General features: G+C 51.4%; 2 protein-coding genes and 2 non-coding genes across 5 annotated transcripts; 2 read left to right on the forward strand and 2 right to left on the reverse strand.

Moving 5' to 3' along the window:
- The first annotated feature begins 7,013 nt into the window (after positions 1 to 7,013).
- On the forward strand, positions 7,014 to 7,085 carry TRNAH-GUG (transfer RNA histidin (anticodon GUG)). The gene has a single exon. It is a non-coding gene; the product is annotated as a tRNA-His (tRNA).
- A 318-nt stretch (positions 7,086 to 7,403) lies between these two features.
- On the reverse strand, positions 7,404 to 7,475 carry TRNAH-GUG (transfer RNA histidin (anticodon GUG)). The gene has a single exon. It is a non-coding gene; the product is annotated as a tRNA-His (tRNA).
- Positions 7,476 to 10,970: 3,495 nt separating this feature from the next.
- LOC127388802 (sodium/nucleoside cotransporter 1-like) lies at positions 10,971 to 19,480 on the forward strand. Its single transcript, XM_051628623.1, has 17 exons — positions 10,971 to 11,247; positions 11,324 to 11,412; positions 11,849 to 11,940; positions 12,384 to 12,573; positions 12,936 to 13,077; positions 13,817 to 13,930; positions 14,294 to 14,371; positions 14,721 to 14,801; positions 15,128 to 15,208; positions 15,357 to 15,482; positions 16,710 to 16,840; positions 17,025 to 17,193; positions 17,380 to 17,577; positions 18,034 to 18,115; positions 18,583 to 18,681; positions 19,070 to 19,181; positions 19,275 to 19,480. The coding sequence occupies exons 1-17, from the start codon at positions 11,182 to 11,184 to the stop codon at positions 19,396 to 19,398; spliced, it is 1,974 nt and encodes a 657-aa protein (XP_051484583.1). The 5' UTR covers positions 10,971 to 11,181; the 3' UTR covers positions 19,399 to 19,480.
- Positions 19,481 to 19,833: 353 nt separating this feature from the next.
- ALPK3 (alpha kinase 3) lies at positions 19,834 to 55,399 on the reverse strand. Of its 2 annotated transcripts, XM_051628312.1 has the most exons (14): positions 55,194 to 55,399; positions 45,478 to 45,516; positions 42,169 to 42,290; positions 34,947 to 35,064; positions 32,719 to 33,751; positions 25,977 to 27,798; positions 25,079 to 25,226; positions 23,689 to 23,816; positions 23,121 to 23,156; positions 22,724 to 22,998; positions 22,306 to 22,394; positions 21,882 to 22,099; positions 21,635 to 21,683; positions 19,834 to 21,464 (listed from the first exon to the last, which is right to left on the reverse strand). In XM_051628312.1, the coding sequence occupies exons 1-14, from the start codon at positions 55,397 to 55,399 to the stop codon at positions 21,143 to 21,145; spliced, it is 4,605 nt and encodes a 1,534-aa protein (XP_051484272.1). In that variant the 3' UTR covers positions 19,834 to 21,142. The 2 variants fall into 2 exon arrangements, with proteins under 2 accessions (XP_051484272.1, XP_051484273.1); XM_051628313.1 differs by lacking the exon at positions 45,478 to 45,516 and having other exon boundaries at positions 19,835 to 21,464; positions 55,194 to 55,360.
- Positions 55,400 to 60,836: the final 5,437 nt, after the last annotated feature.

Consider the following 60,836-nt stretch of genomic DNA (forward strand, 5'->3'; position numbering starts at 1 on the left):
AGGCTTGAGGAAGAGTGGCTGGAGCTGCCCAGCAGAGGGACCTGGGCCTGCTGGCTGACAGCAGCTGAACGTGAGCCAGTGTGTGCCCAGGTGGCCAAGAAGGCCAACACCACCCTGGCCTGCATCAGGAACAGTGTGACCAGCAGCACCAGGGAGGTGATCCTGCCCCTCTGCTCAGCCTTGGTGAGGCTGCACCTCGAGCATTGGGGGCAGGTTTGGGCATCACAGGATAGGAAGGACATGGAGGTGCTGGAGAGGGGGCAGAGAAAGGCAGCTGGGCTGATGAGGAGTCTGGAGAACAGGTCTGATGAGGAGAGGCTGAGGGAGCTGGGGCTGTTCAGCCTGGAGAAGAGGAGGCTGAGGGGAGACCTCATTGCCCTCTACAGCTCCCTGAAAGGAGGTTGTGGTGAGGAGGGTGTTGGGCTCTTCTCCCTGGTAACCAGCGATAGGACAAGAGGAAATGGGGTCAAGTTGCTCCAGAGGAGGTTCAGATTGGGTATTAGGAAACATTTATTCACGGAAAGAGTGGTGAGGCCTTGGAACAGGCTGCCCAGAGAGGCACCATCCCTGGAGGTGTTAAAAAATGGGTGGAGGTGGTGCTTTGGGAGATGGTTTAGCGGTCATGATAGGGCTCACACTTGAACTTGATGATCTTAAAGGTCTTTTACAATCTTGTTGATTATATGATTCTGTTCAGGCCACTCAGACACTGCCTGTCCAGACATGCAGGAGATGCCCAAAACATGCGCCTTTACCAAATGGAGTAAAGTCTTGCAGACAGTTTTTGCAGCTCTCCGAGCTTTCTGTCCAAATAAGTCATTATGCAGCTGATACTATAAGAGAAACCATGCTAATTGACCAAAAGAAGAGACAACAACTCCATGACAGACATTTGACAGCTCAGACCTAGACACATGGGGTGTCACTTCAGCCATGCTGAGCACCTTGTCTGCCTGTGCTCTCAGCACTGCCAGCCCTCTGCACATCCACAAACCTGAGTGTCACAACTGCTCTCAGGAGTGATCTGTTATTTCATTAACACTTGACAAGGTGTGGAGAGCCGTGGGGAACTTAATTTCCACAAATACAGGCACAGCACCCTGGAAATGGGCCAGCGAGAGAGCTGGGTGACAGATAGGAGTAAAAAAAAAATTACTTGAGGACTCACATGGAGTATAAGAAATGCCTCTTTCACTGGCAAATGCCAGGTATGGGCTTGAGAGAAATTTCCAAACAGCTGCTACATAAACTCTTTGGTGTTTTATTTTGTTGTGGGGTTTTCTGTAAAATCATTTCATGTGAGCGCAAGCCCTTGAGAGCTGAAACTGCTACTCAAGGGAGCCAAACCACAGGGGCTGTTCTGGAGCTTCCTTTGGTATTTCCCCAGCGCAACCCAGCTTGTGGCAGGGAAATGTCGTGACAGATGCTGACTTGGTAGCAACAGCTATTTTGTATCATGCAAATCTCATGGCCTCATCCAGCCATCTGCTTTCACACTCTGCCCAGTCAAGTTCATGCTTCCAGGGCTGCAGCTGTAACACAAATACAGCCACTTCATTGCTGGTCCTCTGGTAAGAAGAACATCTGTGTTTGTGCAGTATTATTTGCCCTTACCATGGGGCTTGACCCTGCAAGTGCAGAGGTTTCCAGGTGGAATAAGATGCCTGAATTCCTCCTCTGAATGAACAAAGGAAGCAGGACCAGCTGGGAGAACAGGGATCTGAAGTAGATAGCAAGCAGTAAAGTGGAATTGATTGGATCCACCTGCACTCATCGATCTGAGGCTGAGCAAACTGAGGAGCTGAAGCATTTGCAGCTCAATCAGAGTGACATGCCCATTGGAAGCCTGTGTTCCGGGACTGGCAGGAGACCTGTTTGCCCCAGTAAAGTGTTAATGGTGGGTTTGATTAACCCAGCTGCAACAGCCAGGCTCACCCAGATGAGTCCTCCTCCAGACAGACTCTCACTGGCTTTGCATTGCCTAGGGGGTGTGAACTACCCCTGGTATCCCCCCTGTATCTCTTAATAGGGCTGTCACCAACCAACAGGAAGATGGGCACAGCAGACAAGAGCAAACTAGGGGCTATTCCCCCACCCTAAGCGGAACAAGTGCTTGTGCCACCAACCCAGCCCTGTCTCTTAAAGGACTGGAACGCAGAAGATGAAGGTGAATTCAGAGGGGAGTGCAAGATGAGGTGAGGGGTGCTGCCTGTCAGAGTGTGGCTGTCTGTTTTCTGCCCACTCAGCATCACAAAGCAGGATGATGAGGTGGCTGTGTGCAGGCTATAAATCCTGTGGGAGGAGGCTCCTGCTCAGAGCACAGACCAAGGCAGAGTGAGAGCTCGGGCTGGCAGCTGAAATAAGGCAGGACACACATAACACGTGGCAGACCTATACCGGGCTGCAGGGTGGCTGACTTTCCCCTGGGGTGCTTTATCACACCCCAGCTTCTGCTGGATACTGCACCCACAAGGAAAAGGCTCAAGGGGCTGCTCCAGGCTTTGTGCTCCCTGAAGGACAGAGAGGTTTGTTTTGGTGAATCTCTGCTGCGTATATTTTGGGGATCATTTTCCTTCATGTCTGAATGTTGGACCCAAGAGAGGGGATCCCAAAAAAATAACCAAGAAAAAAAGATCACTCTGTTGTGGCCTGTTTGCCTGCCCTACATAGTCCTGGTAGACTGGAAAATGTCCTTTGAAGAACCAGAACAATCTCATGCACTGCTGTGGGCCCATAAAGCCTCTCAAGAGCATCACAGCTGAATATTCATGTCAAGAAATGCTCGAGTCCTCCTCCTTCAGTCCTTGGTGCTTGTGCTAGAAGATGACAAGGAGGTGGATGATGGGGACAGAGCTGTGTCAGGTTGCTTGCAGCTGTGTCCCAGCTCAGATGTGTTGTCCTTTGCCCCCAGATCCCACCTAAACTTTTACCCCTTCCCAGGACCCTTGCCTTGGCCTACTCTTGCATCCTGCACTGGCCCAGCAATGCCTGTGGATATGGGAATATGGGATACTGGGTTAGATGGTATAACTCAGTGGAACTGCTGTGATTTCCTTAGGAAGCAAGGGGGGCTTTCAGCAGCAGAGCAGATGATGAGCTGAATTTATGGCCTCTCAATATGCAGAGATGATGGAACTGGCCTGCCTCAGTGCACGGTTTTCTGTCACCAGGAAAACATGGAGCACCTGCTCAAAGCACTGGCATTCATCCCACCTCCTCAGGCACCAGCACTGCTCCCAGGGCTGTTTTAGGGATCTAAGACTGGAACAGGAGCTGCTGGGGATCACTCTGCCTCCCTCCTTGAGAAGGGGAAAGGAGCCCAGGGGTTGAAGGACTTGGAGAAAAGCCACGGAGGGACAGAGCAAGGTGGGAAGAGCAGAGTTCAGCTAGAAGAGCTGTCCTGCCCAGGTGCTAAGCAGACCCCAAAGGGTTATCCAGCAGACAAATGATCCCCCAGTGTCCCCACAAGCTCATCCCTTTCCCACCATGCAGCTTGAACACATCCTGGCAGGTCCAAATCGTCAGGGACAGACCAGCAGCATCCTGTGGATAAAGCCATGCAGCAAAGGGCTGTTGGGGCCCTGACAAACTGGCACAATGTCATTAGGAGTGATCGTACCCAAATCACGTTGGGGAAGACAGCCCATGGGTAGGAAGCTGTGCTCAGACAGGGCCACCACCAGTGATAGGTGGCAGCTGCTCCATGCCTTCTCTTCTGCACCCGCCAGGCCCCAGCTGCTTATCTCTGTGTCCACTCACCACCTCCCTGCTGACTTCCATGTTTGGCAGCTCCTCCCTGTCGCTGTAGTGCTGATCTCAGTTGTGCCCATTCCAACAGTTGAGATAATTGTCATTATGCTGTCACTGGGGACACACCCGCTCATTGCAACACCACCAGCTCAATGTGAGGAAACGCACAAGAGGCCAGGTACAGAGCAGCAGAAGGAACTCTCTCTTCCACAAGCTTGTGCCTTGAGATTCTGAGGCTGTGATGACCCCACCTCTGCAGCTCAAGTGTCCCCCTCTCCTGCATATGTCTGCATAGTCAGATGTCTCTCCAAAATACAGCCATAGGGCTGCTGATGATGTTAAACTCCCTGGACATGAGAGGATATACACCCATCTCCTACCAGTGATGCTGCACTCACTCACTTTAGGTCCAGCATGAGGACACAGATGAGTAAGAGCAGGGTTCCTGCAGTCAGGAGGCACAGACTGAGATCCTTGGAGGGCAGGTACCAAAAGCCATGTGGACACTCAGGTCATTCAGTAATAACACCAAAGAGCCTCTCCTCCAGCACCTCCTGGTCAGCCAGGTTTGATACGGTGCAGAGCATCCCACCACTGCTGAGGACCAGTAGGCACACCAGCACACAGGGCAAGTCCACAGTGGAGAGGCTGAAGGAAGAATGAGGTGGACATAAACAAAGAAAGGACACAAAAAGTGGTTCTGACTTCCTCCACCACTCTGAGCTCTTTGGGTTGAATACAAGCAAGATCAGGAGGTCAGGGTGGCAGGACTAACTACTTCACAGAGTAACTGAGGTGCCCAGGGCCTTCCTCTGGTTTGTCCCAAGCCCTGGGAGCTCTCTGAGATTTAGGATGCACCAGCTGCACCAGATATACATAGACAGATGTAGTGCAGGGACATACCCCCCCCCAGCACAGGCAGCATGGCTGCAGAAGACCTCTGCCTCTTCCAGCAACCTCTCACATGCAGGCAAAAGACATAGAGGTGCCTAGGTCTGGTGCAGGTGTGTGTGTATCTGATGCTGAGCAATGGACTCATTGTGCACACAAGAGCAAAGGCTCTGTGACCAGCTCTCCTTGACACGGAGCTATGAGTCCTCTGGGCCATCCACCTCCCTTGAAGTGTCATGACTACTCTAAAAATGTTTTACACAAAGACATCCTTTTGATCCCATGTGTTTGGAATTCTTTGCATATCTGTGAAAATAAGAGAGCCTTTAATACTTGGAGCATTATGAAAAACAGCAACAGTGGTGACAGCAAACAGTGATTAACTATTAATATGTGTTTCACCAGGAAGAAAGAGAAAGGGTAGCACAGAGGGACACCTGTCACTGTTTTGGGCCACAAAGACCATCTCATCATTAGCCCCTCATCTTCCTCTCTCAGTCCATAGCTAGTGTGTATCGACTGGTGGATGGAGTTGGTAAAGAGAAACTTAATTCCCTGAGAAATACCCATAGGAGTGAGAGGGGGGATTACAGCTGGGGCAGGGGGTGTTGGGAGACGTGGTGAGGGGTGGGATGAGAGGCAGGGGGTGTTGGGAGACACAGTGAGGTGTGGGGTGAGGGAGAGGATGAGGGAAAGGGTCAGGAGAAGAGTTGGGTGAGGGACAAGCTTATGGCTGGAAGCAGGGACAGAATCAAGATCACAGTCTGAAGCTGGGCCAAGACCAGAGAATACAGAATACAGAATCATCATGGTTGGATCACCAAGATCACCGAGTCCAATCATCAACACAAAAAAAACCCCAACAAACACAACCAACCACACACACTCCACCAAAAACCACCCACAAACCCCACACAACCTTGGCCACTAGAGCATGTCCTGAAGTGCCACATCTACATGTTTCTTGAATACCTACAAGGATGGTGACTCAACCACTTCCCTGGGGCTGTTCCAGTGCCTGACCACTCTTGCAGGATAGAATTTCTTCCTAATGTCCAGTCTAAACCTCCCTGCTGGTACTTCAGGCCATTTCCTCTGGTCCTGTCATCATTCACTTGAAAGAAGAGGCCATCACCCACCTTCCTACAATCTCTTTTCAGGCAATTGTAGAGAGCAATGAGGTCACCCCACAGCCTCCTCTTCTCCGAACTAAACAACTCCAGTTCCCTCGGCCGTTCCTTGTATGACTTGTGCTCCAGACCCTTCCCCAGCTTGGTAGCTCCTCTGGACACGCTCCAGCCCCTCAACATCCTTCTTATAGTGAGGGGCCCAGGATTGAACACGAGGTGCAGCCTCACCAGTGCCCAGCACAGGGGCAGGATCACTTCCCTGGTGCTGCTGGTCACACTGTTCCTGATGCAGGCCAGGGTGGTGTTGGCCTTCTTGGCCACCTGGGCACACACTGGCTCACGTTCAGCTGCTGTCAGCCAGCAGCCCCAGGTCCCTCTGCTGGGCAGCTCCAGCCACTCTTCCTCAAGCCTGTAGCGCTGCCGGGGCTTGTTGTGGCCAAAGTGCAGGATCCGACACTTGGCCTTGTTGGACCTCCTGCCATTGGCCTCGGCCCATGGATCCAGCCTGTCCAGGTCCCTCTGCAGAGCCTTCCTACTCTCGAGCAGATCAACACTTCCACCCAGCTTGGTGCCCTCTGCTCACTTAGAAGGGAAGAAGGGTCAGGTTCAGGAGGGGGGTGACCAGGGTTAAGAAGGGGAAGGCGTTAGGGTTACAACCAGGGTTAGATCTGGCGCTGGAGTCAGGGAAGGAGGGCAGACAGGCCTAGAGGTGGGGCGAGGAGCAGGGCTTGGGCGCAGGGTCAAGCCGGGTGATGGGGTGAGGGGAGAGGAGGCCCAGGGGCCTGATCCGAGCTGGGGCCTCCCGGGGCTGCGCTCGGGGCCGCAGGGCCAGAGCTGGGGCAGGGAGAGAGGTGGTGGGGCAGGGCCTGGGCTGACCCCGCGGAACCTGGGGGACACACGGACAGACACACGGACACGCACAGACACACGCACAGACACACGCACAGACACACACAGACACATGCACAGACACACACAGACACAGGGACACGCACAGACACACGGACACACACACGCAGATAGACACACGCACAGACACACACGCACAGACACGCACACACACACACGCAGACAGACACACGCACAGACACACGGACACACACACGCACACAGACACGCACAGACACACGGACACACGGACACACACACACACGCAGGTCCGGGCCTCGCCCCACGCGTCACACCAGGCGCCGCCCGGCAAGTCCCGCCGCGCCGCCCCGAGCGCCACGGCCCCGGTAGCGCGCCGTGATCGTATAGTGGTTAGTACTCTGCGTTGTGGCCGCAGCAACCTCGGTTCGAATCCGAGTCACGGCATCGCCCCGCGGTGACACGGCACAGGGGCTCGCTTTTTCTTTTCCGCAGCCCCTGCGTTTTTTCCCCTTCTTTTCCCCTTTCCCCTTTTATTTCCCTTCTCATTTAACTTTTTTCTGCGCTGATTGATTCTGGTTTATTCCGTTTTCTCTTACCTCAGTGTACTGCTCTCCCGTGGCTCCGCTCTTCCCCGCGGGGTCACGAAACAACCGGTGAAGTTACCGGCGCGACGTGGAAAAAAGGAAAAAAAAAAAAAAGCTTAAGACTCGGGGCGAGGGAGCCCCAAAAGCTGGGCCCCTGTGCCGTGCCACCGCGGGGCGATGCCGTGACTCGGATTCGAACCGAGGTTGCTGCGGCCACAACGCAGAGTACTAACCACTATACGATCACGGCGCGCTACCGGGGCTGCCGGGCGGGTCCGCGGCGCGGCGGGACTTGGCCCTGCGGGAGCGCGGGGCGGCCCCGGCACCTGGAAACGTCTCGTAGAATTCCAGACCGGTTCGGGCTGGAACGGACCTTAAAGATGTGCCAGCACCATATCCAGCTCTGGACAGGCTGGATCCATGGGCCGAGGCCAATGGCAGGAGGTCCAACAAGGCCAAGTGTCGGATCCTGCACTTTGGCCACAACAAGCCCCGGCAGCGCTACAGGCTTGAGGAAGAGTGGCTGGAGCTGCCCAGCAGAGGGACCTGGGGCTGCTGGCTGACAGCAGCTGAACGTGAGCCAGTGTGTGCCCAGGTGGCCAAGAAGGCCAACACCACCCTGGCCTGCATCAGGAACAGTGTGACCAGCAGCACCAGGGAGGTGATCCTGCCCCTCTGCTCAGCCTTGGTGAGGCTGCATCTCCAGCACTGGGGACAGGTTTGGGCACCACAGGATAGGAAGGACATGGAGGTGCTGGAGAGGGGGCAGAGAAGGGCAGCTGGGCTGATGAGGGATCTGGAGAACAGGTCTGATGAGGAGAGGCTGAGGGAGCTGGGGCTGTTCAGCCTGGAGAAGAGGAGGCTGAGGGGAGACCTCATTGCCCTCTACAGCTCCCTGAAAGGAGGTTGTGGTGAGGAGGGTGTTGGGCTCTTCTCCCTGGTAACCAGCAATAGGACAAGAGGAAATGGGGTCAAGTTGCTCCAGGGGCAGTTCAGATTGGGTATTAGGAAACATTTATTCATGGAAAGAGTGGAACAGGCTGCCCAGAGAGGCACCATCCCCGGAGGTGTTAAAAAATGGGTGGAGGTGGTGCTTTGGGAGATGGTTTAGTGGTCATGATAGGGCTGTAGAGCTGACAGTTGGGCTTGATGATCTTCAAGTTCTTTTCCAACCTTAACGACTCTATGATTCTATGATCCTCATGCCATCGCCAGGGACACCTCCCACTAGACCATGTTGCCCCATTCAATCTAGCCTTGAAAACTTCCAGGGAGGGGGCCAGCCACAGCTTGGCCAGGAAATCTGTCCCAGAAGGGTTTGTGTTGGAAAGGACCTTTAAATGTCTAGTCCAACTGCTCTTCACTGAGCAAAGACATCTTCAACTAGACCAAGTTGCTCAGAGCCCCATCCAACCTGACTTTAAATGTTTCTAGGGATGTGGCTTCTGGGGTTTGCACCAGTATCTCACGAGCGTTGCAGTGGTGCCCTTCACATGCAGGGACGGTTCTCACCAGCCTTGTACAAAGCACCTGCAGGGCTTTGCCCCCTGTCAGCCTCTCACTGAGCTGTACCAGCAGGTACTGGGTGCCCTCACGTTGTGCCCACACCAATCTGGGCAGCTTTGGAGCAGGACTGGGCACAACCCAGAGGCTGAAGATGCTGCTGGTGTGCGCTAGGGCCTGCTACAGGGAGCTAGCATCCAGACACAATGTGGCACATGGGCACCTTGGGGGGTAACTGACCAGCGATCTCTGAACCGGTTCCTGCTAATCCCCACTGCTGGGTGCTCACATCACGCTCGGAGTCCCATTGCTTCCCTGCTCCCTGTGTCACGAAGAGCAGGGAGATGCCAGCCAGCTGCTGCTGTGTGGGGACACAGCCCCCGCTGGCCTGTGTGGAAACGTGGTTCCCAACACAGGGTGACCAGCAGCCCCCGCCAGGGGCTGGGAGAGGCCCGTTTTCAGGGAAGCATTTCCTGGGGTGGGATAAAGGTTGGGTTTCTGTGTTGAGCCCCAAGGGGAGGGATTAGTTTTGCCTGGGCATGGAAGTACCTCAGGGCACCCTCCTTTGGGCTGCGTGGTGCCCTGTGTGGCTGCCCCTTTTGGGCCTCCCCTGGGGCGTGAGGCCGGGAGGAGCTGGGGCGGCCCCAGCCCTGCAGAGCCCAGCCCAGCTCTTTGGACCGAGCTGTTAATTGGTAACCGGGGCGCGGGGCCAGGAGCGGCGCCGCTGGCAGGGCTGGAGGGTGAGCACGGGGACCAGGGGCACGGGGCGCGAGAACATGGGGGGAGCGAGGCCATGGGGCACAGGGGTGTGAGGCCGTGGGGCACAAGGACACGGGGAGCTTGAGTATGTGGGGCACACGGTCATGGTGGGCATGGGGGTGTGGGGCACGAGGTCATGGTGGGCATGGGTGTGGGGTACGAGTCATGGTGGGCATGGGTGTGGGGTACGAGGTCATGGTGGGCATGAGGTTGTGGGACATGAGGTCATGGTGGTCATTAGGATGTGGGACATGAGGTCATGGGAAGCGTGAGGGCACAGGGCATAGGGACACCATGGGGAGGCCAGAGGGACACATGGCCACTCTGAGCTGGGGGGTAGTTAGGCATCCATGGGGGACAGAGGTGCAAGGGGCATGGGCATGGCATGGCGACACAGGACACAATGGGGTGATGGGGTATATCAGCTGCTGTCCCACCTATTTGGCCTCACACCTCATGGAGAGGACAACCAGTGAGACTTCACAAAAACAAAGGCAGATGAAACACCTGAGGAGGTGGTACTGAGGGGGCAATGGAGGTGGCATCAGATGCTGGAGGGCAGTGAGCATGGGAAGGATGGGGAGAGCTGGGGTCCCTGAAGGGGTCCCTGAGCCCAGGAGGTCTGGAAGCCATGAAGGAGGTCTGGAGTCCTACTGTGGCCCTGGGTCCTGCCCTACTCCTCAGGAGCTGCAAGCCCAGGGACATACTGGAGGGTCAGCATGCTTCAGTTGTCCTCCTGCTAGTCCTCCTTGGTAGCTCCACTGGCCCATGGAGCCCAGCACCACATTCAGCTGCCATGAGGCTCCGGGCTGGGGGGGGGGATGTTCTCCAAAACTCCTCACCTCCACTTATTTCATTTGGGGGTAAGTCTCTCCCCTCAGTGGACCCTAATTCTCATGCTGCAGGAAGCAGGCAGTGACCTTGCTGTCTCCGGCATCTCCATGCAGACCTGTGTGACCCTCCTCCAAAGCAAGGACAACCTCACACTCCCTCTGTCCTCACACAGTAGTGTTCCTACAGTTGATCGTTCATTGCACTCTGTGTGACTTCTCTGCTCCTCCCTCATACTTCTCCAGGTAGAGGAACTAGGAGGGTATCCAAATGGGATGCTCCAAGGGTGTTCCTCCCTTGGCATAACACTGGTAGTTCTGGCTTTGCTGGACCAGTTCTCCCAGTATGATCCTCTTTTAGGACCAGTCCCCAAGCAAACTACCAGTTATTCCTACCCATAGCTTCAGTACTGTACTAGTTACCAACATGACAGGACCTTCTTCCTCATCTTACTTGTTTGCACCCAAAGCTCTCCATGTGGGATGCAGCCAGATCTATTGTTTGCAAAATTCCATTTGCAAAGGGGCTCATGGAAGCCAGTGGCCACTGCCACCAGCTTGGAGGAGGAGCTACCAACCCCCCCCCCCGCCCCCATCTAGTCCTCTTCTGTAATTCCTTCCCAGAGACACAGGAGAAGGAAGTCACACACTAGCGCTGCAGCTTGAGGATTCTATGGGATTGTCCCTTCATGTGCTACTGCCAATGCCCTAATGAGAAGGGCTTCTCCTCTTGGAGACCCAAAATTGAAAATTGGGGTGGACATTGGTCCTTCCCAGAACTGATCCCATCTTTCCCTCCCCAGCCAGGGCTGATCACTCACAGTGCTGTTTCTCTAATGCAGTGAAGCTGCAGCACTTCTGGAGATGGAAGAAAACCAGATAACCCTGGACAGCCTTGAGAATGGGGCAGATAACCCAGCTTTCAGCTCTGTGGTAAGTCTCCCTTTCCCCCACCTGCAGGAGTAGAGGAGCTGCTCAGGGTGCTCCAGCTAATGATATTTTCCAGGGGGAGGAGAAACTCTATGAGGAATGTGATGGTCCATGTGGTGAGAGCAAAGAGAAGAGGAGAGAAGGGAGATTCTCCTCCTGCTGCTGGTAGGGTGACCCCTGGGGATGCGTGGGTGTAGGCCATTTACAGTGGTGGTAGCAAGTCTGCAACCCTTGGGCCAGCAATTCTCCTAGAGCCAAACCTGATCTGGGAGCAGAGCTGGGATGTACTGACCACAGGGGGGGTACACTGCCTGATGGCTCCATGTGGTTTTGTAGGGTGGCAGTGGCAGGTCTTTGTGCCTGTAGCAGCCACCCAGAGCAAGCCCCAGTTCATGGTGTCCAGGGTATTGGAGTGTGTGGTGGGGTCTCTGCTCCTTCAGAGCTTCTGGAGGCCACGACACACCTGCTCCACCATGCTGCTGCTGCTGCACGCACCCTCTGGATGGCATGGTCATGACCTGGCCCTGTTGAGTTCAGCTGGGTTGATCCTCAGGATCCATCTTCTGTGCTTTTCATGTCTCTGAAATGTGACTCTCCCCAGGAGGGCCCTGCAGCCGGTATCCAAGGCAAAGCGCTTCTGTAAGGCTCATGCCAGTGTGTTGAGAAGGGTTGTCCTGGGCCTCTTGGGAGTAGGTGAGGACCTCTGGCACTGAGTGCCCATTTCCACATCCCTTTGGCTGGCTGTGCCCCCAGCCTCTGAGCACTGGGCACAACCACCCACGTGGAGGTTCTATCTGCTCTCATCAACCCACTGCCTGCCCTCTCCTCACCCCACCACTCCTGTCCATAAGGGCTACCTGCACCTCACTGTCTTCATTCCCTTTCTCCACCTACTCAAAGGGTTTGCTGTGCCTCTTCTGCTCTCTCCATGTGCCCCAGATAGCTGAGGTGCTGTCACCAGTGAGCCTGGCTTCAGGGGTGGTGGTCCCTAGGTCCTCCTTGCATAGATGGGAGGCTCAAGGGTGGCCAGAGAAGGACATTTGGAGGAAATGAACCTCACTGTTGGTCCCAGTTAGTGTTAGGAATCCGTGATCCTACATTCGTCATGTTTCTGACTCCCCATGTGCCTTCTACAGCCTACTTGTGCTACTTTATTGTGGCCTGTTGGCTCAACTTCCAGCGAGCCCTTGCCTTGGTTGTCATGACTGTGGTGGTTGTCTTCTTCATCTGCTGGAGCCTCTTCAAGAAGCACTGTGGGGCAAAGGTGTTACTGCTTCTCAGCCCCGTTTGGAAATGCTTCCAGAAGTCCTGGCCATGGCTGAGATGGTGAGTGAGGAAAAAGCAGGGCCAGATCCCTCCCAACACCCGGGTCCCCTCTGTCTGGCTGCCCTGCCAACATGACCAACATCTCGTGGCCTTTGGTATCTGCCCTAGTGCCACGCAGGCACCTCATGAATGCTGGGGCATGGCCCCACCTGGGGACTATTTAAAAGCCATGGCAGAAACATATTGCTGCTCTGCCTCAGTAGTGTGAGGGCTGTTCACATCCCTCATTTGTGTCCGAGCCCCAGGTTTATTCAGATGCACAGACCTCATGGTAGCAACTCCTGCGCAGTTAGCTCCTACCCTCTGTGAGCTGCTCCCTATAGGGACATCCCCTTTGTGACATTCTGGGATTTCCTTTGCAGGCTGCTGTGGGTGGCCCTGCTGGGAGGCCTGATCGCATGGCTGGCTTTGGACACCTCCAGAAACCCAGAGCAGCTCATCTCATTGGCTGGTTTCTGCTTTTTGGTGCTGTTCCTGTTTGCCTGCTCCAAGCACCACAGTGCAGTATGTGTTTCAGGTGTGGCTTGCCCATTGGTCCCCTCACAGGAGTTGACCACCAAGCACTGGGGAACTAGTGCTTCCTTCCCACTAGCACCCCATCACTGGAGCCCATCACTGGAGCTCCCTGTAGGAAGCAGAAGTCCAGCAGAGCTCCTGGGCAGAGCTGGTCAGATGGATGGAACCCCAAAGCCACCTCACTGCTCTCCTTCCCACTGCTCAACCCAAGGCTCCCCCATGATGCCTCCATCCTGTTTTCCACCATATCCTTCATAGTGGGTCAGACCCAGAGAGCGAGCACCAGACACATATCTGAGCTTCAAGAGCTTGTGGGGTGGAGGGTGGGCCTGAGCTTTGGGTGCCCTGGGTGACTTGGGCAGAAGTGATTGGAGTCGCAGTGGCTTCCTGGTTTGCGTAGTCCATCCATGCACTTACTCCAAAGTATTAATGAACAGGGAGTTTTAGTCTAGTGTGTCTATACTACCTATCAAGATAGTCAGAAGGTCTCTGCTCATCTCCTCCTGGGTAAGCCGGGCAGGTTATGTTCCATCAGCCAGTTCTGGAGTCCCACCAACTCATCTTCTTGCTCCATCACTATCCTACGTTTGCAGGTTCCTGTGACGCTTTCTTTAGTAGCATTCCCATGACCCTTACACTTTAATGGTGCTGAAGAGGCAGGAAGCAAGAGAGGGACATCCATGGGCTTTGCTAACATCTCAGTCCCTATTCTGCTCTTGGTCCCCAGGTGTCCTGGAGAGCCGTTTTCTGGGGCCTTGGCTTGGAGTTCTTATTTGGACTCTTCGTCCTCCGGACAACCCCTGGAGTCCAAGCTTTCAAGTGGATGGGTGACCAGATCCAGGTACTGTGTCTGTGCATCCCATCCCTCAGTGTGATTCCCCCTGGGATCAGCCAGAAGAACAAAGGGTGGCTTGGGGTGGAGAAGCAACAGGGACTGCATGCTCACTTTTTTGTGTGGGACTGGAGGAAAGCCAGATCCTTCCTGGTTTTCTGCAACAGCCCAGGGCCTTTGTTGCAGTCTGCCTTTTGACTGGAGCCATCCCCTGTGAGTAGGAGACAACCCACCAGTGTCCTCAGCTTAGGTCATTCTCTGGTGGGGTAGTGAGCTGTGAGGTTGGGGGTGCTGATCCCTGCTCAGTACAAGTGAGATGTCAGGGAAATAGTCAATGGAGATCTCCTTACCATGCAACTTCTCTACTTGCAGTTCTTCTTGGGATACACCACAGCTGGCTCCAGCTTCGTCTTTGGGAACACGCTCATTAAAGAAGTCTTTGCCTTTCAGGTCAGCTTGGGGAGCAGGGCATGGGAGGGAGTGGCAGAGCCAGGCTTTCTCCTGGTCTGGCTGCCTTGCTGGGTGCTGGAGAGCATGGAGCTAAATGCAGCCAGGTCTGCGCACAGAGCTCGAACTGTTCAAGGATGGGTGTCCCTCACCTTTCAACCCATCTGTGAACCTCCTCAGTGCTGTGCAGGTTTTTCACTTGTCCCTGTCCCTCCTGCCAGCCTGGCCCAATAGCAATGGCTGGTGATACAATACCATGCCATGCCCAGCACATGGGACACAAGGGCTTGGTCCCCAAGTATACTTAGATGTGATGCTCAGCTGTCCTTTAATCCTGTGCCCTTGCCCACAGACTCTGCCCATTGTTGTTTTCTTCAGTTGTGTGATGTCCATCCTCTACTACCTTGGTATCATGCAGTGGCTCATTGTCAAGGTAGGGCCTTACACCTGGCTCTGGGGTGGTGGTGGAAAGGAGAAAAACCTGCTGGGTTCTCAGACTACTGTGTTCAGCTGAGGGATGTCCCAGGGAAATTAGCATGATGCTAATCTGGGGATATTTGTCCTGCTTAAAAGAATAGACACAAAACCCTCTTTTTTGCATGTCCTCCCGAGGAAGTTCAGCCCTGGAGCTGATGTTGCTACCTGGTCTGTGGGCACTTCTCAAGATTCCTTCTGTGCAGCTTGAGGGCCAATGAGTGCCCTGCTACATGGGGTGGGTGGCAGTAGCCTTTGTGAATGTGGTGGCCTTTTCTTCCCCAGATCTCCTGGCTGCTTCAAGTCTCAATGGGCACCACTCCCACTGAGACCCTGAGTGTGGCGGGGAACATTTTTGTGGGACAGGTAAGGTCCTGGGCAGGAGACCCAGCTCCTCAGCCCTCACTGCTCAGCCTGCCCTGGAGGAAGGGTTGTTTTCTCCCTTCTCAGGAGCAGAAGACCTGTGGTCCTGTGTGACCCTGTCTCAAAGACCATGGGCTTTTCTCTCTCCCAGACTGAAGCTCCACTGCTCATCCGCCCATACCTGGCAGACATGACCCATTCAGAAATCCACGCTGTGATGACTGGTGGCTTTTCCACCATTGCAGGCAGTGTGATGGGTGCCTATATATCCTTTGGGGTGAGTGCACAAGCAGGTGACTGCCATATGTTCCCTGCTATAGGGTCCTGATATGCAAGAGCTGCCCTGGACTTGTGGGTGGGAGAAAACCCCCAGCAGGTGCCCCATCGTCCCCTTCCATAAGCAGGATGAGGACAGGGTGCCTCCATGTCCAGCCACACCTTCTCCAGCCTCATGAAAATGCCAGAGCCCTGCCAGGTAGCAGGCACTGCCATGGGACCCTGACTCATGGCCTTGCACAGTGAGCTGGGCAAATCTCCCTGAATCATGGGATAATTTAGCCTGATAGACCTTCTGACCCACCCTCCTGCCCAAATGAGGTGATGGCAAAGCCCAATGGGATGCCCAGTGCCGTGTCCAGGTTGGTGGTGAACATCCCCATGGATGGAGATCTTCCCCCCTCTCTGGTCCACTCCATAAGCATCTCGGTTAAGGGAACAACTTTTTTCCTTACATCCAACTGGAATTCCCCCTCTGACACTGTGTCAGTGCTTCTCACCCTTGCACTGGGCATCTCTGAGCAGTGTCTTCCCTCTATCCTCTGTTCAAGTGGTTGGGAATGGCAGATACAACCCCCCAGCTCTTTTCTCCCAGACAAACAGGTCCTACTCCTCCAGCATCACCTGCACAGTCCTGTGCCCCAACCCCCCTGGAGATGCCCTCTCCATCACTGTCTCAGCCCTGGACATGGTGTCCAGACATGGCCTCATCAGAGATCTGTAAAGGAGAATAAACCTTCCCCTTGATCTGCTGGGTGAGGTCCTGCCATTTAAACATTAATTAGTCTCCTTAAATGAGAAGCCAAAGGTGAAAGGTCAGAGAATTGAGACATTGCCACTCCTTGGGCATGGGAGGGAGGGGTGGCACCAGGAGCTTGGCTCTTCATCAGCAGGTAGAAGTTCGCAATGTTGCACCAATTGTTCTGATACCAATAAAAGGGAACAAGGAAGGGACAAGAATCAAGATGAGGTCAAACAGCAGGACAGATTAACTTCCCCCAGGCTGTGATCACTGCAGCTCCAGCAATGCCTCCATCCCTGACCGACATGCCACGGCTGGTTAAGATAGGAAAACCAGATGTTTTTCTCACTCTTAGCAAAGGATGAACCCTGAACTGCTCCAAGCATCACTGGATGATGCCACCCATGTGCTGGGATGCCCTGGTTGGCATGCCCCAGGGCCCAGCCTTGTGCAGAGGTGCCTAAGCCCATGGTCTGCATCTTGCAGATTGACGCAGCATCGCTGATCGCAGCCTCCGTGATGGCTGCGCCGTGTGCCCTTGCCATGTCCAAACTCGTCTACCCTGAAATTGAAGAGTCCAAGTTCAAGGGCAAAGGAAGCATCCGCCTCTCCAGTGGGTGAGTGTGAGAAGAGGGATGGTGGATGCTTGCACACATCCTGGCAGTGCAGAGAAGCCCTAGGGGCAATTTAGGGGTCACAAGTGGACATTGCAGGTGGCCTAAAGTTGGCAGACCCTTTAGCATACAGACATCCAGAGAGATGACTTTGCACATGAGCCAACTGGGGTCTTTTTCCACACAGGGAAGAGCAGAACATCCTGGAAGCTGCAAGCAATGGGGCTGCTGCCTCCGTGGGGCTCGTGGCCAACATTGCAGCCAATCTCATTGCCTTTTTGGCAGTGCTGGAGTTCATCAATGCTGCCTTGCGCTGGTTCGGGGAGATGGTGGACATTGAGGGGCTCTCCTTCCAGGTATCCCCAAGGGCAGCCCCATGGCTTGGGCTGCCAGATCCCACATCCCCCACCCATCCCTACCTTTGCCCACTGCCCTCAGTAGGTTGCTGAGACCCTTGCTGGGTGTTTGGCAGCTGATGTCCAAACCTGGGGCTATGCAGATGGTCAGCTCTGAGTTGCTCCTTTCTGGGATGCTTTTCCCAGGTGATCTGCTCCTATGTCCTCATGCCTGTGGCCTTTCTTATGGGGGCTGACTGGGCAGACTCACCACTGGTGGCTGAGCTCCTGGGAATCAAGATCTTCCTGAACGAGTTTGTGGCATACCAACAGTTGGCCACATACAAGAAGAACCGTCTGTCAGGCCTGGAGGAGTGGGACGGCAACCAGAAGCAGTGGATATCTGTGAGGGACACCTGCCACCCTACTGGGCACAGGACAGGGTTGAAGCCAGCCCAAACAGTGCATGGGGCCTGCCTGGTGACAGGCAGGCAGGGGGATGATGGGGAGTGGGTGGGAGGACACCTATGGCCAACTAGACTTGAATGTCCACTCACTGCTGGGTGCAAGGTCTTGCTGAAGGAATCAGTGAAGCCCTGTTTCATTTATCCTGCTCCTTGGTGGGGCAGATCATGGTGCTACAGGACCCTCTGTGCCCCCAGCCCAGCCTCTCCCAGTGGCAGGCTGCCCACCACCTGCACTCTGGTTCCCAAAATATAACTGAAAGAGAAATGATTGGGGTGGGAGACTTATCCCCACCATGCCTGGCTGGGCTGGGAGCTACAACATGGTGCTCAGCTATGGCTGCTCTGGGGCTTCTCCTGGGGTGAGGTGACCCTTCACTGCCACCGTGTCCTCCAGGAGCGAGCCGAGAGCATCTCCACCTTTGCACTCTGTGGATTCGCCAACCTCAGCTCCATCGGGATCATGCTTGGAGGCCTGAGTGAGTGTGACCCACATCCTGGGCACAACAGAGGGGATCCTGATCGCAGGAGCAAGGGCTAGCTGGGGCAGGAGGAACTGGTTGTCCTCAAGCCTCCAAGTTCAGTCTGCCAGCACACAGATAAGAAACAGAATTTGCCTGAGGCAACAAGGAAGAATTTGCACCCATGGGCCAGAGCACATTCATGTCGCACAAGTGCAGGTGCCACCCAGTCACGGGGCAAAGAGCAGAGACTCCAGTGCTGAGAGTGCTGAGGGCTCTGACTGGTCACCCATAGGTGCAGGGTGGGCACGGTGCTCTGCCACCTCCCAAGATGGGCTTACAATGTGCTGGCTGGGATCACCACGTATCCCTGACACTAGGGGCTGGGCTGGCAGAACTAGCTGGAGACCTGAGACATGTCACTACCTGTTCCCAACCTGGGGTAGAGCTGAAGCAAGGATCTGGTCTCTGCTTTTCCCCCACAGCCTCCATGGCACCCCAGCGCAAGGGCGACATGGCCTCCATCGTGCTGCGAGCCCTGCTGACCGGCATCTGCGTCTCCATGCTCAACGCCTGCCTGGCAGGTATGTCCCTGCCCACTGCCAGCTGGGCCAGAAAGAGCCAAGGAGGAACAGGCAGAAGGCTGAAGACCCCCAAAAGTGCCAGGTCCCAAAACCCTCTGTTCTTCCCCCATGGCTTTGCCAGGGGCTGCCCAAGCCCAACAGCTCTGCTGGGTCCCCTCATCCCAGCTAGGCTGGGATTGGGCCATTTTGGGCACTGTGAGGAGCTCCCTGGGGTCACTGCTGCAGCTATCTGAGGGGTGAGGTGGGACAGCACATGGGACTTGCAAATACAGGATTTGCAAGCAAGCACAGCCAGGGTAAGGGATTTGTGGGCAGCACTGGGGTACAGAATTTGCAAGGATGTTGAGCATATGGGATGTGTATGCATGGTCTTTTTCTTGTCCCCCAGGTCTCCTTCATGTGCCAACAGAGGTGGGTGACTGTGTGACCATCCTCAGCACTGCCAACTTCAGCTCCACCAGCTATGCCACATACACATGCTGCAAGGAGCTCTTTGCCAGGTGGGTGTGAAGGGCCCCAGAGCCAAGTGGTCCTGCCTAGGGACCCAGATGTTGGGGCAGCAGCTTCACCTGACTGCACTTCCCTCCTTTCAGCTCAATGCTCGAGAATGGGACACTCTCCTTCACAGGAGCCTGGGCAGGCCTGGTGGAGAGCGTGCTGTACCTGACACAGTGCTGCGGGCACTACAACCACACGTCCTGTGTGGGGACAACCTAGACACATGCAGGCAGCTGCCCACACCAGAAGAGAGGGCCTTGGAGCACCAGTGTCTGCCCAAAGGTAGACAAAAAAACCCTGGCAGAGACCTGTGCATTTAGTCTTCTCTGCCCCAGTGACGACAGACAGCTGCGTGCACCTTGTGCCCTTCAGTGCTGGCCCTGTGGACACAAAGGAACAGCTCCCAAATAAATAATGGATATCCTTGCCTGCTGGCCCTCAGCCCCACTCTGGTCCCCGACTATAGCTGTCCCACAGGGCTCAAGGTGCTTTGCTCAGGCTGCACCCACAACTGCTGTCACTGCCCTTGCTGCAGACCCACAAGCCAAGTGCCAGCTTTAGGGTCTCACCCAGCCACCTTCTTCTCCCCTGTGGGGTGCTGAGGGGGTTAAAGCCATCACTTGAAGATGTTTCCTTCCCCACAAACACAAAGCCAACCAGTCCTGCCATCTTTGGGTGGATCTTTTCCTCAGGGAGCACACCACTGGGGAACAGCCCAGTCCTTCTCACTTTATTGCACTCGAGAGCACTCCCTCACCAAAGCAGCCACATTATGTACATCGTTATTTTAGAATGATCCAACAACAATGCACCAGGACCCCAGAGCACCCCCAGCCCTGTCCCTCCCTTCCTGCAGGCAGCGTTTCGGAGAGAGTGTTGGGATCCTCTGCAGGCCTCTCCACCTGCTGCCATGCTCAGGTGATGGGCACAAGGGAGGTTGGATGCTATGCAGGCGGCTTTGCTTTCCAGCAGGAGCCTGTCTGTGCCTGCCTCCTGCTGGGATCTGGAGTTGCCAGCTGGCATCTGCCACGCAGGAGCCATGCTAAGCATGACCAGGCTGTGCTCTGAGGCTGGGCAGGGCTTGTGAGTGCTGCATATGTCAGGTGGGCAAAGAAGGGGGGAGTCCTGCAGACTGGACACCCACGTGTGCCACAGTAGCACAGGTCTCCCCTTTGCTCTGCTTTCAGGTGTCCCAGGGGAGGCAGAGCATCCTTACCATAGTGCTGTGGGCACCCACAGCATCACTGCTGCCCTCAGCATCCTCCCAGCAAGAGGGTGGGAGGATCACCCCTGGGCACGAGGGAGGCCAGGAGTGCAAAATCCCACCCCTGTGTAGCTGCTGCTGCTGGTGCAAGCACCCCATCATGGGACTGGCGTGCACACCAGAGCTTGCAGCTCACTGCTAAACCCCTCTGCAGCAAAACCATTTCACATGACAGTGTGCCAGGGCAAATGCTGCTGGGGTTCACATCTCTAACATGGAGCACTGTCAGGGCTTGGCACAGTCACTTTACAGAGGACACCAAGAAGGACTTGAAGTGCCAGGAGCCAGGACGGCAGCTCAGACTCCCAGTTTGCTCGAGGGAGGTACGGGACATGGCACCTGCAAAGCCTGAGGGAGTGGGCCTTCCTCAAGGAAGGCAAACGAGGAGAGTCGAGAGAGGAAAGTGAGGCCGAGCATGGAGCGGCACGCGGCTCCACAGGCCCCATCACTGACAGCAGCTCTTGTCAGGAGGTATTTGGCGAGGGGGCCTGTGCTGCCCTCAGCTCGCAGCCCCCAGGCCCTGGCTCAGCTGCTCACACTAGCACACACCACACAATGCGAGCACTGCGGGCCGGGCCCAACCAAAGGGAGAAGAGCAGCAGCTGCAGCCACCAGGGTCTCCCCTGCCCAGCCCAGCCTCCTGCTGCCTTTGGGCTGCTCAGGCTCGTGTCTGGAGCTGGGGGGGTCCATTGGCTCTGGCTACTGCAGGCAGCCAGCCCTGCTGCTCTCTCCTGACCTGGGTTTGGGGGCTGCCAGGGCCTCCCCTGATTCTACAGCTCTCCGGGAGCTTCTGGGGCTCGTGGCAGTCTTGCGAGTACCCTGGGGACTTGCCAGCCCCTTCTTCTGGAGCTGGGGACTGGACTGGGTGGATTTCCTTCCCACAGAAGGGCTCTTGGAGCCCTTGGACTTGGCTGGCTCCAGTGTCTTCAGGCCTAGGATGCCGCAGTAATGGTTGCACTGGTGAGCAGCTGCAAATTGCTCCAGCAGGGAGGGTAAGCAGCTTTCCTTCAGTCCCTGGTACCTGCCAACACAGACATCCTCAGCCCCTGCTTTGCACCCAGAGATGTCCCATGGGGCAGGGAGCCAAGGACGGAGCCTGTCTGTGCTCACCACCATGGCCCTTTGCCACATGAGTGGTGGAGCTGGGGACAGCCAAGGGCCACCCTGTGCCAGCAGCTCAGGGACACTCACCCTTTCAGGTTGGTAGCGATCCGGACATTGGTTATCTTCCAGCCCACTCCTGCAATGAAAGGGAGGATAACCAGTCTTTGCCCTAAGAAGAACAGGTGCTGGCACCAGATCATTGCCCTGGGAGCTGAGCTCTCTGGAACACGGGGAAAGAGACAGGAGGGCAAGGCTGGGGCTTTTCCTCCTCCTTTCACAGGCCATGGGAGGTGGTGAGGTGCCATGGGAATTCAGATGGGGGAGATCCCTTTACCTTCCATGTCAGTCACAAGGATGTTTCCATTTGTCCACTGGTAGACCCAATGCTGGAATGTGCAGCATTTGAGCACAATCTCTGAGGTGCCCTGTGCCACCAAGCTGCCATCTCTCTCAGTGACACAGTACTGCTCGCAGGGTCCTCCCAGGTCCTCCTCCATTGTGGCGTAAGGGATGTTGTTGGCCGGTCGGTAAATCAGGTACAGAGGAACTATCCTGCGAGGGAGAGCACAGAGGGGGTCAGCCCTGGCTGGCAAGCTCATCCTACCACACCAAGGGGAGACTCATTCTGTCATCTGCAATCCTGGCTTCTGCCCCTTTCCCCCCCAATATCCCTTCCATCTGCTGCCCTTGGGATGTCCCCATCCCTCAGGATCCACTGCCAGGATATCAATCCAGCAGAGGGGCAGCATTTTACTTACTCAGGCACTGCTCCAAAATCAGGGACAGCTCGTGCCTCAGCAGCAAAGATCTTGCAGTACTCGCGGCTGGAGTTCTGGATCTTACATTCCTGAAGATGCAAAGAAAGGAGTCAGGACCTGTCCCATCCTGCTCCACTTCCCTGGGGTGCCCTGCCTGGCCGCTACCAGTTGTTTCCCTGTCCTGGTGATCAAAGAACAAGAGACAGGACAGCTCCAAGCAGCTCTGTATTGCTTAGAGAGAGAAGCTGAAGGCAAGAATAACAAGGACATCGCCAGCCTGCTGCAACATGGCTCAGTTCCTCCAGAGCATTCAAAAAGTGGTAGGAAATAAAGTGGGGACAGAGCTGGGGTCCATGGCACAGACAGACAGGGAAGGTGTGGCACAGACAACTGGAGCATGCCCCACAGGGATGCCCACCTGGATGGTGATATCATAGTTCTTCTCAACGAGGCTGTTCTCATTCTTGGTCCCAAAGGCAATGAAATTGTGCACTTTGATGATGCAGGTGCAGCCGGACTCAAAGATGGGCTCCAGGCCGTAGATGGCCCTGGCACGGCAGGCTTTGCGCAGGAATCCAGTGGCCACTTCTACATCCTCGCTCACCACACGCCCAAAGAGCTTATCTCCCCAGTAGCCTGCGTCAGCCAAACCCTTGGCAAACACCATGGGCGTCATCTCGATCTCCTCTCCAACTGGAGGAAGGAAGAGCATGGGAGGGGGGACATGGTGGGCATGTCCTGCCCCCTCTGCAGAGCTGCCTGCTCCCTGTGCAGCAAAGGGCAGAAGCTGCCACTCATCAGCATATGACCCTTACCTTCGATCTCCTCCCGCAAGATAAAGCCTGACAGCACTAGAGGAGACAGAAAGCAAAGAGGTGAGGAGAAGAGGGGGCTTCAGGGAGACCTTTGAGCACCTTCCAGTGCCTGAAAAGCTACAGGAAAGATGGGGAGGGACTTTTTACATGGGCATAGAGTGATAGGACAAGGGACAATGGTTTTAAGCTGAAAGAGAGGAGATTTATATGAGATTATCAGGAAGACATTCTTCCTGTGAGGGTGGTGAGACACTGACATGGTTTGCCCAGAAGAGCTGGAGCAACCTGGTCTAGTGTGGTGTCCCTGCCCATAGAGGGGGGGCTGGAACTTGATGATCTTTAAGGTCCCTTCAATGATTCTGTGATAAGGTCCTGCCAGGATTCCATGCTGCCCTGTGCACTTCCGCACAAGGGATGGCAAGGAAGATGGTGGGAATCATTCATCTATTAGCAGACGGAGGCAGATGCACCTCATAGAGGTGATGTTATGGGCTCTGCAGTTTGCCATGCCACCCCACAGCACACCTGGGCAGATGGGATAGCTGCCAGGCTGCTGAGGTTTCCTCACCTTCTGGGCTGAGCAGGAAATCAGTGGAGTCAGAGCCGTACTCATTGCTGATCACACACCGGTAGACCCCGCAATCCTTCTGGGACACCTGCACCACAGCCAAGGCTGCCTGGCCCTCGTCACCAGCACTGGAAGAAACCAGAGCATGGCCTCAGCTCCACGTGATATGTGGGGACACTGGGGAGCACTGTCACAGGCAGTGCGGGTGGGCACTGGGCTGCCCTAGAGGGCTGGAAGAAGGCTACAAAGGAAGCCAGCCCAAGGGCGGCCCACCTGCTCTACCAGCACCTCTTGGCATCAGGAATCCTGCCCTGCAGTTTGGACTTTCAGAGACACTTGCCTTCCCAGCAAGCCCTGAACAATCCAGCTGGGATTGGGCTACAGACTGATAAGGTACTTGCCTCTCAGTGTGGCTGGGTCAGGGCTGTGCTTGGGCTAACATCTGGATGGGATGGCTGGGAGCCAAACAGCCACAGAGGTGACCAGCTTTGTTGTCAGCTGTTCACAAGTGAGGGCTGACACCTCTCCCCATCCTGCAGCCTGCCCCTCTCCTAGGAACTGGCAAAACCCCTTGAGCAGGCTTTCTCCAGCCTGTAGACCAGGCTCTGGGCTGGCAGTTCCTCTAGCCAAGCTGGTGACACATCAGGCACAGATGGGTCTCCACAAGAACCAAAGGCCCGTTTCTGTCTCACATGGCCAGCGCCAAGCAGCAAGGGGATGGCAGGCTGCAGAGGGATGAGGTGGGCCCCTCATCCAGAGACTCGCTGGCTGAGCAGGCTCTACCCTGGTCAGCTAGATGGCAATGGCCGCTCCTGGTCCACCTGCCCCAGCTCAGATACCCTGGATTAAACACCAAGACACCATAGAATGTGGTTTCTGCCACAGAAGCACCTCTGTCTGCCTGCTCATTACAAAGGGAGCTCAAGGATGCCAAAAGGCATGAGGCAAATCCCACCCAGTGTGGATGATGTTCCCACACAAGCTTGAAAACAAGTTGCTCTCCATAATGCACCCAAGGGAGCATCCAGGAACACAGCTGCAACCCTCACATCTTATCACTGGGAGTCCCACTTTGGCAGCCCACACAACTCTCAAGCTCTGAGATGGGCACAGCACCTTCTCTGCCCTCCCCAAGGTTCAGGTGCAGCCTCTGCTTTTCCCAGGGCATCAGGAGCATCAAAAGGACAAATTTGGCAGCAATCCCCCATCTGGGTGATGCCCCCTCCCCAGGCACTGAGAAGATAAAGTCCACAACACACAATGCCATAAGCTTCCCATGCAGCCTTAACAGCAGGGGCACCTTCACCCCATCACAAACACAGAGCTGGATTGAACACACCAGCCCAGGGCCATGTCCAAGGGCTACAAGGAAGTGGAGCTGGCAGGTTACCTCCTTTGGGCTTCTGCTACAGGGATCTCGTCCTTGTACCACATCAGGTTAGAATCACTCAAAATATTGAAGAACTGGCACCAAAGTTTCAGGTGTCCTGAGGCATCGGAAAATTGTTCTGCCCTGATCTTACGAATCACCTGTGGAGCTGAGGACAGGGTGCAAAGAGATGGATGGTGAGACACACAGCAGTGCTGCTTAGGACCTCGGTGTTGGGTATCACCTGTATGTCAGCAGAGCCTGGCATAGCGTGACCTTCCCCAGGAAGGTCTCAAAGCTCTGCTTGGATAAATATAGTGGGATACAAGTGTACACACTCATTCCACAGCTCAGCACTGCAGGACCTAGTGAGGCCTGGACAGAGACAATGCAGAAAAGCACCATACAGTGCTAGAGGAAACATTTATCTACTGAAGTTGGGATTTATCAAGGTTACCAAGAATATTTCTGTGAGGGTATCAACTGGTTCCCATAAGCACTTTACACCTTTCCTAGTTCAACGCCATAAGGGGTCAAATTAGCATTGACTGTAGAGGTGGAAAAGCAGGGTGCAACTTGCTGATGCCCAGTGGAGCTCTCATATCATGAGGCATGGTGGGAACCAGGACATGCAGACGAAGGACAAGAGGGTTGTATGATTGTTTTGGCCAGGGAAGTCCAGGCTGTGGAGACAGCCAGCCTCAGCACGGCTGTCTCTTGTGTTCCTCTGCCCTCCCTGTGCTAGGAAAGAAGTCTCAGGGCAGACTTTGGGTTTTCACACAGCCAAAGGGCAATGCTGAAAGCCCTGCAAATGCACGAAACTCAGGTGGCCCCACCTGACTATCATCAGCCCAGTCGGCCAGGCTCTCTTTGTAGGCAACAAAGAACCATGCTTGATGGGAATGACCTCTTCCCTTACCTTTAAATGGGTTATTCACTTTCTTGGACTCCGCTGGCTGTTCTTCTGGCTTAGTATCTTCAGGGACTTCGTGGTCACCACTGCTGTCACCTGTGGGCTCCTCATACAGCTTAGGAACCTCCAGGGTGGCCATCTTCCTCATGAGGGTTGGCGAGCGCTGCTCTGCTGGAGGAGGCAGAGCCAGTGCAGGCGACTGCAGCAGGGCCACATTCCTCCTGGATTGCTGTGGTGAAACAGTAGGACTTCTCACCTGCCCTGGGCTCTCTGGGGTGGCCTCCCCTTCCTCCTCTACCTGCTTGGTTTTTGGAAGGTATATTTTGCGCCGGGCCCCAGAGGCAAGCTCCTCTGGCGTGGCACAAGGTAGTACTGCCAGAGGGTCACCAGGGCTCCCTTTCTCAGGGCTTGCTGGAGGCAAACTGGATATATCATGATGAGGCTGCCCCATTCCATCTGCTGGCATGCTGCCCACCACGATGGAGGGCACAGAGAGCTCAGGAGACACCCGGGTACGTCTCTTTGGTGGCACAGGCCTGCAATCCAGCATCTCCTTGCTGGTAATGAGTTCCTCGTTAATCATGCCTGTGATCCGCCGGGATGTCCTGGGGGTCAGAGGCAAGTTCTCTGCTGTTTGGAAGAGCTGATTGTTTTGCACCTTTTCCAAAACTCTCCTTGAGGTGCGGGGGCTCAGGCCTGCAATGCCTGTCTCTGGGAGCATAATTTCCTCTGCAGCAGGCTGCCCCTTGTCCCTGGGGTCACTGTCTTCTTTTGTGGCATCCTTACTGCTATCTGACATTTTTAAAAGCAGCAGCAGATAGTTCTTCAAGGAGGAAACAAGGTTTTTGTGCTGCATCTTCTCCTCCAAAGACATCTCCTGAGTTGTCTCAGGGCTAGGCAGGACCAGTGGTACTTGTGGCTGAACCTCAGCACTTCCTTCAACAGTGCCTGAAGGTGCTGCATGTTCCTGGCACAGAACTGTGGCTGTTTGCTCTCCTCCCTTCCCCTGAGGTCCCACAGGCACTGGTTTGGCACTCTCTTCCCCTAATGTGCTGGCTGAAAACTTCTCTTTCAGGGCAGATCCATTTATCTGTTTTATTTCTGTTTCTCTGCTCTCAGGAGACAGCAGCTGGGCTCCAAACAGGACCTCTCCTGCTGTGGCCTCCATTCTTGGGGTGCCATGAGCTGCAAAGAGTGCCTCCTCAGCCACTGAGGTCCCCACTGCAGGAGCAGGGTGCAGCTCTTCCTTGGCAAGTCGAACTGAAGCAGGAGCTGGTGTCTCAGCCAACTGATGTCCCAAGGATGCTCCTCCCACTTCCCTGTGTGCAGCTGCAGGAGGTAGCTCTGCTGCACCACTCCCTCCTGCCTCTGCACCAGCATGGCTCACAGGCAGCTCTACCGCCTCTTTGCTCTTCCCATCTTTGACTGCTGTCTGATGCACAATTTGCTGAAGAACAGAACTTTCTCCAGGCTCTGGAGGACTTGATTTCTTTAGCTCTTCCTCACCTTGGCTTCTGTCTTCTTGATTTGACAGTCCTTCTTGGATCTCTCTGCCCTCAAGACTATGGGAATGTCCTTCTGCCTGTTTCCTAGAGGGTGGGTGCTCCTTGCTGGACTGCACATGGTCTGGAGAAGGTGCTGGTGGCTGTGGTGGCTCCTGAGGCCTCAGCCGAGGATTTGTCCTTTTCCTGGCCCTCCCAGTCTCCTGGCAGACAGGTATCTCCTTCCTGAGCTCCTCTAACTTATCGGCTTGCTGACTGGTCTCTATGGTTGGACTGGACACTGGATGTATTAGGTCACCAGCAGACTGTCCCATTGTTGCTGCAACCTAGTAAAAAAAAAAAAAAAAAAAAAAAAAAAGCATAATTTTACTTCCTGGGTCTGCTCAGTGGTGCTTGTGGTCCAGCTGTGCCATATGGCATGGCCCAAGTGCTGCTTGAATCCTAAGTATTAACCTGTTATCCCCAATACTCACTCATCCAGGGCCTCCTGGCTTCGCCATTGTCCTACAGTAGTGCATCCCTCAGCCCCCTGTCATGATGCACAAAATGTGGGGGTTTTTCAGTTGAGTCCAACTCTTCTGCCTTTCAATGCACAAAGAGGCAGGAGATCTGTCTCTCTACAACATCCTTGGCTTTTAATTCCACCTCTGACTCAGCGCCTTCCCAAGGAGCACACCTTTCCCATTTTCACCAGCCATTGCCGAGGCCTCGTATAATTTCCCTGCTCTTTTAAAGCTCTGTGCTGCCCCTGCACTAAGTCTGCAATCTCCATTCAGCTGGGGCAACCAGTGTGTCACACACTCTCTGGATGAGGCCACCCAAATGATTTACAGCAAAACTGCACACCTTGACATTATCTATGCTACCTGACCCTCCTGTTTCTTTGACGTTCAGGTAGCTCAAATGCTTCTGACTGTAGCTGCACACCAGCAGATGTTTCAGCAAGCTGTGGCTGCTGAGCTTCATGCTGAGGAGATCTGGTGAAATCCTCCAGCCAAGGGTCACCTATTTTTGTAGGATAAGGCTCATGGGAGGAGATGATACCATGTGTTCAGCTGATGCTCAGCTGGCAACATCAGGACAATCACAGGGGAACAGGGAATGCACACAGCAGGGTCCACTTACATCCCAGAGGATCTGTTGCTAAAGTTTTTCTCCTGAGAACTCTGACCTGAGCTTCAAGCCTCCAAAATGAGGTCCATGGGAAAGAAGGGCTCTGGCACTCAGCCTTCTATTTTGTACCACTTTGGCTTTGTTTGAATGCTTGGAAAAAACAGGAAAGGTAATGCTGGTCTCTCAGCAAGCCCCTTCCCAAAGAACTGTTAGAACTGTGAGTATAAGAGGACTGGGATGAGAGAAGCAGCATTAGGGGGCCCATTCCTGCACCCAAAATTCAAGTCTGTTTCCTTTGTAGACTGCAAAGAATGCCAAAGGCTCTGTATTTTCTGTCTCTGCACACAGGGCATGCAGAAATAGGGCCCTAGTCCATGGGGTGGCACAAGCAGCCCCAAATGCTGCATGTCCCTGCTGCTGTTACCCCAGAGCCACCTCCATACCCTGCTGAGTGTTACAACGCAGAGCATTCCAGTGCTCAGGCTTAATGGGATTTATTTTGGGCCTTTCACTACAAGAAGGACACTGAGGGGCTGGAGGGAGTCCAGAGAAGGGCAATGGAGCTGGAGAAGGGGCTGGATCACAAGTCTGACAAGGAGCAGCTGAGGGAGCTGCGGGTGTTCAGCCTGGAGAAAAAGAAGCTGAGGGGAGACCTGGCTCTCCACAGCTCTCTGAAAGGAGGCTGGAGCCAGGGGGGATCAGTCTCTTCTCCTAATGAACAAGTGATACAACAGGAAATGGCCTTAAGTTGTGCCAGGGGAGGTTTAGATTGGATATTGAGAACAAATTCTTCACAGAAAGGGTTGTCAGGCCCTGGCCCAGGCTGCCCAGGGCAGTGGTGGAGTCCCCATCCCTGGAGGGGTTTCCAAGCCGTGTAGATGCGGTGCTGAGGGACACGGGTCAGTGGTGATCTTGGCAGTGCTGGGTTAACAGTTGGACCTGATGATCTTAAAGGTCTTTTCCAACCAAAACAATGCTGTGATTCTCTGATTTTAAGAGACAGGCAGGCTTCATGCAGCGAAATCTCTCTGGGTTTTACCACAGTATTTTGCTCCTTCATGGTACAGAAAGGGATGGGAATGGCCATGGCCCCAGAGGCAAGGCCAGCCCTGGTCTCTCTGAGCTGGGGGCTGAGCAGCACACTGCCTGGGGCTTGGAGGTGGATCAGGGCTGGATGTTCTCAAAGGTGGCTGTACACAACGGTGCTGGTCAGTGGGGACACCTCTTTGGCTGAAGAGGACTTAGGGCAAATTTGATTATCATTGGTGCACCAATTAAAGCTTATTCTGAAAAGCCTCTGGGAGCTTTTCAGAAAAGCATCTGTCCTTAAGCAATCATAAAACACTTAAACTAGGGGTAGGTAAAAGAAATATAATAAAATCACCAGTTTCAAAGTTAGGCAAGAGTGATCATCACGCAAATGCAGTTTCTTCTCTGATCTTGCAAGTGAGGTGTGAGGATGTTCAGAGCCTGGTTACAAACTGACAATTTTGCTATGGATAAATACAACTCAAAAGAGAAGCCCTAAGCATGAGGCCCAGCTATGTCTCAAGGCCAGGAAAACACTCATGCACCTGTCTTGTTTAAGGAAAGGATTAAAAAAGAAAAAAACAAGCAACTCAGTCCTGGGGAGTGAAAATACCCCAAAACACCTGGGAGTCAGCTTTGAAGGGCTTTAAAATAGCTTATTTGGTCACACAAAAGTGTGAGCACTTTCCTCAGCATGCCCAACTAGCTGACGCATTCAAATTCAAATCAAAAGCATTCCTTTTTGTCTCCTCAAAGGCACACCAGCAGAGAAGTTACAGGCTTCTCTCTGTGAGTGGGTTTTTGAAGAGGAAAATACCTTGATGCATGTCAAAGCCTGAGGCTGACAGACCAAGCCTGGCTGCTGCACACCAACACTTGCCCCTCCTCGAGAGCAAGGGGCTTTAAAATGAGTAGTGCGATGGTTTCGTTTGGTCGGGTTTTTGTTAGCAGGGGATGGGCTCCAGAGGTGGCTCCCGTAACAAGCTGGGAAACTCCCCCTGCTCCAAAACTAGCCAAGGAGCCATTAGAGGGACAATAGATGAACCTCTGCCACTAACATACAAAAGAACTGAGGTAAGAGCTAAGCTGAGCTAACAGTTAGAAAATAACAGAGCTGGAGAGGCAAAAGGCAGTGCTGGGGTGAAGATCTCATGGTTGGGGAGGAAGAAGGGGAAGAAGGTGCCCAAGCAGAAGTTTCCCTACAGCCCATGACGAGATGGCAGCTGTGCCCCTGCACTCATGGAGGAACGTTGTGGAACATTCCCTGAAGGCACCAGGAGGGGGGAACTTGGCCACTGGACTTGGATTTTGTGGCCAGTGGGCTTGGATTTGCTGCCAGTGGACTCGAATGATGCAGCCGTGGAAGCCCCCGGGCAGGGGAGGTGCCTGTTCCCGAAGCCCCGTGACTCTGCAGGCAGCGCTGGAGCAGCTCCGGGGCTGGTGGGAAGGGCTGATGGAGGAGAGGTTGGTGAAGGATTCTGCCATGGAGGGACCCCGTGGGGAAGCAGGGCAGGACTGTGAGGAATCCTTCTCCCTGAGGAGGAAGGAGCAGCAGGAACCACCAGCCTGTGAACTGACTCTAAACCCCATCCCCCTGTGCTGCTGGGCGGAAGGAGGGAGAGAAACCGAGAGCAAAGTCATTTGGGCAGGAAGAAGGGAGGGGTGGGTAACATATGCAAGCCCTGCTCTGCGTGTGTCTGTGTCCTGTGGGCATTGATTAGTGTGAAATTAAATTATGACTTTTCCCCAAGTTGAGTCTGTTTTGCCCAGGACCTTAATCAGTGAAGAACTCTCCTTGTCCATGGTCTCAACCCATGAGCTTCTAGTTGGGTTTGTCCTCCCCATCCCAGGGTGTGTGTGAGGGGGAAGCTGAGTGAGCAGCCACGGGGCTGGTTCTTTGTTGCCGTATTGGGCCCAAGCCATGACATTATTGGTGAGCCAGGCAGGAGAGAGACAAGGAACCACGACAAGTAGAGAAGGTGAAAACTTTGCCATGGGCTTAAGCACCCAGCAGTTCCACTTCCTGTATCGTACATGTTTCCACATCCTAAAATATTTGCATTACCAACCGAGGGAGATGTGATGGATCTGGAGTGCCTTCTCTGATAGTCTTGGTTTGTATCAAAAGGGTGCACCTAGCATAGCTCAACCCTCAAACCCTGATGGCAGCTGCAAATCAGACTCAGGGAACCTTTTACCAGAGAAAGCAAAAGAAGAAGAAAATAAAATAAAAATAAAAAAGAAAAAGAAAAAAAAAAAAGAAAAGAAAAAGAAAAAGAAAAAGAAAAAGAAAAAGAAAAAGAAAAAGAAGAAGAAGAAGAAGAAGAAGAAGAAGAAGAAGAAGAAAAAGAAAAGGAAAAGGAAAAGGAAAAAGAAAAAGAAAAAGAAAAAGAAAAAGAAAAAGAAAAAGAAAAACTAGTAGCTTCCAGTCTAGTGTTTTCATGGAAAATGCTTCAAGTGACAAAAATAGAAGTTGACTATAAGATGCAGAGTGAGGGTCAGGAGCAGGTGCCGTGTCCTGGCACTGCATCACCACCACAATGAGTCTTGCAACAGAGTTTTTCCAAGCAGGAAGAGCCAAGAAAATAGCCCAGATCTACTGTATACACGTTGCACTGTAAAAAAAACTCAAAGCCCTGCCCAGTGCAGCTCACGTGGGGTACCTGGCACACTGTGCTCATTTGCATGAGGGCTCCTGAGAAGCTCAGGCTCAGTGGAACTGAAGAGATGTCACTGGCCTTGCTGCCTGTCACAAGCACGAGGCATCCACCCCCGACTATAAATAGCCATTCAATGCTCCCTGCTTAACTGATTTGGAAACATTCTGCATGAGGTCAGCCTGCCAACTGAACAGGAGTGCTCACAGATGCCCTGACGTACATCTCTCCTCACACCTCGCCTGACATTTCTTGGGAGAGGGGGTGGAAGCTCTGCTGTCTGAGCACACCATGTCTAGAAAGCCCTTTTTCCTGGCTGCTTTGGGCAATGGAGACCTATGAAGCCTCAGCAGAAGAGGCTGCCAGGGCTGGTGCCACAACACAACTGTGCATCATGAATATTTTCTTGTTCCAACCCTTTTGTTGGCTGCTTTCTGTCCTAGTTACCTCTGGACAGACGGCTTTGTTTCGCTCCAACGTCTGGGCTTGGTGCTGGGCCTTTTGTCCCTTGGATGACACAGGTCCTGCCTCCAGCACCTCTGAGGACAACGGAGCATCCTCTGTCTGTCTGCTGACTGCCACAGGCTGGTGGGCAGCCTCACTTGCAGCCTCTTCCTTGGCTCCCACCTCCTCCTTCCCTGCTGCCAGATCCACTTGCTTACCAAAATACATCTCTCTTAAAGAGAAGTGCATGTCGCCATTGATTTTAGTGTCCTGATTCACAGCTTTCCCAGGCTCACTGATTATTGGACTGTTTTCCACTTCTTTATCATTCTCCACCTTGAAACGTGCATTCCTGCGTAAGGGGACAGAAGGGGCAAACCTTGGATTTGTAGAGGGGTTGGCCCTGTCTTGCCCACTTTCCTCTCTCTTGGAAACTTCCTGCTTTGCTGCTGGAGGAGCCTCCACCTTCTTTTTCTTTTTAGCTGCAGCATCTTTCACCACTGGCTTGTTTGCTAGGTCCTCCACTGTCTCATAGATGTATGTGAGAAAGCTGTTCCCTTTCTCCTCTACACTTTCCAAAGAGGCATCTCCATTGGTGGTCACCTCTGCCTTCAAAGGTGCAATCAGTTTGTTTGGAAAGCCTGTAGTCACGTTGACCGGCTGCTCCTTTGGCTCAGCGATATCCTCATGTAACCTGGACTGAGAATCAGCAACATGCACCTTTGCTGTATCCTCCTTCTCCCACAGAGGGGCTCTTGACTGGAGATTCAGATCCCTGGCCAGTCTCCTCTTTCTCTGGAGTCGATCAGGGCTCATTCCCTGCAACTTCTCCACCTCCACATTTTCTTTCCCTCGTTTCTTGCCCTGTTCTATCTCTCGCAGCTTTACTTCAGCTTTTCTCTTAATTTTGTCAAACCACTTCTGATGGATTTTGAACTCCGTCATGGTTCCCACTTCCAGCACACCAGAGCAGGACACGATGCCTTTGTTATTCCTAGCTGAGGCCTGGTAAATGCCTGCATCCTCTTCTTGACACCTGGAAACCAAAAGCTCTGTGTGAGACTTGCCCGTTCTCCCTGGGCTCTACCACTGGGCACACAGGCATGCATGCTCTCGCACTTCTTGCTCCAGAGGGGCCAGAAGAGAAAGACATGGAGCCTTGAGGTGCCCACAGTAGGTCTGGAGGCCTCAGGCTCTGCCTGTTCTTAGCACTAGCAGATAAGCAAGTTGGATTTAAATCAGTGCCTAGCTGCCCCCTGGGCTGTAACTCTGGTAAGAGAGGCTGAGATGGAGGAGGAACAGCCAGCAACAGGCTTCCCAGCTGTTCTGGGCTACGTTCCTCTGCAGGATCTTCTCTCAGCTCTTCACAGCTTACATGACATTTCTGTTCTTCCTCCAACCTGCCTTACCAAAGCCTTCCCATCCTGCTTCACAGGCACGAGCACAAGTACATGCAGGCCATATCTGCTGTCCCCCCTTGGGGATATGGGGCCCATGGAGATCCCTGCTCCTGTGAGAGGTAAGTCAGCCTCTGATGGAAACCTGGAGCACAGCTGTGGTGGCAGAAAAGCTCAGGATAGAAGCACAAGGATGACAGGACTATCAGCAGTACTGATATTCTGTACTTTCAGACACTGCAGTGTCTGTCTGACATCCCAAATCCAGGACTTGAGGTGTGACAGGTCTCTGCTTGCTTGGGACATGGTGTGCCGGGCTCTCCAGAAACACCACCCTTGTTTAAAGTTAAAAGAAGCTGGTAGACAGGGCTGAGTAAGGGAGGCCCTTAGCTCCATCAGTCAAGTGCCAAAGCAGCCCTTTCCTTTCCTGACCTCACAGTGAGAGCTAGAAAAGGCCGTCCTGGAACAGGGATGCAGCCCTGATCCCCTGGACTATCACCCTGGAGGCAGTCAGTGCTTTTCCTCTGCTCACCTTTCTCCAGCCCTAATGCTCAGATCCTGTCTGGTGCAGTCACAGCCCAAACTGCTGCCAGCACTGGAAGGCTCCAGAGAGAGCCATTTCTCCTGACCTTCCTCTTACATGCAGCATGGCAGCCTGGATAGAAATAATGGATTTCATGCTGACATGATCAGGGTCATCAGAGCGAAGAGCTGAAAGGGAACACAGCCAGGAACATCACTGCAGGCAGGGAGATCCGCTGACAGCCAGCTCCTCCAAACACTGAAGCCATGCTCTGAGCTCCCATCACAATCTGAACCAGCTCCTTTACTCACTTGTACAGCTGCAGGGTGTGGCGATTCCCGTGACGGAATATCTCGTACTTGGGTAAGCCACAGTAGCGATCCATCTCTTCATCATCTTTATACCACGTCACCTCCGGCTGGGGATACCCTGGGAAGGAGACAGATGGGACAGCAGGGTGTGAAAAATGGCCATCAGCAGCAGAGCAAGCCTGCTCCCAGGAGTACAGTCCAGCAGAATAGAATACATGTTATTCTGGACTCAACACATTCTTTAAATGACACAGCAGAAAAAGGACGGTGAGTGGAAACTGATGGGCTTATCCAAGTCTTTTCTCACTCCTAGGAATAGGGCTATTTTTGAGAAAAAAATCCCAGCGCTTCATTCCTGAGCAGAGGGAAGTGGATCACATGATCATCTGTAATACCGGCTGGGAGAAGGTGAGCATATTGTCACTTTTCTATGAAGAGGCATGTTTTGATGAGGCTAAGGCTAAGGTTAGAAAACAGGCACTTGCTTATCCATTGAGCTCACAGCATTTCACTAAGTGTCACAGCCTGTAAGATGATCCCAAAGTTTCCACTGAACAGCAACAATCTTGATTGCATCACAGCCAGCTTGGTGTCCTACAAATGTCACTTGACAACAGATGTCACCTGCCTTTTCAGTCGAATGACATCATGATGTGTGTGACTGGCTGGCAAGCAGGCTGGGCATGCAGCCAGGTGCCCCAGCACTGCCAGCAGTGGTGGCTCAGCAGGAGAGCCCTACATAGACCAGCACTAGCCACAGCCCTCATCTGCCACCAACAGCAGCTCTGGCTCAGAACTAGCAGATTTCAGGGGAAAACTGCTCCAGCCAGTGGCCAACATTGGTTCCTGTTCTTCACCCAGGGCTCCCAGAACAGCCAAGTTGACCCTAAGGGCATGGGATAAAAGTTTCAATGACCACGTCATCCCTCCCCTTCAGTCAATGTGCTCAACAGTTGTTCAAAGCCCCAAGGCAGATATCTGAAGCTTACGTCCTGCCAATGTCCCTGTGGCTTTCTGTACTGCCCAAGTGAAGGAGTCCAGCATGCTGTCCTCCCCCACCCATCTCCAGGGGGTCTCCCCACCAGCCCTCAGTACCACCAAATGCAGGAGGGGATCAGCTCTCACAGACAGCCCTGGCATGGGGCCAGCAAGGGTTCTCCAGCAATATCCAAAGTGTTTAGACTTTATGGCTCTGGAGAGGGCAGGGACCTATCCTGGATACTTCTCACCTGCCAACCCACAGGTTCCAGGGCTGACCAAGGCCCTTTTCATCTCCAGGGTGAGAAGCCTCCAACTTGAACCACCCAGAGATGCTGGCAGCCTGTAGCAATACCTGAGTGTTGCTTACATCTGCTCCCATGAAGGTCCCATAGCAGGAACAAAGCCTCATCAGCAGGAATTCACCCTGGGTTCAGGTGATTCAAAATGTCTTTGACCAGAAAAGCAGCACACGCCAAATCTCTTCACTTATTACCCCAATCTGCTCTTCCAATACACTCTCTCTATCTCCTCAAGGGACTTAGCCCTTGTTTGGGGTAGGGGAGATAGTCTCTGAATAGTTTTCCTTTCCTGGTCTTCTCCATGAACAACAGCCACCCCCATAGAAAAGGTTTTACCCCATTGGCATCTGACCTCTCCATCCTCACTGTCTGTACCTCTTTGCATCTTTGACTTTCTGTTGGTTAGTGCCTTGTTCCTCCTGTTCTGCAGGAAGCCAAGTCATTACTTTCTCATGATGCCTGCAAGGCTCTTTATCCTCCTCTTTGGTCTCCATCTTACCATGGTCTGCTCTTTGCTGCTGCTCTGGCCCTCCAAACCAGTTGCTAGAAGTGCAAAGCCCTCAGATCCTTGTGGCTGAAGAACATGAACTCTAAATGGCTTACTGGAAGTGGGAAAACAAGAGTATTCCAGTGATGGGATCACCAGGGATTGACACTGCTGCTTATATTTTCCACAAATATTAGCTACTGGCTATACTTGGCAGCAGGACCCTGGGCTGAATGAGCCTGTGGTTGGTTTCTTTCTGCTCCAGGGAACAGGAACAAAACTATTTTCCTACACAGTTCAGACTTCGCCTAGAGCAATCCTACCCTTCAGGGGGCCTCGTGGCTCGTAGCACAAGGAGCTGGCAGGTAGATTTTCCTAATAATCCTGCAAATAGCAATCACTGCACTTCATTCTGAGAACTGCAAGCATGTAAGTTCCAAGAAGCCGCGTGTGATGTCCCCTTGTGGCCTCTGCAGCTGATTCCCATTCCCAGCTGACATCTGCCAGAAAGACCTGCCATTTCTAGAGCTGCACAGTGCCTTGATGAAAGGCTTTTCCTCCTGTTAAGCCTAAACTCCCTTTGACCTGTAGCACTTGTGTCCTTGAGGCTCCCTGCTCCCTACCCGGGACTACCACAGTCCCAGTCCAGCATAGGCAAGGAGGGACAAGCCCTTTCTGCAGTGAAAGGGAGTGACAGGCAAGTGCTGTCTGGAAACACATAGGCAGAGGGATGCTGAAAGACTTCCCACCTTGCAGAAGGAAGAGTGGCCCCAGCTGCCTGTTCAAAAACCAGCTATCCTTCCCCAGGAGCTGTAACCACAGCCAAGCAGGGGATGGAGAGATGCCTGTGCAGGAACAAGGCTCCCTGGACTGCCCTGTACTCCACTGGGAAGGTGCTGCTGGCACCCCATGCATCCATCTTCAGCCCACCGAGCATATAAATTCCCCTTGTGCCTGGGAAATAAATTCCGTTGCTCCCTGTCACTCCTGGCATATTCCCCACAGCCACAGCATCTGCAGCTTGCCAGGCTGCCACGATGGGCCAGTTTGAAGGGTGCCAGTGGGATGGGGTGGTTGAGCCAAGGGCTCCATCAGTGGGAGTTGCCACACTGCAGGGAGCTTGATGCCCACCCCTGGCATATCATCAACTTGTAGAATCATAGAGTCATAGAATCATAGGGATTGGAAGGGACCTCTGAAGATCATCAAGTCCAGCCCCCCTGCTGCAGCAGGAACACCCAGGCCAGATCACATAGGAGCGTGTCCAGACAGGTCTTGGAAGCCTCCAGAGAAGGAGACTCCACAGCCTCTCTGGGCAGCCTGTCCCAGGGCTCTGTCACCCTCACACCAAAGAAGTTTCTCCTCATGTTGAGGTGGAACTTCCTGTGTTGTCACCCGGTGCTGTCTCCCCTCGTCCTATCACCACTGAACAGAGACTGGCCCGTTCTTGACACCCACCCTTCAGATATTTATGGACATTAATAAGGTCCCCCCTCGGTCTTCTCTTCTCCAGACTAAACAGCCCAGGGTCTCTCAGCCTTTCCTCATATGACAGATGTTCCAGTCCCTTCATCATCCCTGTAGCCTCCATTGGACTCTTTCCAGCACATCCCTGTCCCTCTGGAACTGGGGAGCCCAGAACTGGGTACAACCCTCCAGATGTGGTCTTATGAGGGCAGAGTAGAGGGGGAGCAGAACCTCCCTTGACCTGCTGGCCACACTGTTCTTAATGCATCCCAGGATACTATTGGGTCTCTTGGCCAGAAGGGCACATTGCTGTCCCATGGATACCTTGTTGCCCCCCAGGACCCCAAGGTCCTTCTCCATGGGACTGCTTTCTAGCAGGTCAACCCCTCATCTATATCAGTGCCTGGTGTTTTTTCTCCCCAGGTGCACTGCAAGACAGAGCAGCCATTCAAAAACCAGGCACTCGCCCTTCCAAAACCTGTCCCTCCCATAGACCTCAGCTGCAGCTGGCTTTAAGAGGGATTTGCCAGCAGCTGATTCCTGTGTCCACCAGCAGTTACAGATAGAGTGGTGCTGGACATCTCAGGGGAGAACAGCATCTGCTGCACATCTTCAAGCCCAGCAGAAATTTTTTAGGAAGCATGTCTTCCAGCAGCATCGACCCAGCATGATTTCCAGCCACTGCAGGAGCCAGGAGACCTTGCTGAGCAAGGATTTTATAATGATTATAATTAGGATGATCATGATTATCATTATTATCGTTATTATTATTATTGGAATTGTCAGGTTTAGATCAAACATTCCCAAAGTTGTTAACATTTGAGATGTCTTTAAAGCTTTGGTGACCTTAAGCAAAACAGCTCTTGCAATACCTATCCAAAATCACCCAGAAAAACTCTTTTTTAAAGAGTTTTAAAACCTTTTTTTTCTTTTTTTTTTTTTTTTCAGGGAGCGGGGCAGGGGGTGTAGAAGTTAGTCTTCTGAAACGTGGGAAGGTGGAAAGAGTTTAGAACAATTTCACATAATCTCCACAGTTTTCTGTTTCTGCTCTACACAAGATATGTGAGGGGGGGATTTCAGGCAGTTTTGGGAGGAAGTCATGGTAAGATCTTATGCTTCATGGATTTACATCTGAAGACAAGGAAGCTCCCAGGAATGCTAACAGGAGAGACAGATACTCACTAAGAGCAGTAGTTTGTCATGCCAGCAGCCTGTGAGCTCATTCTCCATCCCTCTCTTCCCTTGGCTGCCCCAAATCCAAACATCCTCATCTCTCACCAGCCTGCTCTCTGCTCTTGTACTCACTGCCCCAACCCCCAAACACACCCATCCAGCCTCTCACAGCCCCTGCATTTCTCCAAACATTCTTCATCCAAGCACTTCACTCTTGTCCTTCAAACACAGTCCCAAGAGAGTGATCACTGATGAAACAAGGTGAACTCCCTCATGTCCATTAAATCCCCACCCACCAAGCATGTGGCTGCCTACTCACTTTGCCCCAGCTCTCTTCCCCAACCCATGGGCAGAGCCCTTTCCCCTCCATAGCCCTACCAGACTGTTTCTGGGCAGGGTGTTTTGTTTCCATCCCCTCTGGGGACATGGTCCTCAGCACAGCACAGATGCTCAAGTTGATCAAGCACCTGCATAGCATGGGAGATGTGCCAGACTGGACACTTCTTCAGCACAAGCACCAAGCCAGAAAGGGAGAGCTGATATTTGGGTGGCCAGGTCAGAGGGGCTGAACCTGACTAAGACGGGCTGAAATGGCCCTGCACAATATGCAGTGAAGAGTTTCTTTAGTTTTTCCAGGAGAGGTGCCACAAAGGACATGGACCAGGCATTTAGCAGGCTCCCTTGTTAGGGCTGACTGAATTTACTCCACTGGAGAGGAAACCGAGTGTGTTGGGATCACACATGCAGGGCACTTCCCACCTTGTCAGTCATGCAATCTAATGGTGAATGTGCTCAGCTGCACAAAGGCATTTTTATTTTTACTCTTGACAAAGCTCTCTAGGAGCTGATGGTATCTTTTGGAATTTGCAAGCTTCTTAGAGGGAACTTCTGACCTCAAGTTGGTGAAGACTTAGGCCAGTAAGAGAAGGCAGGACTAGGTACTTTAAAAGGGGTAAGAAATCCTGAAAGGAAGAGCATTGCTACCCCATGTCCTTGCAGGAAGCCATCACTTTCAAGGTTTGCAGCACTTCTACACTTTGTCTTCTACCTCCCCTTGCTGGAAAGTGCTTTTGCTTTTAGAAAAGTTTATGTGGGAAAACTCCTGGGAGAAGGACCTGGGGGTAGGAGGAGATGAGAAGCTGGACATGAGCTACAAGTGAGTGATGGAGCCCAGAGGCCAATTGTGTCCTGGGCTGCAGCCAAAGGACTGTGGCCAGCAGGGCCAGGGAGGGGATTCTGCCCTGCTCTGGTGAACCCCCACCTGGAGTGCTGGGAACAGCTCTGAAGCCCTCAGCACAGGAGGCCATGAAGATGATCCAAGGGCTGGAGCAGCTCTGCTCTGGAGTCAGGCTGAGGAAGTTGGGGTGTTCAGCCTGGAGAAGAGAAGGCTCCAGGGAGACCTCAGAGCACCTCCAGTGCTTGAAGGGGCTCCAGGAAAGCTTTTCACCAGAAAGGGCAGTGATAGGACAAGGGGGAATGGTTTTAAACTGAGAGAGATTTAGGTTACACATCAGGAAGAAATGCTTCACCACGAGGGTGAGAAGGCACTGGAATAGGTTGCCCAGGGAGGCTGTTGATGCCCCCTCCCTGGAGGTGTTCAAGGCCAGGTTGGATGAGGCTTGTGCAGCCTGGTCTGGTGGGAGGTGTCCCTGCTCATAGCAGGGAGGTTGGAACTTGATGATCTTTAAGATTCCTTCCAACCTTCACCATTCTATAATTCTATGATTCTATGATTCTTTTAACGAATCACTGAGGGGCATAGCCTGAAGGATCTACCCAGCAGCCAACTTCTGCCCTAGAAGCAGGAAGTGATCTGCTGAAATTAAGTACCAATCAAATCAATGTATGAGTTTTACCCCTGCAAGTTCAGGAAGTCAAACCTGTAAAAGAAGGGAGTCCATATGAGAAGAGCCAAGAATTCAAAGCCAGCAGCTCTCAGAAAGGCTCAGCCTATTTCCTGGTGCACAGCTTATTTACAGCACGTTTCTAATGGCAAACTAGACTTCCTAAATCTTCGGAAAGTCTTGGTCCTTGTGACTAAGAGGCTCACTGGAGATGCCCTCCTTTATCCAAAACTTACAAACTTGCTTCATGTCTCCCACTGAGCAACCTGTTGGAATGAATTACATGTGCAACATCAGGAAGGATCACAGAATTGTAAGCAAGCACAGACGATGGAAAAAAAGAACAAAAAGAGAACAAAGAACAAAAGCTCATCAGCAAAGGAACCACCTGCCTTTACACCAATGCACTCCTATGCCACATTACCACAATGCCCCCTCTTCTAGACTTCCTCCTTCTTTTATTGGTCTAACTCCTTCCTGCCCAAGGTTAGGTTTTACCTCATTGGGCAGAAACTGGCTTTTATTTCAGATGCTGACGAGCAGAAATTTAGCACTGATGCAAATGCAGCTGCATTCTGACCATTTACTGCCAGCAAAGAGCCAGAGCTGGCTTCAGTATGATAGCCTTAGTGTTCTAAATGGCACATTCCTGAGTTAGGGAGTCTGGGATTAGCAGCTATTAGGACAATCAAATGTAGCTGGCCCAAGCAATAACCAGCATATCCCATTTTATGGACTAATTTGCCTTGTTTGGAGATGTTTGGTTATGCCTTTGCCTCCTTACAATCTCAAGTACTTCCCGCTTCTTCCCCTCACTTAAATGAAAGCTGAAATCACATGCAATTGCTGCATCTTTGCAGTCTGACCACAGTGGACTTGTTAACATGTTGCCTTGTTATCACTTGCTCTCTAGTTTCGTACAAATCCAGCAAGTGAGGCAGGACTAGGTTAATCACTGGAGACACTGTTACCTGTCACTATGCAGGTGAATTTAGCATCAGAGTCCTCGGACACAGAATGGGATTTGATAGTGGTTTCAAATAGTGGCTGGGTTTCCTCCGTCAGCTGAGAAATGATTGCGCAGAAGGTGCTCCTGGAAGATTCAAGAAGCATTTCTTAGAGATCAAAATACTGGGGGGAAAAAAAAGGTCCTCTTCCTACCTCATCTCAGAAGCATTTCCTGCTGTAAATGCCCTCCTTCCCTCCCATCTTCACTACTACTAGTCTAATCCAGCCCAGAGCCAGGGTATTTGACTGTTTTTTTCACTCCCAAGATGACTCTTTCAATTTTAAGTGTCATTTGGGAGATGTTCCTGTTGTCTTATCCCTGATCGCTATTGGGCCAACAAACGTCAAGAAACATTTTAGCTCTTGATTACAACAGAACATGTCTTTGATCAGCCACCAGACTCAAAGCAAGGCCCTAACAAAGGCAGCTTCACATTCCTGGTACTGCACCATCAGTGTTTCAAGAGTTTTTCTGTTCACCAGGATTTTAGTCCATTTGTGAAGAATTCACATTGTAATTTCAGGCCAGGTGTGAACTGAACATGTGTCCCAATCACAAACTCCCTTTGAAAGCTTTGAATCAAGAAAGGTGTCTGCTGCAGCTCAGTGAATGAGACCTTGAGCATGGCTTGCAGCTTTCTGAGCTTAGGAATCCTATGTGAAGCTGCCTCCCATGCTCTGTTTCACCTCCCACTGCTGTAGATGGGCATCTACCCTACATACTGTGAGTTCAGGCACCAATCCCAAAGTTCAGGCTGGGACACCCAAACAGACAGAACTACCCAAGTAGCCAGTGCAATCTGTGGAGCTCATAAAAAGGGATCTTAGATTCTCCAGTCATGTAAGCACTACTCCAGGACATGAGTGTATTCACACAGCACTGCCAATCCTGTTGGAACATCACCAAGTGGGGGCCCAGAAGATCTAGGCTTTCTTAAATCAAGGAAAAGGATTAATTCCAAGTTGGGTCTTCATTTGGATAATGGTCTGGGGCTCCTGGAGGAGCTTTCATTTTTCCCTCTGCAATTTTTCCCTCTCCCAGAAGAGAGGACCCCAAGGTCTCAAGTGCAAGGAGACATAACAAATACTGCAAAAGAACTGATAGCTGGCAGCTCTACTTAGATAATTTTTCAGCAGTGAAAACATTTCTCAAACAAGTGATCAGCTTCTAGAGACATGCAAGAGGTGGAACAAACCCTCACAGTTCCACCATGAGCAGAAGGTCTCATAGCACACAGAGGGGGCTCCACAAGGAGGACCCCAGCCTCACAAGCAGCCCTGGCTTGCAGGCAGGATGCTGGTGCTGCTGCTACTCATGCTCTACCTGCTGGGGAAGCAGACTTGTTCAGGAAAAAACAAAAAAAACCCACATTTAGCATGAACCCAGCAAGGTCAAGTGCACTGACAGGCTTTGCAGCAGGGACTGAAGTGTCCACATGGCTGAAGGTTTCATTTACCCTGAAAACTCACCTGGAGGCTGCAGTGCTATGTTTTTCACTCTGGCTTCCTGCTAGAATGGGTTTGTAAAAGATGCAGGCAGATGAATCCCTGAGCAAAAAAACAACTGGGATGCAGTGGGAGCCTCACACAGCTTCCAGGCACTGTGCAGGGACAGTGGCAGCTTGGGCTGTTTCACACTTGTCTCATCTACTGAACAAGGGTTGTAAACACTGTCTATATCCAAACACCCATGGGATGGGGTAAAAAACAGATGCCACAGCTCAGACTCTTTTCTGTGGAAATCAATGGATCCCAGGAGACTGGTCCTGGCAATCAACTCTTCACTCAGCTACAGGGCTAGGAAAGGGCTGTGGGAGCCAACAGCTGTTTGAAACCACAGAAACCATTCCATACTCCAACCCCAGCAGAAAACAACCCTCATTTCCAAAGAGCAAATCCAGTACCAAGGCAGTTACTGGTGGAGTTTTGATGGCCCCTTCAAAACAGATCCCCAGCTCTAGACCAGTAAATGCCTTTTAGATCCACATAAGAAACTTCTCAAGCACCAATGAACATATCATACCCCAGCAGGACAGCAACTGGATCAGCATCTTTAAAAGAAGTGATGTGCACACACAAAGTGACACTCGGGACCAAGTTTAATCCCAGTACTATGCCACTGGTATCAGCAGGCAGCACCAAGAATAAGCCTGGTCCACATGGTGCAAATCCCACAGTCAGGTGAAATACAGCAAAGGCTACTGAATGGTTCAGGAAAGCAGCATCACCAGAAGCTGGGGGCTCCACAGGCACAGCAGATGAATCAGAGGAGACTTGCCCATTGTACACTTGGCAGGAAGACTTGGAAAGTCCATTTAATCTTTCAAAGAAATCATTTTATTAGCCGGGGGGTGGGGGTGTGTGTGGAAGGGGGAGGGAGAGGGGTGGAGAAGGGAGGGGCTTTAGAGGCTGCAGCGGCGTGGGGCTCTCAGCTGACTCACTCCAGCTGCAAGGAGACTTGTCCAATTCAAATTGCTTTCTAAACTAGTAATTCAGAGCATTCCAGAAATCTGATACGAAGCAGCAGCGGCTCTTCCTCCAGGCCTTCCTGAAGCTGCATCTTTGCTGCAGAAAAAGCCCTGGAGCCTAGGAAGAGGACACTGGCAATTCAGTAGCCTTTTTACATTAAAGAGGGATTTCCATACAAATGCAGTCTGCAGGAAAAGGAGATTTGAGAAGTGTATTCTTCTTAATCGTTATTTTATTTTCTTGACCTTTTGGTTAGCAACCCCACAGTTACAGGGGTGTTCTGGAGAGGCCTTTCCCTCCATGGACATTCCTCTGCCTGCTTCTGCAGCAAATAAGTAATGCCATGAAATTCCAAATGTGTTATTTTGCCAGAGGCGAAGTACAGCTGTACAAGTGCATTTCAGGGCAGAGTCCAATTGGATGATCTTCACAATAAAGCATGGGATGACATGGGGGTGGGGAAGAAGAAAATTTCTTCTCTGAAAGTCTCAGCTCAGGCATATCTAATGTTTCATGTCTCTGTATGGAAGTCTCACTTTAATATCAAGAAGTAGCTGAACACCCATTGTTTGGCTAAGAAAGGCGAATATTTCTTGCACCTTAACACAGGAATTACAATGAACATTCATTTTGCTGTCTGCAGTTCAAGCAAGTATTAGGGACCCAATCATGCAGAATAAGGCTGTTAGATCACTTCAGGGCTCTCTACTAATTAATTAGTACCAAAGCATTACAGATTAATCATGTGCAGTCAGATTCAGTAAAGTGGTTGGTCAGAGCAGTTTAATGCAATGTAGTTTTACCTTCCTAAACTGGAGGGAGAGAATCTGCTGCTTGATAAGCTAAGCAAAAAACAGCATAAAAACCATTAGACAGAAAAGCATGGAAAGGAGCTGAAATAAACAAACCGTTACAGAGACATATTAATGATGAGTCATTTTGCACAGGTCAGAGTTCCTAAAAAGAAGGTAGAGCTGCCTTACTCAGGCTGACTGCCAAGATGAGCAAGCCACATTGTCAATTGAAATCAAAGGCTGTAAAAATGAAATGGTCGTTAACAGCAGAGAATAAGTGTAAGGACACCTCTAAAAGTAGGTTTCCAAGAAGCAGCATCTGAGCCCTCCATGCACCATCACAGCATTGTGCCCAAAGCAGGCACCTCCATCCTAGGAGGTGTTCAATTAAATGGCAGGCAGGACAGACCACTGCAAGCCCATGTCCCTGCTGGCAAGCAGGTGGCCCGAGCTGGTCACTCTCTGCGCTTCCAAGGACAGCTCTTTGGAGAAGCTGAAAGCTCTCTGATCACTACACAAGTTTACAGCTTGCCAACCAAATTACTGGCAAAAATTAAAAGAAAATAAAAGAAGAAGACTTCACAAGAATCTACAGGTTTTGCTTTCTTTGCAGGAACGTGTTATTACATCACGTATTAAAGTTCTACACAAGGGATACCCAGATGTGCTACTTACCAGTGGCCGCCAGCTCTCCCAGAGAAGTGTCTTCAAGAACACTAACCAAAAGACTACCTTGATGATACTGTGGCAGCAGCCCCTTGCAGGCTGTAGCAAACAACCCATGAGCATCAACCCACAGCAGTCAGGAGCAGCTTCTCAGACCCTGAGCTCACCCACATGGCAAACAAAAGCCAAAAACAAACTAGGTACCAGCTAGTCAACAGCACGTACGCTCAGTGCTTCAATCACAGTGAGGTACCTGTTAGTTATGCCTATGCAACCACCTCACCATATAACCTTGAAAGTACCTGCAGCACAGATATCTCCTTTGGGATGGGAGAAGTCAGACTCTCACATCAGTATGTGCAGACAGACCAAACCTTCTCAGTCTTTTGCACTGAAGACTACTGTTGACTGAACTTCACTGCTTCATGACGATGCTACAGAAGATAGCAGGGAGAACCAAGAAAGGGGCACCTCTTCAGGTCTTCTCCTCAAATTACCACATCCAGGCTCTGTGCAAGTCCTAATCACACAGAAGTCAGCAGGCCTTCAAGTCTTGCCCTAAAAATGACCACGGAGGCTCTCTGAAAACTGCTCCTGCCAAACATGTAGCACTTCTCCCTGCAGTGACAGAATCTTCATGTGAATAATAAGTAAAAAAGTGGTTCAGCTTGACAGCCTGACATTTTACCATAAGAAATGCACATTTTCATTGGGAAAAAAACCCAGCACTCTGAAAATCTCACTGACTCCTGTCCTTCAAATCAGGAGAGCAAAGACAGAAGTAGTTTTAGACAAAATGTTCAGGAGTAGCTTTAACCCAACAACATGGGCAGCACTTGCCTTTTTGGCAGCCACTTCACTCTTTCCAGCCACACACTCCTGATCCCTCTCCAGTGCCAACTACTGTTCCCGCAGCCAGAGGATGAGTAGATATGGGGTTATCCAGCTGGAAAAAATCAAACACTAACTCTAACAGGCTGAGGGTCAACCACCTGATCCCTCTTGCATATGCTGTGCAGGCCTGTGGGAGAAGTCAGACAGAGGAACTTTGTCTTTCCATCTGAGCCTCACCACTTGGGGCCTCCTCTTGTGCCCTGTGTTCTCTCCAGCACTGCAAGGTATGTCTTCACATAACCTGCCTTACTGACCAGCATGTCACCTTACCTCTGTCACTCCCAGCCACACTACCAGCTTAGAGAGCTCCAATCCCACCTCCAGCTGCTCTCACCCTGCCTTGACCTCTTGACCTCCCAGGGGATCAAGCTTACTCCTCCCCACAACCCTCCCAAGCACAGGTAACCCTTGGAGCAACAGCACCCATACACTGTGTCCCTGTGCTCTGGGCTGCCCCAGGTAGCTCTGTCCAGCTGGAAACACAATTCATAGAATCCCAAAATGGTCTGGGTTGGAGGGGACCTTAAAGATCATCTAGTTTCAAGCCTCTTGTCATGGGCAGGGACACCTCGCACTAGACCAGGTTTCTCAGAGCTCCATCCAACCTGCCCTTCAGCACTGCCAGGGATGGGGCAGCCACAGCTTCCCTGGGCAACCTGGGCCAGGCTCTCACCACCCTCACAGGGAAGAATTTATTCTTAATGTCTAACCTAAATCTCCCCTCTTCCAGTTTAAAACCATTCCCCCTTGTCCTCTCACTCCCTGCCCTTGTCAGAAGTCCCTCCCCAGCTTTCCTGGAGCCCCTTCAGGCACTGGAAGGTGCTCTAAGGTCTCCCTGGAGCCTTCTCTTCTCCATGCTGAAAACCCCCAACTCCCTCAGCCTCTCTCCAGAGCAGAGCTGCTCCAGCCCTCCCACCATCTCCGTGGCCTCCTCTGGACTCACTCCAACAGCTCCAAGCCCTTCTTGTGTCAGGGGCCCCATAACTGGACACGGCACAGTCCAGGATACAGTTGGCTTTCTGAGCTGTGAGAGTACACTGCCAACTCATGTTGAGCTTCTCACCAACCAACACCCCCAGGTCGTCCCCAGGGCTGCTCACTATCCATTCTCCATCCAGCTTGTGTTTGTGCTTGGAATTGCCCTGACCCAAATGCAGGACCTTTAACATAAGTATGAATCATGTCTCACCTTCCAGCTTTTCAACAGCAAAGAAACCCAAAACCAGTTTGCAAGGGAAATATGTCATTTTAGCTTCCAGGAATACTAAGGACATGGTCATTGCTTGAGGACCCAGCAGCAAAGGCCCTAACATGCCTGGTAGAGAATGCTAACATAGGCAGAAGTGTGGTTTTAATAATGTTTTCTTGCATAAGACAAATGGGAAGGTGTCTTGGCTTGGATGTAAAGTAAATCACTCAAACAGTAAGAGCCAGAATGAAGGGTGTCCGTGCCATGAATCCCTTGTGGTCATGAATGTGATCAAAGAGCGAGCATCATTAGGACTTTTTAAAGTCTCCCGTGTTGAGCACACAACCTGGGTTTTATTCACTGCATATCCTGAAACACAGCACTGAAACCTGGACTGAAGATCTCCTGAGGAGCCTTGATATTATCAAAAGAAAAATGCCATCACCACAAAGATCCATGTATTAACTACAGTTTAACCTCAATGTCCTAAGGGAGCAAGCAAAATTTGCTTTTCATACTAGAGATTTAAGCCCAGAGAACGCAAGATCAGTTTCTAAATGCTTCAGTCAGGACAGCCCTGCCTGTGGGCAGCCAACATTTCACTTCATTTTAATTACATCCACAGGATAGGTGCCCAGAGCTGCAACATCAGACTCTACACCAAGTCTGTCTGCTTTGGAATGTGAGGCTCCCCAGCACGGCACAACAGATGCCCCAGCACACCTCATATGATATGCTTTGGGACCAGGCTGCCTGTGTCCTCAGCTCCCCAGAGACTTGTTACTGCACTCAGCAGAGGACTCTGCTAATGAAACACATCATCGGCCGCAGATGAGTCTCCCCTGAGTGAGACTGAGGCCGTTATCATTATTGGATGAAGGCAAACATCCTGAGGAACACATCTAAAGCAGGTGAATCGAGGTCTGAAGGTATTGGTTTCTCTCTACTGGAGAAGGGCTCAGAGAGGACTTCTCTAGGCATGTCCAGCACAGGTGGGAGGGAGGCCCCCCTTGGGTTTCTCACACCTCTGAAGTGAAGCACAGCTTGTTAAAAGCGAGCCCTGAGCAGACAGGTTCTGTTATTAACTGCTACTGCACTCAACCATGAGAATTGTACCCCTCTACTATGTTCCTTCCACCAGCCACAATTCTTTAAATTCTGTTTCATCAGATGCTTTCAAAGTCCTTTGGACACTTATCCTCTTAAAGGTCTTGGCCCTTTGACTACTCATAATATTCTTTGGAAGTGAAGATAGTCTTCCCCATTTTTCATGCACTTGTCAGATTTCAGCCTCATTGCAAGGGCAGGAGGCAGAACTGTCAACAACACTCACTTTTAAAGTAATTTTAATAAAAAAATATGCTTAAGATGATGGTCTAGGCTGGTACATCACCCCACTGACACTGAAAACTTAATTACTTGAAAAACATTTTAAATACAGCACCTTTTCTAACACTTTTGTGTAATCACTGTATTAAATTCTCTTTCTGTAGTTCTTCTCCCCAAGATAAAGAAATCTTTCTCCTTCCATCTTATGTCCTCATATGGAAGACAGCAAGAGCTCAAGAGACCCTGAAAACAGGGCTTCACAGTGGCTGTATCCTTACAAGTACATGGACTTGATCTGCTTGAGCTGAAACAGTCATTAATATTTTTCCATGCTCTCCCACAGCACAAAAAGCTGCCCAGGGGAGCAACTAAATGGTGAAATGTGTCAATGACAGCAAAGCTAAGACCTCCAAGTTGTGTTTGGATGGAAGCAGTGCTGAGCAAAAGCTCGCCAAAAATGCCCACCAAGAACTGGTCAGCCCTTCCATCCCAGGAGCAGGGGAGGGATGACCCTGGCAATCCCCTACAGACACTACCTCTTGCTGGCACTCCGACTCGGGACATTATTGGGCTTGTTTTGCACATGTAGACTTCCAAGTATAAGATTTCATATGAACTTCTCTGCCTCCAAGGTTAGTACTACTTGAGACAAATAAAAGCCACCCAGAAAGTCTTCTCAGCTGTTAGTAGCAAACCATTTTCAACATTTAAAAGCCAACAATGAAGCTTCCATGTACATATGGTTCTGCTTAAGGCTCCTTTCCTGCCATGTGTCCCTCTTCTTATGAAGTACTTCATGCACACACAGAGAGTGTGTTTGTGTTTCATATACCATGGCAGTAATTATCAGCAATCCTGTGATAAAGCACTTGTGAGTGCTCTGGAGCTGTACAAGACACATTGTTATTTTACAGACTGGAAAATGGATGTATTGAGTCTTTGCTTGTCAAGGTCATGGAACAAATCAATGTTGAAGCTGGACAAATACAGCATTTTTTTTCCACAGGTAATTTACTTTGAGCTGAGATAAACACAGACTTGCATGTAATAATTTAGAGCCAGATTTCATTAGCAGAGAAGGTGGAAAACAATAAATTAAGTTACATGTCCCTTTATCAGCCTCTGTAACACTTGGAAGATGGCTCAGATCTGTGTATTTTAAATCTGAATTACTGCTGCCTTTATGGTCCAAATTAAACTGGCACCTAGTTGAAAAATAACAAGGAATGCAAAAGGACAAAGGAAAGCAAAGCAAATATTGGACAATGAGATGCCTAGGAAAGCTGACATCTTCCTGGTAACTCACTGCATGTAGAAGTTTTTTGTCACTGTGGGTTAGAAAAGAAGCAAGGTGAAAATATAGTTCTTCATAACAGCTCTTCTGCCTTCATCTTCTTGGACCAGGTGACACTGTAAAGTGAGACTGAATTGTGAGGTAACAGCCTCCAAAATCCAAGACCTTCCTGCCCTTGATCAAAGAGTGCAAGACCTATCAAGTTTTAATTCCATCTGCTGGAAACTGCCACTGCTGTGGCACAAGAGGTTCTGGTTCAGCAGAGACCATGTTCTCCCCTCCAGGTCATCAGATGGGATCCCAGACCTAGGAAATATCTCCATTTATGAGGTTTCCAGGGAAGAGCAAGGCTCACATATCCTACAGTCTGTATTTTAAAAGTGGTCTTGAAGGGCACTGTTTGTCCAGCTCCAAATCTTAATCTTCCAGCCTAGGTTATCAGCTCTGTTTGACCCTCTAGGAGATATGGGCAGGTGGCTTTAGAAAGGGGGCTGAAAAACGCAGCTTGGGATTATAATTCACTGTGCACAACAAGTAAAGAGCTCCACTCAAACAAGGCACTGCTGTGCAGATAATTCTATCAATAGAAAAAAGGCATTTCTACCCCAGAGTCCCCAGAAGTGAAAGCATCAGTGCCTTTACTTCTGCCTTTTGAGTGGGTGCTGGATGTCCGAGTTTGGGACACTTCCATCCACCAAGACAGATACACTGAATTCCTTCAGATGCCACAGCTGGTTTCCTCTCAGGGATTTACACCACTTGTTGCCAAAAGCAAGGTCCTGTAAGAAGTTACAGGTGTCAAAAGTGCTAAAGGAGGAACTCCTTTGAACTAAGAAAGCTGCTTTTCAGGAACAAAGCACTCCTTGTTTCACAAGGCAACACATCTTCCACCTTCATTTCATGTGCAAAGCAAGAGCTACAAGGTTGGGAATGGCTTAAGGCACTCTCCTGAGCTCAACTGCCACCACAACCAGAGGCAGCTGTTCAAGAAAGATCAGAGGCAATGTCTCTCTGCTCTAAAATACCTACATATGATGAAGCTATGACAGCACAAAAATATTTAAGCAAGGGGGTAATGCTGTTAGGAGACTGAGGAGCAGGCACCTGCAATAGATGAGAGGTGCAGATCACTTGCAACAGAGGAGTTTGCCTAGGACTCAGATTTTTTGCCGTAAGATTTTACATAAAATTGCATCTCTCTTCACCATTCTCCAGACTCAGCTAGTTCTTACAAAATGGTCACCTAAAGACACATACTGAAGCTGTAGCCCATGAATGCAGCTAAGACAGACCTTGGACAGGATTGACAGCTTCTCCTCTCACTTTGTGAAGTAATTATAGTCAAGTGCTTTGAGACATAAGAGTTTTTTTTTTTTAAAAAAGCACCTACTCCAAAATAAGAGTCCTGTCAGCTGCCAGGGCAGAAGGCAAGCCACCATGACCATAAACTGTTCCTCACATTGTCTTTTATCAGGTATGTTAAAAGATGGGTGAAGGAAAGGCAGTAATCTCCTGTCACTGAGCTACCTCCTCACAGGGAAGGTTCTTCCTGAACACCAGTTGCTAAATGCACAAAAAGCAAATATCCTGAATATTCAGCTTAATAAAGGGATGATCTCTCTCCAGCCACTTTCAATACCTCTATTCTTTTGGCCTCTACAGCATCACCTCTGATAAATTATACAGGTTAGAAAACAGAAGAGGCACTTACCAGTTTCCAAATTAGTATCCTTCATTTTACACAACATCCCCTTTCTCCTGTAGGATTAGGGAGACCAAGTAAGACCACCCAGACTACCTTCTACACGGATCATAAATGTGAACATAGAGGTGGAACATGTCTATGAGTCACCTGAGAAGCAGGGATTCCTAACCTCAGTTTCTTTTCATGAAGGGATTTCCATGTCTGTAAGTGCTTCTATCATGCCACTACACTTCCAAGGATGGTTGAAGAGAGCAGGCAAATATTTTGGTTAAACACACTCTACAAATACATATAAAAGTAGCAACAGAGAAGCCTGAAAAAAAGCACACTTTCTTTAGAGTATCTATTTTTGCTTTCTAACCACCCCAGCAGCCTCCCACTGCAATTCTGTGTCTGAATCATTTGTCCCATAGTTTTGTTAGCTTCACATCAACCAAATTCAATTAACTTCTGCTTTACAGAGAACTGCTGAATGTTATCTGCCATTAGGCAAGTCACCCATCTTGCTTTTCAAGTTCTCCGAGGCAAGCTCTCCAAATGTTCCTGATTTTAATTAAACTCTTAATTGCTCTCTGAAAGTCTTGCTACAACTTTCCACTCACTTGCTTTCCAGAATTGTTATTATACATTATTTAATTACAGGACAAAAAGCCCCACTTCATTCAAGCCCTGCCTTCTATCACAGGCAACAGTTTCCACACATCCTGGCTCAAGTCTTCAGCACTTGCAGGTGCTCTCATGGCTGTGCAGGGAAGGAGATTTTTATATTATTCCTCCCCAATGCATGAGAGAAACTGGAAGGTGTCAGGAACACAGAGAAAGGACAGCTTTCCTATTTAGTGAACATTTATTCAGTGCTTCTTACAACAGAAGGTGCAGCCACTGAAGTTAACAGGCAAAATGAAATTACCTTGCTTTGGACACCGAGTACATAAGCTGGTTGAAAAAAGGACTGGACAATTTGTCAAAAACAAATGCACAGCTGATTTCAGCAGGGCAGTTCAGTGCCCCTTTGCCTGCAAAACCATTAGGCTCCTGCAGATGGAAACTGGGGTCCACCCTCCCACGACCCCAGCCTGACAAGCTCAGGGTAGTCAGAACTCAGAGTTTTGCAGATACAGGCTGGATTTGCCGTGCCTGAGCCACAGAATTGACACAACCAGGAGACACCAGGCTCATAGCAGGGGAATGCTACATTGCTCTGTGCCTTCCTCAGCAGCCTCAAGGAAAACTTTGGGTATTTGGAGAAGCCATTTGGGAACACTAGAGGTATTGCTTGTAGGACTGATGAACCCTCCTTTATGGTTAAACTGATTAAACCTGCAATTTTAACATACTCAGGAGGAAAAAAGTCAAGCTATAAGCAACCAAAACAGCTCAACCTATTATTTATTAAAGATTCTCTACTTGTAATCTGCAGAAAGGAGCAATCAGACTCAATTACAGATTTCCTTTGCGTGGAATGGCCTGACATGGCCGACTGGTTGTGGCCACTGTGGACACGCGTTGTACTGCAGATGCCATGGCATGCAGACAGACTGCAATTAGACTGCATGCTATGAGAGAGGCACAAAGGAACTGAATTAAGGCAACTTAATTTTGACATTACTCCAGTTTCAACATCTGACTTCCCAGGCAGCACATTTTTATTTCTTTTGGTCCTGTATTTTTTTTTAATTAATCTCTGACTATGTGAGGCATCAACTCTTGACACACTGAAACTGGATTATTTATAAATTATCAACCAGGAAGAGGCACACACAAGAGCTTACAGGCTGAAGAGCATTCCCAGTGGATTAAAAAGTAATTTATAGGCTTTATTTTGAAAGACTAAAACAATTACCAACAACTTTGCCTTCACTGGCACATTGCCTTGTATTTTTGTAATTGCTAACATCAGCCAGTCTCAGCTGACAACATGTTTATCATACCTTCTACCGTGTGAACAAAGCCTTATTCCTACCACAGACTCTCTGCCTCAGGCCATTTCTGCCCCAGGAATGCTGTTCCCACTGCTGCTCGGCCCATATCTACTTCGCAGAAATACCTCTTTGGCAATAAGATAAGGCACAGGCACAGCAGGCCCCTTGTTCGGAGTCTGGCGTCGATAACACAATGAAGGCAGGAAGGTCAGGGCAGGATCCTGTGCGCATGTTTAACTCCAGACACAGAAGCTCGTGTCCATCAGGACTCGCAGCTCGGCAGCAGGCTTAAGCCACACCTGCCTTGCTACAAAACGATGCGCGACAGTGAAAACCGCTGCCCCAGCAACAGCCACGACAGAACACAGTCCGTTTCTGGGAAGTGAAGGGCCCCGCAGCAAACGAGCTGCTTCGGAGAGCCCAAGCCATCGCTTGGTCCCTCCACCCTGGAGATGATCCCTGGGGAGGGAAAGGCCCAGCTGGCCGTGCTGCTCCCGGCTTGGCCTCTCTCCTCAGGGGCCGGGGTGTTGCCTGACACCTTGGGACGCGGCCAGCCCGCTCTTCTGCCGCCGCAGCTCCACGCCTCAGCTCTGCTCCAGCCTTTGAAATGTCACCCAGCCCCACTGCCCCGCAGCACCCGGGGCCCAGCAGCACCCGGCACCCCCAGGGGCTGCCGGGCGGGCCGCACCCCCGGCGCCAGCCCCTTCCCCGAGCCCAGGCCCTCACCTGTGCTGGGGCCGGATGCCCAGCAGGTAGCTGCGCCGGTCGGGCCGGGAGGCCCAGGCCGCGCTCTCGGCCTCCTCCGCCCCCTCGATGTTGCCCGTTCCCCGCCCGGAGAGGCTGGCGAGGGCCCGGCGGGCCGAGCCCATGGCCGCGGCCAGGCTGCAGCTGCCCCCGCGCCCGCTGCCCGCCCTGTCAGTCACCGCCGGCATTTATAGCCGCCCCGCACATGCCGCTGTCACTCGGGGGCGGCGGCCTGACGCGGCGGGACGGCCCGGCCTCCCGGGGCTGCGGGCCCGGCCTCCTCCTCCGTCACCGCCCGCATCTCTCTGGGACAAAGTGCTTTAATTATAATAACCCCCACGCACGCCCTCCATTTGGGGCATTTCTGGCCCCATGAAAATGTCTCAGGGTTGGCTAAGCCATCCCCCGAACTCTCACAAGAAACAGGCTCCTGCCCGGCCGCTGGCACCGGGCAGCGCTGCCCCAGCTGCCGCCTTTTGGGGAGCGTCTCGTGCCTCAGCAGCCAGGTTTTCCTCCCAGGAGAGTGGCTGTGCTGATATTTATTCAGTCTCCATGAAAAGGACAGGGCCACAAAGATGATCCCAGGGCTGGAGCAGCTCTGCTCTGGAGCCAGGCTGGGAGAGCTGGGCTGTTCAGCCTGGAGAAGAGAAGGCTCCAGGGAGACCTGAGAGCACCTTCCAGTGCCTGGAGGGGCTCCAGGAAAGCTTTTCACCAGAAAGGGCAGTGATAGGACAAGGGGGAATGGTTTTAAACTGAAGAGGGGAGATTTAGGTTACACATCAGGAATAAATTCTTCACCACGAGGGTGAGAAGGCACTGGAATAGGTTGCCCAGGGAGGCTGCTGATGCCCCCTTCTTGGAGGTGTTCAAGGCCAGGTTGGATGAGGCTTGTGCAGCCTGGTCTGGTGGGAGGTGTCCCTGCTCATGGCAGGGGGTTGGAGCCTGGCAATCTTTAAGGTCCCTTCCAACCTTAACCATTCTACGATTCATTCCATGATTCTATGACAGCAGAAAAGAGGGCTATAAAAGGTGGGCATGTGTCACAAACTATTACCAGCAGTGATTTAATGAAAACATAACATAATAAAATGGAATTCATTCTTGTTCCACATTCATGTTGCCTGTCAAGCTCTTGTATCGTATGCTGCAGGCACATTGCTGGAGGCACCACATCTCCCTGGCACAGGATTGACAGATGGAGCAGATTTGCTGCGGATGGGCTGTCTGCCCTCCCCTGCACAGCAGCCATTGCTGTGAAAGTGGGAAGATGTTGGTAGAGAAGATCATGGTAGTTGTCTGCCCCAGACTGGGAAAGACAACAGGTCTGAGCTGATCCTCCCTCAGCAGGAGAGATGATGAACACGGCAGCAAGCAGCAGGGCAGGTGATGGCTGCATGGATCACTTGGTGCAGGACACCCCTGATTCCTCTTTCCCTGAAGACACTGTGTTTTGGAAGGTGACTTGGGGTAGGGACTGACACAGCAGTTTTCACAGACATACACAGTGTGAGCGTCACCTATAGAGGCACAGGAGTGTGCAAGAACACACACACAGTGTGTACTACAAGCTGTGCAGGGGCACAGGGGTGTGCATGGACACACACAGTGTGGACATCAGGTTGATATAATGCAGCCTAGACCTAAGCTGTTCTTGTCACTGGTGTATTAAACCTCAGTCCTAGTGGAAGGGGTGATTACAACTTCAGAGAAATCTGCATGTGCAGAAACTGATGTCCACCAAGAGAATTGCCAAGCCCAGCAGGTGTTCAGACCTGGGCATACAGGAGGGCAGTGACACGTGTGGACCAGAAGGGTGAGGAGAAGTTTGCAGGGAGAGGCAGTGACTGTGGGGGATTCAGACATGCAGTCTAGAATAGCAGTGGTTGCAGATACCACCAGATCCAAACCCAGGACCCTCAAGTGAATTTTGCTCTTATGATGAGAGGAAAAAGTCTCTACAGCCCTGATAAGCTATAAAGCAGGTTCTTTATTGCAGCGCTGGGTGCGCCGGGGATCGCTCCTCCCAACACGCACAACAGACAAGAACAGTACATATTTATTCACGTAAAATATACATATGCATCACTTAACAAAAGATTAGGCAGGATGATACAGATTAATTCCCTGAATTCATTATAATATTTAAATCGTTTCCCTGAAGTCATTAACATAAAGCCACGCCCATTCCCGCATGCACACTGCCTCTTGGTGGTCGTGGGCAGAGGTCTCTTGAAGGAAGGCTCGGAGTCTTCTTCGCGGTGTTGGGTGATGTTCCTCCTTCTGGCAGGTTGGCTGATGTACCAGCTGAATCCTGCTTCTTGGGCTCTCAGGTGAGACACATTCTAGTTCAACACAACACCTGGAACAAAAATTAACAGGTTCTACTAATCAGTGTCATCTAGGTTTGGCAAATTTAACCCTTAAGTCTCTAATTCACTTATATAAAGCTTCTTGTGTCCTGTTGATCTGTCAGAGGCAGTGACTACTGGGTCAAAAATTTGTTTTTTGGGTTGCAGAAGTTATGATGTGACCCTAAGCACTTCACATCTGAGTTATCCAGTTGGTTGTCAGTGGCCTGATCAGACTTGTAGTTCTTCCACTCAAGCAGTGGTGAAATGCTTTCCTCAGCTCAGATCTCAGGATAGTCTTGCATTTGAGCAGTGTTTTGGAAGGAGCTTTCTGCCATCTCAGGTGTAGGTATTGGAGTTTATTTGCTTTTTGCATGTCACTGTGGCAGGTGATGACATTATCAGGAATGTAAATAGTTGGATTTGTGATACCAGGGAGGACACTTGGTCTTCACAAATACATTGGAGATGGACCTCATAAGACATCTGGAAATATGGACAAAGAAGGTGGTCCCAGAGGGCTGGCTGAAGATCTCACCCTCATCAGACAGTAAAATAGCAGATGAAATTGTGTAACAATGAAGGCAATATGATCCATAGGGAAAAAAACGAGACTCATTTTCTGTAGGCAGCAGTGTGCTCTACATGGGCTAATGCCACTTGGGAATAATCCATCTCAAACAAAATACAGTAGACCTGAAAAAAATCAACCCCAAAACTCAAAGAAGGGCAGCAATGATAACCAGAGGTCCAGAAGAATAGACATAGACTGGGACTCTTCAGCCTGGAAGGAACAACTGAAGGGCATATGACTGGGGTTTACACAGCTGTGATGGACAAGGAGAACAAGACCAGGGGCAGGAGATAAAATCAGTAAAATAGAGATGCTTCCTCCCTCACCTTGGCATTGAGCTGCTTCCACATCTTGCTGTGGCTGCTTAATGTCAATAGGGGTTAAGGAACCACACAGGATAAACCTGTGTAAGGAAAATCTCTTGAGGTTTACTCAGGACAAAGATACTGCTTTTGATTCAATAATCTCTTTCTCTGAAAGGAAGAGGACTTTTGGATCCCACAGCTTCAGGAAACCTGAATTCAGGTTCCAGCACATGAATTACATGTTATTTTACCATCCAGTCACCATGAGCCTCATATCTTGGAGTGTTGACTTAACAAAAGAGACAGTTCAGAACATCTTGAGAAGGGTGTCCAGAGCAGGTGGGTCTCTGTATCACGCTTGTAACTGTGTTCAGTTTCATACTCTCAAACACAGGAAAGGCACTGATATACTGGAATGAGCCCAGTGAAGGCCACCGAGATGATTAAGGGAGCTCAAGGACATGAAATAGCAGGAGTGGAGAAAAGAAACTGGGTTTAAATCTTCAGGGGAAGGCGAAATGGACACCTCCTTGCTTTTTTCATCTACCTTATGAGATGGTGTAGACCAGACAGAGCCAGCCACTTCCCAGAGATGCAGTGATAGTCTGAGAGACAACAAATGCAAGTGGCAAGGAGGAAAGTTCTGATTAGATGTTAGGAAGAAAAATTGCCCTGTAAAGGGGATAAAACAGGAGCCCAGAGAGGTGGGTGATCGCTATCCCAAGGCAGTCAACTGCAGATGGAACTACATGTTGAGCGACAGATTGATGTCCTCCTTGGGTGGGGAGGCTGGACCAGAGAGCACCAGAGGTTCCTTGCCACCCCCATCATATAGTGGTTCCATGCCTCACTCTGGTAGCGAAGAGTAACCTGGATGTTGAATGCATGTTTAGCTCAACTGTGCTGAGACAAAGCCTGCTGTGGTGTTTGATCCTTTCCCTAGACACACGATGGATGTATTTTTTTTCTGCCCTTTCAGGCTCTGAATGGTTCTTGAGCTAGATGCCCTGCTGTGACAGAGCTTCCTCTTACAGAATCTGCTCTCTCGACATTTTTTTCGCAGAGAGTGACAGCGCCCTCTGCTCCCGTCTCCATTTGGTATCGCACGCTCACAGTTTAGTTTTTGAAGTGTAAGCCAGTCAGTCACAAGGCTTCAATCTTTGTTAGAAAAGTTTTTGTCCTCTGCCTGCAAATCCAGCACTGGCTCACAGCAAGAGCTGCAAATGTTTTCTCCCACAATCCATCCTTCCCTTTCTCAGCCTGCACTCACAACTTGCAGGTTCCTCCCTTTTTAAAATCACAGGCTTCTTCCTGCTCTCCAGCGTGACATCAACAAGCTCGCAACTCTGGCTCTTCACCAAATATTCCTGCAGACTGTGCCAAGGCAGGCCTTTCACTGAGGACAAGTACAACGGACTTTCTGTCTAGGTCTTTGATGTAGAACAGTCTCTGAAGCCCAAATAAGTGGTCTACAGGGAATGCAGCAACCTCCAGCTGTTTAAAGAGATGCTGCATCAACCAGAAATGTCATCTTTAGCTCTGGGAAAGTGCTGTATTATCACTTGTATTAGCTACCTGCACTGCATTTATAACTCTGCATCGCAGGCACGGCACAGAGCTACTGACACATATTCAGCCAGGGCCTTCATTTGCAATCCGTTAATAGAATTATTTTAAACCCGCAAGGATATATTTCCAAATGCTTGGCTGGACCCTCTAGAAATTATAAAATGAGGGTCTGTGTGAACTTAGAGATGGGTGGGGAGATGAGAACAAAGAAAAGTCTATGCTAAGCATCACCTGTAGAAGCAGGGATTGCGCTGGATCAGATTGAATGGACAGGGTGTCCATTTTCCTACCTTTGCAGGAGCACAGATTGACTGTCCCGTCCTTCGCAGAGGAAAAGACTCAGAGACAAATCCTGCATTCACTAATGGTGTGGGTTTTGGCTTTCTCTTACCACCTACAGGAGGAACATCCCTAAGCCTTGCATAGTCCCTCTGACCCTATGGCATGGCTCAGTTCTGCCCTGGGTTCCCTTGGGAACCCTGTGGCGGTGACCCATGATCACTGTCAGCTGCAGCTGCTTCTCTCTGCCATCCCAGAGGCCTGCCTGCACCTTTCCGTGCCACCACTGAAGGCACTTGGGAGAGACATCCTGGTGGTCTTGCTTTTCCTTGGTCAGCCTCCATCGTTGCTACTGCAAAACCCCCTGCTGCAGTTCTGAGGGGAGAAAAATAGCTGTACAGAAGTAGGGGTCTCTCTTGTAGCTTCTTTTCCAGGTGGTCTGTGGTCCCCCTCAAGCTGCAGACCTCCTCCTCGTCACATCGGGCATCACAGGGACCTGCTGCCCAGGACAATTGGCTTGGGGAGAAGTCAGCCTGGTAGGAATTTGTCT

This window comes from Apus apus, chromosome 10 (assembly GCF_020740795.1).
Source record: "Apus apus isolate bApuApu2 chromosome 10, bApuApu2.pri.cur, whole genome shotgun sequence".
Lineage (NCBI taxonomy): Eukaryota > Metazoa > Chordata > Aves > Apodiformes > Apodidae > Apus > Apus apus.

Coding starts and splice junctions, on each gene's coding strand:
- LOC127388802 (XM_051628623.1), top strand. CDS start 11,182: ATGGAAGAAAACCAGATAACCCTGGACAGCCTTGAGAATGGGGCAGAT. Junction 11,941..12,383: donor CCTGGGCCTCTTGGGAGTAG/GTGAGGACCTCT, acceptor TGCCTTCTACAG/CCTACTTGTGCTACTTTATT. Junction 12,574..12,935: donor TCCTGGCCATGGCTGAGATG/GTGAGTGAGGAA, acceptor TTTCCTTTGCAG/GCTGCTGTGGGTGGCCCTGC.
- ALPK3 (XM_051628312.1), bottom strand. CDS start 55,399: ATGCCGGCGGTGACTGACAGGGCGGGCAGCGGGCGCGGGGGCAGCTGC. Junction 42,291..45,477: donor TCTCCCTCCAGTTTAGGAAG/GTAAAACTACAT, acceptor TGAATCTTCCAG/GAGCACCTTCTGCGCAATCA. Junction 22,999..23,120: donor CTTGCGGGAGGAGATCGAAG/GTAAGGGTCATA, acceptor TCCTTCCTCCAG/TTGGAGAGGAGATCGAGATG.